The sequence below is a fragment of the Podarcis pityusensis genome, assembly GCF_964106645.2.
Source record: "Podarcis pityusensis genome assembly, chromosome: 8".
NCBI lineage: Eukaryota > Metazoa > Chordata > Lepidosauria > Squamata > Lacertidae > Podarcis > Podarcis pityusensis.
This window is the reverse complement of record NC_138033.1, coordinates 10,605,481-10,676,179: the sequence shown is the minus strand read 5'-3', so window position 1 is coordinate 10,676,179 and position 70,699 is coordinate 10,605,481. Positions and strand designations below refer to the sequence as shown.

Here is a 70,699-nt window from a genome sequence, read left to right as displayed (position 1 = left end):
AGTGTGCATGCACACGAAAGCTTATACCAAGAACAAACTTAGTTGATCTCTAAGGTGCTACTGGACAATTTTTTTATATATTTTGCAGCATTATTGGCTGTGCCACACAGGGGAATAGTGTTGCTCTGGAAATCTGGGTCTCACTTTACAGTGGTACCTCGGGTTACAGACACTTCAGGTTACAGACTCCTCTAACCCAGAAATAGTACCTCGGGATAAGAACTTTGCTTTAGGATGAGAACAGAAATCACGCGGTGGCAGCGGGAGGCCCCATTAGTTAAACTTGTACCTCAGGTTAAGAACAGTTTCAGGTTAAGAACGGACCTCCAGAACGAATTAAGTTCTTAACCAGAGGTACCACTGTACTTGAAAAGGTTCACTGGATCTTTGTGCATTATCAAAACACATTACGCAACGTACTAGAGTAGTAGGGGCATAATGAAAAAAAGATTATTTTGAGAAAGTGAGGTTTCCCTTTCTCAGCTATGTCAATAGAAACTTACAACTTGTCAGCCCGCCCGCCCCCCCCCCACAACACCATCCCATGTTACACTGTGGAGGGAGCTGGTTCGCTTGAACCTCATTTCTGGTATTTTGTGGGGGATTAGGCTACAGTCACTGAAAATCCTTGGAACGTACTTGGTTTACTTACTACGTTGTATTTTGTCAAGAAATCAATTTTAAGAACCGTGGGGCGAATCCTAGCATTGCTCCATCCTTTATCCCTTTTTGCTTTTACTTCCTGATATATCCTTGCCTGAGACCATCGTTTCACCACTACCCTAAGCCACTCCAAAGTTCATTTGTCCCCTGGATTTCTACCTCTTCTCCCTCACTGTCAAAATATAGACAGTAAGCTTCTTGCTGCAGGGACTTGTCTTGTTTTACTTTCCACCTCTCCCTACCCTGCTGTGTTGCTTTGCACAGCATAATGGACTTGTATGTCACCCTCCCGAAGGACAAATTAACTTTGCCCTTACTCACATTTGTAAGCTTTTGATTCCACATGGGATTTTGTGTGTTCATTTGTTCTGTCCTCTTTCAGATTTCAAGAGCCCACCTGACAGGGACCAGAAGGAGTTGCTATTGGGACAGATGTCTAGCAATGACAGCAGAAACTCTGACCAGGAGATTTCTCTGAAAAAGCGGAGAGGACAAGCACAATTCTTCCCCAGTAGCTTTTCTCCCTGTCCTGTACATACAGTTATAAGAATGGTGAGCATCAGAATGTGTTAGGATAGTTTGAAAGGTCAGGTTGGTTTGAAAAGAATGTGTTTAAACACTGGGAAGGTATTATTATTATTATTATTATCATCATCATCATTATTACTATTAAATTTATTGTCAGTTTTTCTCTGCCACGGCAATTCAAGGTGACTCCCAGAAAGACACAAAACCAAACCCGCATAAATACATTGAAAGCAAGTGGGGGAAATACATTAAAACATCCCACATTATAGATGTATTTGAGCTGTAAAAAAATATTTTTATTTATTTTCTTACATATACAGGGTGAGTCTTTTAAAAGAGGCACCGTGGAACATGTGTACTCTGTATCCACGGGGCCTCTTTTAAAGGACTCACCCTGTATATCCTGCCTTCCTTCTGTGGAAGGAAGGAAACAAAGGTAGTATACATGTAGTAATTATAGAATTGTAGAGTTGGAAGGTACCTCAAGGGTCATCTAGTCCTGCAATGTAGGAATCTAGAGTAGATCATTCATGACAGATGGCCATCCAACCTTCGTTTACTAACCTTCAAGGGAGGAGAGTCCACTGCCCTTGGTGGACCTGTCAAACAGCTCTTACTGTCAGAAAGTTCTTCCTGATGTTTAATCAGAATCTCCTTTCTTGGAACTTGAGGCCATTGGTTTGAATCCTACCCTCCAGAGTGGGAGAGAACAAGCTCGCTCCATTCTCCATGTGACAGCCCTTTAGATATTTGAGGATAGCTATCATATCTCAATATTTACCAGGCTAAACATACCCAATTCCCTCCACTGTTCCTCATAAGGCTTGGTTTCCCTTTATCATCTTGGTCACCATGAAGCCCATATTTTACCAGCTTCTCTGCAAGAATATCATGGGGGACTTTGTCAAAAGCCTTACTGAAATCAAGATACGCTACGTCCACACCATTCCCTTGATCCCCAAAGCTTGTAACTCTATCAGAATAAAAGAAATTAAATTCATCTGGCATGATTTGTTTTTGAGAAACCCATACTAGGTCTTAGTAATCACGGCATCCTTTTCTAAGTGCTCACAGACTGACTTTAATTTTTCTGTTCTTGGACCATTCCTGGTATCAATATCAAGTCACTCAAACCTGCTTGTCCCCAGGAGGATGGTGGCCTCTTGTGCCTTCAGACCACACTCTGAGTTCCAGGTTTAAGTGTCCATTTAAGAATGGCTTCAAGACCACATCCCGGTTTTTATGCCCATGTGAACATGCAGTGTGTGAAGCAGCCCTCAGGTTGCCGCAAGCGGACAGCTGGAAACATCACATTCCCTTAAGCACTTTGGGCTGATTGTCCTAGGAGTGCGATTACAAATAAATCCATTGACAGTAGACAAACCCAAGGAGGATGCTCAGTTGCCCTCTCACCAAATCCTTTGCCAAAGAACATTGCATGTCAGACTACCAGGCTGTTATGAGCACTATTTGTTCTAGGATGGGAGGTTAATGGTACCGAGATTAACTTCAAAACTTGCCAAATACCTAAGCCGATTTCATCCAGTTGTTCCCAGGCATTTACAAAAGGTCACATCGCATCAGTAGTTTTTATTTGAGGGCCCACAGCAGGTCATTTTCATCTTCTGATCCAGAGATCCTACTCTGTTTGGCTCCTTTTATGCAGCAATATTCTTGCTAGCTACCAACCTCAAAGTACAAGAGCCCCAAAGCTCTACTGGGTTCCAACCCACCATCAGGAAGATGTCGATCTAGCCTTGATCTGTTGTTGCTGTTTTTTTACTTATCCCAGAAGCCTTTAGAATTGGCTTAGCGTGGGATGAATCAAAATTAGCCTTAGAAGTTGAAATGGAACATTTGTAAGAGCATGTCAGAAGTATATACATTCCACTGAGAAGCAGAGATAATCTGTCCCTATCTAATCATGCTCTTTCCTTTATCTTGCCTACTTCTTGTTGTTTCCCTATGCAGGCAGAAGAGAAGACCACCCAAAGAGAAGACTTCAGATCCTTTGTTGAGCCACAGGCATTTAGCCAGCACAGCTTTCCCTTGACAGCAGTTCAGCCACACTCCCATCTTTCATCTGCACCTTCCCAGCATGTGAATTTAGCCAGGAGCTCCTTTGCTGCAGAGGAACAACATCTTTTGCATGATGCTTTATTCAGAACTGCTCGGCGTTGGGAGCAAGGACTAGGGGAAGCCTTCTGTGAGTCCAGAAGCAGGCAAGAGAGGTCTGAAGTAGGCAGTAGACTACACACAAAGAAGAGTGCTTCCAAAAGGCATTGCCTGCCTTTTGCTACCTATGATTCCTTGGGTTCAGTCAATCTGAGCGTGGATGGCAAAGGCACCAGCCATTACTTCTTGACTGATTCCCAGCAACATTCCTGTGTCTATGAATTAAGCCCAGATCAATGGAATTTACTAGAGATGGAGTCCGCTCCATTCCACAGCCCGCATCCTTCGCAGGAGCCGTGCAGTTGCCAGCCTCTGGATTTGGGGCTCAGGCCCACGGAGAGAGCTGCCTCTGAGTCTCAGACGTCCTTTGATGTCTTAAGAAGCATCTGGAGCCCTAAAGTGCCCAGTAAGGGAGCCAAACTCCCCGTGTCCCAAGCTCTGGGCTACCCTTGTCTGGCTCACCAGCCAGCCACTTCCAGAGAGCTGAACGCGGAACAAGGGCAGCCAAATGAGTTTCTTCAGCTGTACAGTATCGTCCCTCAGCAGCACTGCTCTTCCTACAGGCAAAACCCTCAGCAAGACAGATATATGCTCAGCAAACACCCATCACACGGGACTGGGTTGTTCTCTGTACTGGCAAAACCCAGAGCCTTCTGCCAGAAAGTCTCTGTAGAGCAAGGGAGAACATCAAATAGTTACCACTTCTGCGGACTGGCAGAGGCCTCCGAAAGAATGCAAAGAAACAGAGACAAAGGGTGCTCCAGATCCGGGAGCCAGACTCGTGATCTGAAGCGGCTGCTTCAAATGGAAGAAGCCCAGCAGCAGCTGCAGTTTTTCCAGCAGCTGCCTATGTCGTATTTCCCCCCCTCCGAGGCTCTAGAGAACAGGAACTCCCCTGACTGTGCCTTGCAAGGCCATCTGTTGGGACAGTCCACCCCGGAGCCCTGGGCTTTCCCCCGAATGAAGTTGTACTGAAAGGGTGTGGGGAGCCAAATTTCTGAATGAGAGAGGCTTGGAAAACGAGTGGATGCTTGATTGGTATGAAAAGGAAAGCCAAGGTGATCGCTTGGAAAGGCCATTTGCTACTTTTTACCTAAAATCACAACACACCTCCCCAAGAAACCAGAGAACTGTAGTTCACTCCTCACAGAGCTTCCATTTCCAACACTTTTAACAAGCTACAGTTCTCGGCATTCTGTGTGGTGTGTGTGCAACCACACACTCGCATAGTTCTGTGATTTCTTTTTATTTAAAGCACATTTGTTTTGGGCCACTTAGAAGGCACAAAACTTTTCTCTTTCTATTCCGGGTATGACAGCCCATCCTTTACAAACAAAAAGCGTAGGTTTGTTGTCTCAGTGTACCCAACAAGACACACGGGATAAAGTCACCTGTTTCCATTAGATTGCCATATTTCAAGAGAGTAAAACTGTTCCTTTGCTTTTTCTTTTTTTAAGAGAGAGAAGGGAATTAACTGAGGTCTCGAATGTTTTGCTAGTGTAGGAATAAAAATAAATGTGAATCATAAAAGTTGAATGTGAAGTTCTTTACTACCCCTCTGTGCTAACTTTACATTTTTGCTTTGGATTATGCCTGTGATGCTATTCACACAGTTCCTTCTCTACATGAGCTGCATCCTCTTGGGATCACGAACTGTTCTTTGGCATACATTGTTTTGCTTTTGTTTGGTTTCACTGATAACATTGCTGAAAACATTATTGGGAGGGAGAAGGGCCTATCAGAAAGTTCATATTATAAAGAAACGAAAGACATTGCAATAGTTGGTACCTGCTTAGTTACTAACCTCCATACGAAGAATCCTGGAGGCAAATGGCCATTCAGGAAGTACCGTATTTTTTGCTCTATAAGACATACCAGACCATAAGACGCACCTAGTTTTTGGAGGAGAAAAACAAGAAAAAAAATATTCTGAATGCCAGAAGCCAGAACAGCAAGAGGGATCACTGCTTTCGCTGCGCAGTGATCCCTCTTGCTGTTCTGGCTTTTTCGAAAGCAACGCAAAGCCTCTTCAGGGCAGGGGGAACGTTCCTCCCGCTGCCCTGAGGAGGCTTCGCGCAGCTATCCCAGAAGCCAGAACAGCAAGAGGGATCGCTGCGCAGTGAAAGCAGCAATCCCTCTTGCTGTTCTGGCTTCTGGGATAGCTGCGCAGCCTGTATTCGCTCCATAAGACGCACACACATTTCCCCTTACTTTTTAGGAGGGAAAAAGTGTGTCTTATAGAGCGAAAAATACGGTACCGTCTTGTTTCACTGACCCTTTAGAGTTCTCTGAGAATGCCAGCAAACGTTAGAGGTGATCTGGTCAACAACGTGTATGTAGACTTCTAAAAGGCTTTTGACAAACTACCTCACCAAACACTCATCCTGAGTAAGCTTAGCAATCAAATAATGGGATAAAAGGAGAGGTCTCTTACAGATCCTGGTTAAGAAACAAGAAGCAGAAAGTAGGAATGGGCAGTTCTTCCCATAGAGGGATGTAGAAAGTGTTGTCTCGTCCCCGCCAAGGATTGGTATTGCGACCTGCGCTTTTTAACTTGTTCATAAATGGTCTAGAGCTGGAGGGCAACAGTGAGATAGACAAGTTTGCTGATGATCCCAAATTGTCCAGGGTGGTTAAAACAAAAAGAGACCGTGAAGAGCTCCCAATGGATCTCTCCAAACTGAGTGAATTAGCAGTAAAATGGTAAATGAAAATTCAGCGCAAGCAAGCGTAAAGCGATGCACATTGGGGCAAAAAATCCTAATTTCATGTGTACACTAATGAGGTCTGTACGGGCAGTGACTGCGCAGGAATGAGACCTCGGGGTTTTAGTGGATAGCTCAGTGAAGATGTCAACCCCAGCGTGCAACAGCTGGGGAAAAGGCAAATTCCATGTTAGGGATCACTAGGAAAGGGATCAAAATGAAAACTCAATATAGCACCGTTCTGAAAACCAATGTTGTGAAGCTGGATTTTGGAAAAATTGGGACAGGCAAAAGAAAGTACTTCACAGAGCTCATAGTGAAAACTACGAAATTTGTCCCCCTCAGGTTGGCGGATATACCTATGCTCTGCCTCCATGGTTGAAAACAATATGTCACTGCATACCCATTGCTGGAAATCTCAGGTGGGAAGTATATTGTTGCACTCGGGTCCTGTTTGCATGCATCAGGTTGATCCTGGTGAGAACAAGTTTCTGGAATAAATGGGCCTTTGGTTTGACCCAGCAGAACTCTTCTTATGTTTTAACTGATACGGGGTGCATATTCCCAATATTTCAAAAAAAAAAACAATGACCCGAAACGAATTGGAGCAGATACACCTAGATAATAGAGATTATTGTCAAGCCCCTGTCAATATTAGCAAAAGGAATGTGACATTCTTGTCCCCGACTGCTTTGCTTTCATGGATGATTGGATGTTGTTCTTCCAAATGCACACTCCGAGTCTCTGTGCTATCATATTAGCAGATTCTGCCTGTAGGTGGTTGCTGTTCCTTTAGCTTGGCTTTCTTTGCATAGTAAGCAAACATTTTCTAATTCATCTTTGGTATCCCCACCCCCATTCCTCTACACCGGTATGCAATTTGGAACAGATTATTTCCTAAATTATGCTGAAAGCACAGACCTTCACAGCAATAATTTTGGAGGGGAGGAGAAATTGCTAAAAGGACAATTGATGCAAAATACTAGGCCAAACAAAGGAAATTGCAGGAGTTACTCCTTACTCATTTCCATGCCAAGAAAATTGAGTATCTAGTCTCATTGCTTTTGGAACATTAGTCGTTTTAGTACAGCGTGCTTTTCAGCTGCAAAAGATCACACACCACTGCTTTAATCCAGTGAAACTAATGCTACTCAATTCTTAGGTTCCAGGTTCAAATCTCACTTCAGTCACAAATTCACTAGCTGGCATAAGTTACAGTTCACCTCATTCTCAGCATCCCCATGCCAATCTGTAAAGTGGATCTAAGATTAATAGCCCTCCTTCCAGGATGTCATAAGGATTACCAAAACATTAATCAGTGATGGCTTGGGAGGGGGAGAGATACAGAACATTGTATCATCGGTGATTGGATAAGTTGTCAGAGATGTCTCAGAGGAGGGAATTAAATGTTAGTTTCAGATTTACTATGGTGTATGGTATTCACTCATAGAGTTAGTGATTATTATCCCTTTTTGCTAGGTTGTTATGAAGTTAAAATGGGAGGAATACATGTGTATAGTAGCCCTGAGCTCTTTGAAGTAAAGGCTGAGATGCTAATTTGTTCAAGTCAATTAAACACTGCTTGGTGAGTGTCCATGCTTCTTTACAGAAGCCTTCCCTACAAATGTAGACATCATTGGTCTGGATTAGTTTGTCTTTTCTCAGACACTTAGATTTTGCTGTATTATCGTTACATATATAGATTTCTCAATTGTCTTAGCTCAGTCTTATGCATGAGCTCAGCAACGAACAAAAGAGTCATCATCTGCCTGGGGTATACAGTGTCCAGAACTGGTGACTGCATTTTATCCTCATGGTTTTGCTGATCCTTCTCTATGCCCAGGAAATTTCAGACAGAGGTAAGTAAGCTAGAACCACTCTGCTTTTCCTCAATGGAAAAATAAGCTTGGAAAGGCATGTGTTAATAAAATTCAGTTGGGAATGCCCAGTTCACTCCTTGAAAATCCCAATTCAACTCTTTCTCCAGCCTCGCCATCTATTTTCACTTTAACAAACCAGATCAGATTCGTTGTATAATATCAGCCGTTCCCTGCAGAGGTTACATTTCCAGCTAGGCTATCCAAACCCAGAAATAGCCGGCATTAGCATGGCTAGAATAATCTAGTTTCCTTAGGCTTGATCATGTGTGAGGCTTCCTGTACCAGTGAGACAACAATGTCACAGATTGCAGCATTTCACTGTTACAACAGCTCGGAACAATACAATTGCACGCAGCTCAGTAAGAATAAGAGTGCCCCAGAGCATGTGTAGAATATATTTATATATATGGACTTCCTAACCTATCCTTCCCTAACATCGTATTTCACATTCTTTGTTTTGCTACCTTTCCTTTCCTTTCCCATCATTTGTCTTGTCTTTTGCTGATCATAGGCTCATCCTATTGCCAGTTTACCTTAATGCCATCTTTCTTTAAGAAGAAGAAGAGCAGGAGTTTGGATTTGATATCCTGCAATATCACTACCTGAAGGAGTCTCAAAGTGGCTAACATTCTCCTTTCCCCTCCTCCCCCACAACAAACACTCTGTGAGGTGAGTGGGGCTGAGAGACTTCAGAGAAGTGTGACTGGCCCAAGGTCACCCAGCAGCTGCATGTGGAGGAGCGGGGAAGCGAACCCAGTTCACCAGATTACGAGTCCACCACTCTTAACCACCACACCACTCTGGCTCTCTTAATATTCTTCAAGGCATATCCACTCGCTTCTTGTCCTCTCCCCCCTGCCCCCATATTTCATCTTTTGGCTGTCAGACTCACTTATGACAAAATGATGAATGTACGTAAAATATAATCCGAAAAATGCATAATACAGTGGTACCTCGGGTTTCAGACGCCACTAACCCAGAAATAGTACCCCGGGTTAAGAACTTTGCTTCAGGATGAGAACAGAAATCGCACAGCGGCAACAACGGGAGGCCCCATTAGCTAAAGTGGTACCTCAGGTTAAGAACAGTTTCAGGTTAAGAACGGACCTCCAGAATGAATTAAGTTCTTAACCCGAGGTACCACTGTATTATTATTCTTTTTTTAAAAAAAGAATATATTTATATGTAAAGCTGCCTTGTGTCAAGATTGGACTCAGTGATGGTCAGTGCTCAAGGGTACTTGTGGGGTAGAAGGCAGGAAGCCCAACAATAGACAGAGCCACAGACAAAAACTGGTAGAGCCAAACAATTTTAGTTTCATCATTCTCCTGCCTGTTGAGTTCTGCAAGGGCAACGTTGTTGTTGTTGTTTAGTTGTTTAGTCGTGTCCGACTCTTCGTGACCCCATGGACCAGAGCACGCCAGGCACTTCTGTCCTCCACTGCCTCCCGCAGTTTGATCAAACTCATGCTGGTAGCTTCAAGAACACTATCCAACCATCTCATTCTCTGCCGTCCCCTTCTCCTTGTGCCCTCCATCTGTCCCAACATCAGGGTCTTTTCCAGGGAGTCTTCTCTTCTCATGAGGTGGCCAAAGTATTGGAGCCTCAGCTTCACGATCTGTCCTTCCAGTGAGCACTCAGGGCTGATTTCCTGAAGAATGGAGAGGTTTGATCTTCTTGCAGTCCATGGGACTCTCAAGAGTCTCCTCCAGCACCATAATTCAAAAGCATCAATTCTTCGGCGATCAGCCTTCTTTATGGTCCAGCTCTCACTTCCATACATCACTACTGGGAAAACCATGGCTTTTACTATACGGACCTTTGTTGGCAATGGGATGTCTCTGCTTTTTAAGATGTTGTCTAGGTTTGCCATCGCCTTTCTCCCAAGGAGCAGGCGTCTTTTAATTTCGTGACTACTGTCACCATCAAGGGCAACATAGACTACTACTACTACTACTACTACTAATAATAATAATAATAATACCTTGCCCATCTGGCTGGGTTTCCCCAGGCACCCTGGGCAGCCCTAACCCTAACCCAAAAGAAGACTATAGACAGAATAAAACTTCAAACATTAAAAACTTCCCCAAACTGACGAGGAAGAAGCTGGCAGGCAGCTCTTTTCCCATGATTGGCTGTAAGAAAGAAGGGTGAGGGCTAGCTGAAGGCAGAATGAGGTTGGTAGTGCAGTACCCCATTAGCCTTACTGGACTAGCTTCTCTACTCTCAACTGGTAGATACTCTCCAAGATGTCAGGCACATCAAGGTCTCTCTAAGCATTGCTCGCCACCTGATTCCTTTTCGCAGGTGATGCTGGGGACCTTCTGCATGCAAGCCATGATACTCTCGCTATTGTTGTTGTTGGCATTTGTCTCAAGAGAGACAGCAGCACCAAAATGACCTCCCCGGGGCGCACGTGGGCAGTGTGTATTGAGGTCCAGGACCGCTTAGACAACAAGACCCTGCTTCTTGCCCTCACTGATGTGGTCCAAAGGAAGGCAGAGCATTTGGCACCAGTTTGGCTGCAGGAGGTGTCAGAAGGAGGCGCACAAGGCACCATCCAACCATCTTAGGGACTCCACTCCAGTTTTGTGTAGGGTTTACTCCTTAACCTTTTCTTCTTCTGAAGATATTCCGCAAGGCAGTGGAGGTTTAGAGTCACAAGTTTTCCTTTTCTTAGATGGGCTATCTTCCCAGGTTGAAGAGTCCCACCGGCCCCTCACTTCCCTCTACAGCATGTGTAGAAACCGCCTTCCTGTCCATTGGACCCAATATTGGTCTCATCCACTCAATCCACCAGAGCCTGCCTTTGCATGCAGGTGAAGTACCTAACCAAGGTTTGAGACCCATCAGCTACTCTCTTCTGGCTTAGCCGGCCAGTCAAAGCCACTCAGAGGGTGTGGCTGCTATCGCATGTAGACAGCTTCAATGAGCAATAGATGAGAGTTGATTCTTTCACTATAAGATCACATCTACACCATGCATTTAAAATGCAGGTCTACCCCCCCCCCAACAAACCTAGACAGTATCTTAAAAAGCAGAGACATCACCTTGCCAATAAAGGTCCGTATAGTTAAAGCTATGGTTTTGCCAGTAGTGATGTATGGAAGTGAGAGCTGGACCATAAAGAAGGCTGATCACCGAAGAATTGATGCTTTTGAATTATGGTGCTGGAGGAGACTCTTGAGAGACCCATGGACTTCAAGAAGATCAAACGTATCCATTCTTAAGGAAATCAGCCCTGAGTGCTCACTGGAAGGACAGATCCTGAAGCTGAGGCTCCAATACTTTGGCTACCTCATGAGAAGAGAAGACTCCCTGGAAAAGACCCTGATGTTGGGAAAGATGGAGGGCACAAGGAGAAGGGGACGACAGAGGACGAGATGGTTGGATAGTGTTCTCAAAGCTACCAGCATGAGTTTGACCAAACTGCGGGAGGCAGTGGAAGACAGGAGTGCCTGGCGTGCTCCGGTCCATGAGTTCAAGAAGAGTCGGACACGACAAAATGACTAAACAACAACACCCCCCCCAAAAAAATCCTGAGGATTCTAGTTTGTTAAGGATGCTAAGATTTGTAACTTTATGAGGGGTGAACTAGGATTCGTTGGGAAAAAGAGCTGTGCTTTAGATGTCTGGTGTATGTGAGAGCTAAGCTACAGCCTCTCTCTTTCCCTACACCATTGAATAAACACAGAAGGCTTTAAAACATCTGGAACTAAGGTCATGGTTTCATGCATGCTTGAGATCTGCCGACAGAAGGGCTGCCTACTGCTAAAGAGGCCCCAAAGGCAATACTATTAACAGTGGTTTGATCTACACAGCACTTCTTTTGTTACCATCCTGTGAAAAGCTTCATCTGATCTCTGCAGATCAAGCTATTGTTAAAAGCACAAAGAATACAACCCATTTCTCCCTGATCAGCTGGCAACCCTAAACAAGAGATTAGGAGGTAGCTTAGGGTTCCAGTCAGAATTGCTGCGTGCATCCGGTTTTCCCGTTTGCTCACCAAATGTCCCCTAGAGCAGGGATTATTGCCAAGTCTTGGGGGCTGGTGGGCACACTTGGAATTTTAAGAAAGTGCCACGGGAACCAGTCATACAAAATGGCTGCTTTGGGGATGTAACATAACAAAATGGCTGCCACAGCCAGAAGAGCAGAAAAATAGACAGTGCCTGGCTCCGCCATCTATGAGGGAAAAGGCACCTACACCAGCCACCATCATGCTCAGTCACAGACAGAAGCTCTTTGCATAACTCTTGTTCATAACAAAGCTGGGTGTCCAATCCTGGTATCCAGTTAAATGTAGACATTAAACGAGAGGCCATATTCAATGCAGGAGGGGCTGAGCCACTGTCTAAAGAGGAAATGAGGAGAAAGAGCAAGCATTCTCTTATGCAGTATGGATTTTTGAGGGGATATTTACAGAGACCTTTCACCAGTAGCATAGCACTCACGGGCACCATGTTGGCAATCCATGCCTTATGGTGACTGTTGTATGGAAGAGACAGACGTATATGATGACATGTAGTGCTTGTGACAGTAGAAGGGCAAATGAGGATATTATTATAGGTCTTTTTGGGGTGAGGGTCAGTTTGAATGATACCTGTGGATCCCTTCCAAACCTGTGATCCTGTATCTGTGAGGTTAGAATCTCTAAAAGGAAACCAGGCAAGCTGTTCCTTTTGTGAAGGTGATGGCCTTAGCTAGCCAGTTAAGTACCCTCATTTACATGTCCAAATAAAATGCTCTGGTGCCTTTGCAAAAAATGGACTGACTTTTTCTCACCTGACTTGGCTAGCTGCCACATTGTCTTAGGATAGAGAACAAGAGGCCAATCCCTAAATAAAGATGATACAGTCTCCACTGGCCAAGGAAACCACACTCTGGGTAAGCGCAGGAGCCCCTAGAATTTCTCACCGCTGGGAGATTAGAGTTGTGTGCAACAATATATTTGAGAGGGTTCTGGAAAGTAGGGTGTTCGAGGGAGCAGGGAATCAGTATTTTGGGCAGCCCTGTTGGCAGATGAACAAAAGAAAAAGGCAATCAGGAGTTCTGCCCCTCTAGAGACTGGCCTTGCGACCTTGTGCGAAGATCCTTATAGGATCATTACCCTCTCTTTCCTACAGAGCACTGAAGGTTAATTAGTTAATGGCTTTGGGCCTTCTTAGAAATCCTGAGTGCCATTCTCATAACCGCCGTCGGCAGACCCTGTAACTAATACTCCTGCAAGGGTTAAGTATTCATCGGGGCGAATTCTGTTCCATGCTCTCACATTCTGAAATCCTCCGAGCCGCATTGTCTATGTGGCTGATGACATCTCTAAAGCCAGCCTGAGCTTGCAGAGAACGCCAGAAGTCCCCTTCAGAGCAGAGAATGACCTTCTGCTTGGCAGAATGAGGAGTGTCGGTAAAAAATGATGTGTGCTTTGCTAGGCAGCTTCAGTGAGCTATGCATAAATGTATCCGTTCATAAATATTTATTCATTAATGTAAAATATTCACAGCAAAAGCTTCAGTGTTTGAATTATTTCATGCATTGGCCACATTATGCTGTGTTTATGCTTTGAGGTTTTTTTTCATGGACTTGAAATCAATAGAAATACCTCGGGTTGAAGTAGCTTCGGGATAAGTATTTTCGGGTTGCACACTGCGGCGACCCGGAAGTAATGGAGCGCATTATATCCGGGTTTTGTCGCTCGCGCATGCGCAGACGGTCAAAATGACATCATGCGCATGTGCAGAAGCGGCGAATTGCGACCCACGCACATGCGGGTTGCGTTCGCGGATTGCGTTCGCTTCTAGATGCGAACGGGGCTCTGGAACGGATCCCGTTCGCATCCAGAGGTACCATCCAGAGGTAAAAGTGGGGCCTTCAAGAAAATGTTGCAAGGTTGCGAACGCCTGTTCACTATGCCAGCTGCACCATTTTTTTAGGGTATAGCTGGGAAGTGTTTTATGTATGGAATTGCTTTTAACTGTTTTAACATGGGGCTGTTTTTAGTGTTGATGTTTTCATTGTGAAAGCACTTCAATGTATTTTGTAGGAAGTAATTAATAAATGAATTAATTATAATAAATAATGCGGAGGAGCATTCTGAACCAGAGTATACCCCCCCCCCGCAACAACTTCAAGTGGTGCAGTCCTTTCTGCCACAACCACATTCTACTGCTCAAACCTCTCACACATGCAGAGAAGGCCGCTATTTCAGTGATGGCAAAATGTCCCTTCTACCAGCTTTCACGGATAGAGAACTTTCTGGGTGTTGGTGTGCGGTGCATACATACCCTGAACATATAACACCCTCCAACATTTATCTGATGAAAATAAAGGTAAAAGGACCCCTGACCATTAGGTCCAGTTGTGGTGACCGACTCTGGGGTTGCGGCACTCATCTCGCTTTATTGGCCGAGGCAGCAGGCGTACAGCTTCCGCGTCATGTGGCCAGCATGACTAAGCCACTTCTGGCGAACCAGAGCAGCACACGGAAACGCCGTTTACCTTCCCGCCGGAGCGGTACCTATTTATCTACTTGCACTTTGACATGCTTTCGAACTGCTAGGTTGAAAATAGGGACATCCTATATAATACTAATACTAATACTAATACTAATAATTTTATTAATTATACCCCACCCATCTGACTGGGTTGCCGCAGCCATTGTGGGAGGCTTCCACCACATATAAAAACATAATAAAACATTAAAAAATGAAAAAAACTTCCCTAGACAGGGCTGCTTTCAGATGTCTTCTAAAGGTTGTATAGTGACCTAACCCCTTGGCTCGGGGGGTGTGTGTCTGCATAACTCCATACCCTCCAAAATTTCTCCCATGAAAACAAATAGGGATGTCCTAAGGGAAAAGAAAGACGTTCCGGGATCAAATCAGAAACTGGGGCGGCTTCTGTAAATCCGGGACTGTCCCTGTAAAATAGGGGCATTTGGAGGCTCTGCCCATTTTGTATCTTCTTCTTACAAATATATGCATTTTTAAATGCACATTTTATTGTACCTTGTGAGCGCATCTTTGTACCCATTCCTTGTCGGGGGGACTGCACTGTGAAATTTGGAGAAGTGCAAATGGAGTGTTTTGCTAGTAAAGAGGGAAAAAGAGGAAGTGATGATAATGAAAAACAGAAGCTGACTCACACCATGCTCTCTCTCCTTCAAGCAAGCCTCAAAGGAATTCCTGGTAAAACGAAGGCACATTTTTCATATGTTGTGGACATGTAAAGTAGTAAAAGAATTTTGGGAAATGATTTATAATGAGTTGAAAAAAATGTTTAAAGTAACCCTTTCCCCTAAAAAACCTGAAGCTTTTCTTTTAGGAATTCTAGATACTGAAATCCTAAGGGAGCAGAAAAGACTATTTATGTATGTGACCAAGGCTGCACGGATGTTATTGGCCCAGAGATGGAAAGAATATAAAGTCCCTACCAGAGAAGAACGGCAGATTAACTTGATGGATTATGCCAAATTGGCAAAAATGACCGGAAGAAATCAGGAAGACCATAATTTTAATAAGCAATGGGAGAAATTTATAATTTATTTTAAAAACCATTGTAAACAGTTAAAACAGTTAGTAGGACTGGAATAACACTTGTAGTTTAATGGTGAATTTGGGATATAATGGAGATGTAAAAGATTTGGATTATCGTAAAAGATGCAGGAGGAAATGATTAACAACAGGACCCACAAAGGGGAGGAGGGAAGTCCGAGAGATCCTTTGGAATCTTGTTTTTATGTTGTATATTGGATATGTGATTGTAAAACTTTGATCTGAAAACCAAAAAACATTTTCTGAAACAACAACAACAACAGAGTTCCAGGTGAACTAGCGTTTCAGACTAGTCACCTTCCTACGCCACCTTGAAGGCTGATTCCACCACGGGTTTGCCTTCGTTATCAAACCAATAAATGCTTTCCTCCTTTTCCTCTGAGTGCCCTCCCTTTAAAGCCACTCGCATTTTAGCCCAGAACAGCTTCTGAGCCTCGGGTTCTGCGGGCCAAGAAATATAGGTCTTCTTTAGCATCACTTTCCGCATCCGGTGATAGGCAGAGAGCTCCCGCTCTGGAATGTCCTCCAGGAAAACAGGGATAAGGACATCCTTGAGTTCATCAAAGAGCCGGTAGCTGGCCAGCTGTATCTCCATGGAGCACCACTCGCTTCGCAGGTACCTCCGGCTAATCACGCAGATGGTATGCCGACTGTTGTGGATGCTGTCGACTATATTGTCTATAATGTATTTCCCGGGCTGGAAGTCCCGGTGGTGGAGGCAGAGACGGAAGACGGGACCCCCTCCTTTTTCCAGACTGGGCACCAAGTGCTCCAGCACCCACCTCTCGTCGGTGGAGTTGTAGGAGACGAAGGCATCGAATTTGTAGTGGTCGTCCTTGCCGTGCCTCCAGTGATCACTGACCCACGCCCGAAGGACGTAGAAGTGGTATTTCAGGCGCCAGTAGGTGCGGTGGTAGAGGAACGGCAGCGCCATGTGCAGCAAGAGAGCCGGGAAGGTGAAAAAGAACAGGTACACGCCCACATCTTGGAAGCAGACATGGGTATCAAAGCTATAGACATAGCTATTAGGCTGCCCAGAATTGCAGGAGTAGTTGTACAGGTAAACCACCTGTACCTGGCTATTGTTCAGCCACAACTGGAACCAAATGTTATCGCAGGTGCAAGACAAGGGGCACTTGCGTAGGTCCAGGTTTCTCAGGGAGGTCAGCTTTTCCATCACGCTGCTATTGATCGTCTGAAGCTCGTTCTTCCCCATTTGCAGGACACGCAGCCTGCTGAGGTTGCCGAAGACCTCCAGGGTCAACGTGCGGAGGCCAGCGTTCTCCAGGTCCAGACTAGTCAAGTTTCTAAGGTTCTTGAATATGCCAGGTGGAAGGTTCCCCATGCCGTTACTGCTATCAGCCAGGCTTAGATACCTCAGCTGCCCTAGGTCATCAAAGACATCAGGTGCAATGGAGAGGATTTTGTTTTCTGACAGGTAGAGATAGCGCAAGGACCTCAGGCCCTGGAAGAACTTGGCAGGGATGATTTTCAAGCCATAAGGTTGCTGTCCTTGGAGCTTGAGGTCATAGAGTTTGTGCAGGTTCAAGAAGGGAGGCTGGCTGTGTTGCTTCATGCTGATGTAGTTTATCTTGTTGGCTTTCAGGTCCAGAACCTGGAGAGTGCTCTGCACGGGTTTAAAAAACCAGTGACTAATGTATTCAATATGATTGCCATCCAGATAGAGATTAGAGAGATTCCTCAGTCCCTCAAACGATGTGTTGGTCAATCTACGGATGTTGTTCCCCCCGAGGTCTAAAATATAAAGGCTCCCAAGATTCTTGAAGACACCGGGGAAGAGGACAGAAACATGGTTGTTTCGGAGATTGAGGGTCTTGAGGCTCTTCAAGTCGTCAAAACTAGTTACGTAGAGATCTGTTAGAAGGTTGTTATCCAAGCGCAGCTCCCTGAGGTGTTGCAATCCTTTCAAGGCATTTCTGTCCAGGACGGCAATGCTGTTGATATTGAGGTGGAGCGTCTCCAGATTAGGGGCATAGCAGAATGCCTGAGCAGATACCGAAAGGATACGATTGAAGCGGAAAGAGATGGTTGTCAGCTCTTTTAAGGGAGCGGTCTTAGAGCAGGACTTTAATTTGTCCAGCAAGTTGTGTTCCACAATCAAAGTCTTCAGCTGGTTTTGTACCACCCAACCCATCTTCTCCCTTACACATCCCAGTGACCTGAGACGGTTCCTTGAAAGGTCCAGCAGCAGGATGGGAGGGCATGCCCCAAAGGTGCCGCTATTCACATTCCTGATGTTGTTGCTCTGAAGATGGAGAGACAAGGAATGATTGGATGCATTGAGATGCTCACACAACTTGGGCAGCTGATAGGATTGACTTAAATGCAACCCAGAGTAATTTAGGGTCCAAGGCCGCAAGTCAGAAACTTTTAAGACCCGGAAAATGTCTAGGCCATTCCCCATCAGCTCCAGGCTGCTGAGGTTTCGGAGGTGGACCGTGGCAAAAGAAGATGCATCGGAGATCCTGTTGTAAGAAAGGTCCAGTTTTTTTACATTTCTCAGGAACTCTGGTTCCTTAACGTCCACCCTATGCAGGGAATTGTTACATAGCAGGAGAGTAGACAAGGAAGTGGGCAGTCTTGGTTCAGACTCCAGGGAGGTCAGGTTATTGTTACACAGATTCAGCACCTTCAGGCTTGTCAGTCTCACTAAGCTCAGAACTACTTCTTCAAAGTTCTCCAACTTGTTGAAATGGAGCTGCAACGCCAGGAGGTTCTGAAATGGACTAAATGTATCCTCTTGGATTTTGCTCAATTGGTTATGGTGCAAGATGAGAGAGGTGAGGTTTGGCAAACCCAGGAAGACATCTTTGGATAGATTCACAAGGCTGTTGCAGGAAAGGTTGAGGGTCTTCAAGTCTGTCAGGTTCTCGAAGGCCCCGCCTTCTATCACTTCCATTTTGTTGAAGCTCAGTTGCAGGACCTTCAGCTTTGGGAGGTGTTGGAAGCTCCCGTAAGGCAAGAACCGAATGAAATTATGGGATGCATTGACCACTGTGGCATTGTTGGGAAGGTCCTTCACGGCACTGGAGATATCTTTCAGGAAGCGCTGCATGCACTTGAAATAACCTGGATCCCACTCGGAATGGTAGCAGTTCCTGAAACCGTAAGCAGCTGCCCATTGGGTGTGAAGTAGAATGAAAGCCAGGAAAGGAAGCAGGAGACCCATTTGGCCCATCTCTGATTTGGGATGCTCAGCCTTGGGTCACCAGAAAAACCTGGAACCAAAGAACATTAACTGTGAGACTTCTTTGAACTTCTGTGAAAGACAATGTGAGAGTTTGAAAGTTAGGAGTATTACCGTATTTTTCGCTCCATAAGACGCACCAGACCATAAGAAGCACCTAGTTTTTAGAGGAGGAAAACAAGAAAAAAAATATTTTGAATCCCAGAAGCCAGAACAGCGAGAGGGATTGCAGTGCAGTGAAAGCAGCGATGCCTCTTGCTGTTCTGGCTTCTGAAATAGCTGCATAGCCTGCATTTGCTCCATAAGACGCACACACATTTCCCCTTACTTTTTAGGAAGGAAAAAGTGTGTCTTATAGAGCAAAAAATACGGTATTTGACATCTTTCCGCAGGGCCTGCAAGACAGAGCTGTTCCACCTGGCCTTTGGTTTGGACTCATTCTGACCCTTATGTTTCCCTCCCCTTTTGGTCGTGATTCATCGGCTACTTTTAAAATGAGGCTGCATTTTAAATTGCATTTTAACCTGTATTTTAAATTGGTCTTTTTCTTTTCCCCCTATTATGTTTTTACTGTGATTTTATTGGTGTTAGCTGCCCTGAGCCCGGCTCTGGCCAGGGAGGGAGGGAGGGCGGGGTATAAATAAAATTTATTATTATTATTATTATTATTATTATTATTCCATTTATGGATGTTTTTCGACAAGGCATCCTAAGGTGATTATAATTTAATAGGCAGTGACATATATAAAAATAGAATAAGTGTTTATGACAATATTTTATATACACACACAAACAATTCAAAAGAAGAACAACCCATACATAAAACCAATACAAATCCAAGGCAGGTCCCAACTGGGATAAACATCTCAATTTAGGATGTTTGCTGAAAGAGGGAAGCTTTTAGCAAGTCCTGACAATGGACAAAGACATCTCAGGAGCTCTGCATAAAATGCACCAATCAAGCCCCAGCACCTTTTACTGCATAGGGCTGTCATCTGATTAAAGGAGACTTAGGCGATTCATTGTTGGAATTTGTTGTATGAGTTGTAGTTGATTCATTCCTTAATCTATCAATTAAATCTCCATTTGAGTAAAAACAGTACCATGGTTCAGAAGAAAGACATGCTTTCTTTCTTTTTAGATGATGTACGCATGTGTCCTGTCAAGATTTATCTAAGATGAGAAGGAAAAAATGTCATGCCTCATTTCAAATACCGTAGTCCTTTTTCATTCAATTTACGTTTCTAGCATTACTGAGGATATGGGATGGGCTGAATGAAGATGGTTTAGATGAAAATTGATTTGGTATATTTATTCTATATTTATTGTTAGGTGCCAGGATGCTTATCGCAGGAAAATGAAAATATTTAGAGGAATGAAAGAAAGAGTATGGTATAGTCAAGTTGGTAGATAGTTACTGCTGAAAAAGTAACTAAGAAATTAAGGTATTACTAAACGACAATCAAAAAATTGTCAACAATGTGGCAAGGAGTCTCAAAGCGGCTAACAATCTCCTTTCCCTTCCTCCCCCGCAACAAACACTCTGATTTTATATATTAATGATGGCAATTGTGTTAAATTGCCTCTTGTGAAATATGCTACTATTTGGAATTCTTATTAACCTTTCAGCTTTGAGTGAGGACATAAAACCTTGACGACAGTACCCTGATATATCTAAATAAAACAATTTTTTATTTTAAAATGTTACTAACCCACCCAACAACATTGCTTCCCCAGAAAATGAGAATGAAACAACCCAAATTTCTACATTGTGTGTGTTTAATTCTAGTTTTCATTCAAATGCCTTTGCCTCGGCTAAGGCACGGACCACCCCTGGAGCCACTGGAACACCCCCCAAAATTTTTTTTGGGGTGACTTTTGCTATATAAAGGTAAAGGGACCCCTGACCATTAGGTCCAGTCATGGCCGACTCTGGGGTTGCAGTGCTCATCTCACTTTACTGGCCAAGGGAGCCGGTGTACAGCTTCCAGGTCATGTGGCCAGCATGACTAAGCTGCTTCTGGCAAACCAGAGCAGCGCACGGAAACGCCGTTTACCTTACCGCCGGAGTGGTACCTATTTATCTACTTGCACCTTGATGTGCTTTCGAACTGCTAGGTTGGCAGGAGCAGGGACCGAGCAACGGGAGCTCACCCCATCGCGGGGATTCGAACCGTCGACCTTCTGATCAGCAAGTCCTAGGCTCTGTGGTTTAACCCATATACATTGGCATTTATTTGCATGGGGGGGACGACAGGTTAGTGCTCCTCGCCCCTGACTTTTTAATGGACTTCTATTCTTTTGCTTCTGCCACCAACCACAGCTCATTCTCCAGCCCCAAGAAGGAAAGAAGGAAGGAAGAGGCGGCGTGATCGGAGAATGTCACCAGTGCAAAATTAGAGCTTTGGGGTGCTATGCAGCTGCTAAGCTGGGAAAAGCAGAACCTTTTAAGTGAAAAGAGGCCCCTCCATTCCTCTCCCCCACACCATCCGGACCTATTAGAACTGTGTTTTTTGCCTGAGGAGGAAGTGAGAAGCAGCGAGGTCTGGCGCAGCAACAACAGTGGTGCTATTTTTCATGAAAAAGAGGTGCCAGAACTCACTATGAATGCCTCCCTTGTTCTCTTGTAATGGCAATGGCGCCCACCTGAGAGGTGTCAGAATTGAGTTCCAGTGAGTTCCGGCTGGGGGGGGAAAGCCCTGCATATTTCTCTTCTCAGCTTTATTTTAGAATAGGAAGATCCCTGATCTTTGTGCACTTTTTCAGACACCACCACTACTCTGTTGGGAAGGTAGCACCATACAGTTGGAGGAAGCACAGGTGATGCATTTTTATCTTTTATTTCAACTGTGTATTAAGTTCCCCCCCAAAAAACTTTATAAGCAAGCATTGCAACAATGCTTTATAAAAACGATAGGGTAAGTCAACATGTGTTATACTGGGGGAGGGTCAGTCTGAACGGAACCCCATGCACCTTCCAGACCTGTGATCTGGGGCAGGGGGACCACGTAGAATGTATGAAAGCAAGCTAGCCAAACCAGCTCATTTGTCTGCATAGTGCATTTGTCTGGCAAGTTAAGCACCACAATTAGCATAACCAAGTAAGTTGCTCTGTGCCGTAAAACAAATGCCATCAGGCATGGGTAGGCAAACTAAGGCCCGGGGGCCGGATCCGGCCCAATCGCCTTCTAAATCCGGCCCACGGATGGTCCAGGAATCAGCGTGTTTTTACATGAGTAGAATGTGTCCTTTTATTTAAAGTGCATCTCTGGGTTATTTGTGGGGCCTGCCTGGTGTTTTTACATGAGTAGAATGTGTCCTTTTATTTAAAACGCATCTCTGCGTTATTTGTGGGGCATAGGAATTCGTTCATTTTTCCTTCAAAATATAGTCTGGCCCCCCACAAGGTCTGAGGGACAGTGGACCGGCCCCCCACTGCAAAAGTTTGCTGACCCCTGCCATAAGGGGTTGCGCTTAGGACTCGATCCCTCCCAGTTCCAGTGCTTTTTTTTCTAAAAAAAATATGTTTAGGGGGTACTCATTTTCCTACTCATATTGAAATACTGCCCCTCAAGGAGGCCCAATTTAGATTCACAAAATGTTTAGGGGTATGTGTACCCCTGCAACTCCCCAGGAAAAAAGCACTGCCCAGTTCCATTATATGAAATTGCCTTAAAACTGAATTAGGTTATTTATTGGTCCATCTAGCATGGAATCTACCCTGACCAGCAGCAACTGTACAGTGGGGAGCAGCGAATGCCCCCCCTCACATTTTCTGGGAGCTGTTGTTTGGTAAGGGTGCTGGGAGCTATTATGACAGGGTGGTCCAATGTGCGACCCAACCCTGAGGCCTTTTTCGGCGGCCCTCAGCAACGTTTGACACACCCACCCACCTATCGCAGGCCTCATGCTGCCTTCCCAAAGCTGGGTAAGCAAGCCACTAGGCTTTGGAAAGAAGGTATGAGGCCTCTGACAAAGGGACGCAGGTGGCGCTGTGGGTTAAACCACAGAGCCTAGGACTTGCCGATCAGATGGTTGGCGGTTCGAATCCCCGTGACGGGGTGAGCTCCCGTTGCTCGGTCCCTGCTCCTGCCAACCTAGCAGTTCGAAAGCATGAAGTCCAAGCAGATAAATAGGTACCGCTCTGGCGGGAAGGTAAACAGCGTTTCCGTGCGCTGCTCTGGTTCGCCAGAAGAGGCTTAGTCATGCTGGCCACATGACCTGGAAGTTGTACGCTGGCTCCCTTGGCCTATAGAGCGAGATGAGCGCTGCAGCCCCAGAGTCGGTCACGACTGGACCTAATGGTCAGGGGCCCCTTTACCTTTACTTTACTATGAGGCCTCTGACAGGATTCTAGAACCTTTCCACCTCCTTTCCACGCCTCCTTCCCAAAACACGGCAACTCACTTAGCCAGCTTTGGGAAGGCCCTGAAATCCTGCCACTATTTTGTGGCATTTTGGTTTGGTCCTAATGAAGGCATTGTCTTATTGTGGATTTTGGGTTTGTTTTTTTTAATATTCTTAAGACTTCCTGCATGCAAATCTTGTATCCTACCATCAGGGATAGGCAAATCTGTCAATTATAGTTCCTGTCGGTTTCAATTCTCCATTTTTTTCTTTTTTTAAGTGCTCACAAACATTCATCAGCGAATTTCTCCTGGCACACACGTTTATATGAAATGTTGCCTAATATACACATTCTTTGCTAAGTGACTCCCCCTGATATCATGGGTTTTGACGTTATTTTCACTAATATATGCACAATTTTTAATGCACCATTTAAAATGCACAATTTACCTTCGTGTATGCATTTTGATACGCGTTAGCTGGACAGAGAACTTCATTGCAAAATTCGGAGAAGTGCAAATTTAGAAGTGCGGTTGTGCTTTGGTTCACATATTTTTTTCCAGAAAGTGCACATTAGCTAGGTTTGCCTTTAAATATAAACTGAATTGAATTTCTGTTCTATCCCTACCTGGGAGTAAGTCCCATTTAACTTTGCTGGGCTTTAAATGCATGGTGTACATTTTGAGTAGTAGTCCTCTTCATCTATTTTAAGACAATTTGTTGTGGTTGTTGATACATTTTAGTATCTCAAAATAATTGTGGCAATGCAGTCACCTCCACCTTTTAAAGGGAATAGACTGCATGCACACCTAGTATACAGAGTTGGAATCAACGGGATGCAACTCATCTGCCCCTGCAGATTGACATACAGTGGTACCTTGGTTCTCAAACTTAATCCATTTCAGGGGTCAGTTCAACTCCCGAAACAGTTTGAAAACCACCAAGGCACAGCTTCCGATTGGCTGCAGGAGCTTCCTGCACTCAATCGGAAGCCACAGAAGCCGCGTCGGATGTTCGGCTTCCGAAAAACGTTTGCAAACCGGAACACTCACTTCCAGGTGAGTGGCATAGGGAGCCAAGCTGTTTTAGTACCAAGGTATGGCGCTGTGGGTTAAACCACAGAGCCTAGGACTTGCCGATCAGAAGGTCGGCGGTTCAAATCCCCGCGATGGGGTGAGCTCCCATTGCTCGGTCCCTGCTCCTGCCAATCTAGCAGTTCAAAAGCACGTCAAAGTGCAAGTAGATAAATAGGTACCACTCCGGTGGGAAGGTAAATGGTGTTTCCGTGCGCTGCTGTGGTTCACCAGAAGTCATGCTGGCCATGTATGCCGGCTCCCTCAGCCAATAAAGCGAGATGAGAGCCGCAACCCCAGAGTCGGCCACGACTAGACCTAATGGTCAGGGGTCCCTTTACCTTTACCTTTACCACAGTACCTGCATGGAAAGGGCAGATAGAGAAGAACCTCCAGTCTTCCTAGACTGTCCTTTTTGTGCTGACCCTTTGATCTTCCTTCCACATTAGACCAATGCTCTTAGGGTTGCTAACCTCATTTCCCTCCAAATGAAAACCAAATTAAATTTATCTCCCCTGACCTACTTACTCCAGAGCTATGTGGCCCCCTCCTATATGAAAGCCTATAAAGTTGATGCTGGCTGGGGTTAGATTGCAACAGTGGCTCATTTCTCTCACTCCAGCCACAGTGAGCAAAATGTGACGTAAAAATCCCATTACATACTGCCTACAATTTTTAAATTGCACGGTGGGAAATTATTCCCAGGAATATTTATAGGATCCTATAAATACACACAACACAAGCAAGACTTGGGAAGTTCCTACCTGATTCCGCCAGCGATTTAGATCTTCATGTTCTCCTTGGCAGCTAGTTCTGCTTTCAGACAGTCACTGATCTAATATGAGTTGCTCTCTTTCTTTCTAACTTGTTTGAGAGAGTTGGGTGTTGCATGATTTAAATTTAAGGGGGAAGTGAGCTGGACTGTCGTCTTTCAGTTTTGTTTCTGACAGATGGAAACATTGTGTTCTCCTTTTACGGTGACGGGTGACTGGAGGAAGGTGACAAAAGAGGGCACCTGGGCCTGGGTGGCAAGGGAGCAGGGCACAGCAGTGGATCGGGACAATATTCTACTTGAAAATAGGGATATTCCATTGCCATGCCAGCTGGGGTTCTTGGCAGTTGTCACCTGACTTCTCCTGCAAGCAGAGCAATAAAAAAGTGTTCCCAAGCTGATGGGTTAAAGAGTGCTTTCACCAACCCTATATCCCCACATACTTAGGGATTAGAAGCTTGAAAAAACGAGGAATACAACCAGAAATCAAGTCTATCTCCCTTCCTTCCTGAACTTAAGATTGGAAAAATGAAAAACTGAAACAAACAGATCCACTCGTTCCTAGTGGTAAGGTAAAAAGGTAAAGGGGCCGAGGAAGCCGGGGTACAGCTTCCGGGTCATGTGGCCAGCATGACTAAGGCGCTTCTGGCGAACCAGAGCAGCGTACGGAAACACTGTTTACCTTCCCGCCGGAGCAGTACCTATTTATCTACTTGCACTTCGACGTGCTTTCGAACTGCTAGGTTGGCAGGAGCAGGGACCGAACTGCCGACCTTCTGATTGGCTAGTCCTAGGCTCTGTGGTTTAACCCACAGCGCCACCCGCATCCCTCAGTGGTAAGGTAGCACAACTGAAATCTGGTTTTCGTGAACTATTATCACAACTCTTCTTAAAATCCATTGCTTCTACAAGTGGGATGGGTTTAAGATCTCCCAAGACCAGGTTTTCCTGCAAATTTCTGCTGCTCTCCCATTCTCTTAGCTCTTGCCTCTTCCAGCCCTGAAATAGCACCTTTCTCGTTCCACTCTTCTCAGAACAATACAATTACACGTCATAATTTGTGAGAGAAAGAATATATGCTTTTTCATTTAAAAAATGATAATGAATTGAATATTTTGGCCACATTCAACACTCTTTCTTGTTATAGTGGTTGTGCTTTTACTCAAGAGGAAACAATTCCATGCCCCTGACTATTGCAGCTGGCCAGTGAGCGTGATCATATGACTCATTTTAAAACATGCTTTACATTTTGATTATTCAGCATAGCATAACCATTATAGTTTACAGCACAGATTCAATATTCACAAGTGCACAAGTGCTTTGGGTTCATTTATTTCACTGCAATCCCGCAGCTCCTCCAGATGTCCTGCGTTGATCATTCATCCTGATTTGCTTACACAGAGGTTAGATTAAATCCAGTCTCTACTTGGCCTTTGTCCCGATTTCTTTGCGGGATGTTTATGCAACAAGGGTGCATAAATCCTGATTTGCTTGAAGGTGTTTTTAGGTCTTCCCACAAATCATTGGCTTATTCTGCACTTCCCAACGCATTTCCCCATCTCCTTTCTAACTGCAAAAGTGACACTCTTTTTAAAAAATGGATTTGTTGTGTTGGGGCAGGAGAGGGGAATCTTTTACTGCCTTCCTTTCAGTTGCTGGTAGGTGGGGTCAGAGGCTAAAGTCAAAGGTGTGGAGCAATGCCCATATATCAGTGGCGGAATTGGGGCTTTCAAATTTCAGCAGTGCCCTGTGTGGTATCAATATTGACCTTCCCCCTCCGCCCGCCTCTCACCTTCTGAACTACATCATTGTTGCGGTGACCCCTGCAGTGCCTTCTTGGCTCAGCAACCCAGGGCAGGCAAACCTGTCATGCTCCCCTAAACGTGGCACTTCATCAGGGCTGGGTTTAGGTTTGATGAGGCCCTCAGCTACTGAAGGTAATGGGGCCCTTTATATGTCCAGCTGTCCTTTGTCAACAACAAATTGTTGCTGTTTTTGGCGTTGAATAGATGCTATATAGTAATTTAAGGACCTAATAGGTATCTAAAGCCATTTGCACATGTTGCCATGCAACCAGTCCATGCAGAATGTAAAGGTAATGGTAAAGGGACCCCTGACCATTATGTCCGTTCGCGGACAACTCTGGGGTTGTGGCGCTCATCTCGCTTTATTGGCCGAGTGAGCTGGTGTACAGCTTCCGGGTCATGTGGCCAGCATGACTAAGCTGCTTCTGGTGAACCAGAGCAGCGCATGGAACGCCGTTTACCTCCCCGTCGCAGCGGTACCTATTTATCTACTTGCACTTTGATGTGCTTTCGAACTGCTAGGTTGGCAGGAGCAGGGACAGAGCAACGGGAGCTCACCCCGTCTCGGGGATTCAAACTGCCGACCTTCTGATCGGCAAGTCCTAGGTTCTGTGGTTTAACCCACAGTGCCACCCGCGTCCCATTTGCACATGTTGCCATGCAACTAGTCCATGCAGAATGTAGGCACCCTATATATAGAAATGAGCAAACCAGTGATATTTTAGGGAGAAGGCTAGCAGGCGGGGCCCATTACTTACACCATAGGAGCCTACACAACACAAAACACTGGTACTGTATATAGGTTCTTTGTTTTTTTATCTTAGATTTTGGAATTGTACATCCAGTCGTCCCCCCTTTACATTGGGGGGGCAAGAAAGTGGGGTCCTAAGCTATAGCATGTTTAGCTTATACTAGGTAAATCTGGCACTGTACTGCATACATTCCATGTTTATATTTCTATACTCTCCATCCAGGCGAACAAGAAGCATTATCCGAGTTCAAGGAGATTATCAGAGTTCCAAGGAGCTCAAGGGAACTTTCTTCTGAGTAGATGTGAACATTGAACAGGGTTCTGAGGCATCGCAGATACGCCTGCAAAGCTTGTTTGTCTCGGCATGGTAGCAAGCATTAACAAATTAAGCATGCCCGCTGCGAGCATCAGTGGCACAGTCTGCCACCTTCATCTCTCTCCGACAAGGTTTTTATTTTAGTGTGCTGTTGGACACAAAATGCAGAACAGCTGGAAAGGTGCTAATGTGCAGTTTGGGAAACAGGAGGCAATCAGACGTGTGTGTGTGTGTGTGTGTGTGTGTGTGTGTGTTTATTACAGGCAATGCCAGGGACAGCAGGGACGCAGGTTATATAAGGCTAGGGTGAGCTCATTTTCCATACTTAAAACAAACTGCCCAAACCATATTAAAACATCTTTTTGGCTTGTACTTCCTCTTCTTCACCTTCATCCGTGGGCAGGTGATGTTTTGTTGCATCCTTGTGAATAGCTTTAAGGCGCTCCTGTTTTTGTACCTGTTACACATTTATTTTTATTTATTTCACAAAATTTATACATGTTTTTTAGTCGTGTCCAACTCTTCGTGACCCCATGGACCAGAGCACGCCAGCCACTCCTGTCTTCTACTGCTTCCCGCAGTTTGGTCAAACTCATGCTGGTAGCTTCGAGAACACTATCCAACCATCTCGTCCTCTGTCGTCCCTTTCTCCTTGTAAAACAAACAAACAAACAAACCTCAAGCAGTTTTCAGAAAGATAAAGACAATACAGTGGTACCTCGGGTTACATACGCTTCAGGTTACATACATTTCAGGTTACAGACTCCGTTAACCCAGAAATCGTGCTTCAGGTTAAGAACTTTGCTTCAGGATGAGAACAGAAATCGTGCTGCGGCGGCGCGGCAGCAGGAGGCCCCATTAGCTAAAGTGGTGCTTCAGGTTAAGAACAGTTTCAGGTTAAGTACGGACCTCCGGAACGAATTAAGTACTTAACCCGAGGTACCACTGTAAATAGAATCAAGAAAAGAAAAATCACAACCCTACTTTAAAACACACAAAAGTTCAAATACTAAAACAGGTTAAGATTTCTTATGTATGCAGTGACTGATTTCATAAATCAATATATTGGTTGATTGTGACAAAACGACCCTCCAAGTGGTGGCAAAAAGATTAAAATGATTAAGTTATCAGTTAAAAACAACAACTATTTAAAACATTTAAAAATTGCTAAAATTGACAATAAGCTAAAGAGGAGATTGAAGCACACGGCAACATTTTATATATCTGGTTGCGATAGCCTAAACAAAAATGGCTTTAGGAGGAATACAGCGAAGGTGTCTGTTTGACGTCAATAGGCAAGCATTGTGCACTCATTTCCCTCCTGGTCCCTCTTCCATGATCAATGAACAGCAGCACAAATGCTCTTAATGCTACTGAAAAGCTCTGGCTTCATCTTGAGAAACGCCCCTGCGAGGAGGGAGCCTTGCAATAACCCCGTTGCCCTTACGCCAACCCTGCAAGCTCCTGCCACTGCCATTTATTAATCGCTTTCGGTCCTGCAAATGCACAGTAATAGAAAAGAAAAATCGTTTGCTTAGGATGCACATTGATTTCCCAATAACTTTGCCGTTTTTTTAAAAAAGATGGCGGTACAACGCACAGTGTGCTCCGCATATCAAGCTGTCGCCACCTGCCTCTGAATCCTCCGTAAAAACAATTCATGGGACCCTTTCTCGTAGGTCACGGTGTGCTGCTTTCTCCCATGCGTCAACAGCTAAGTGGGTGCAAGAGGTTCAGCTAGCTATGGCTGAAGTTTCCTCTACAATCAAGCGGCCTATAAATTTTATGAAATAAGAAAAATAAATTACATCATCAGATTGGGGGCGGGGAATCCACTCTTCTTAGTGAGCTGGGGAAGTGGATAACTCTGGGTTTCCTGAGACTCCATCAGCTGATATGAGAATGTGACGATTCGAGGATGTGGCGAGTTTTGGAAAGTGATGTGGTATGTGCGCATGGGTGAGTGGGCTTTCATGTGAGCTAAGGTTGCCAGCAGACCAGAGAAAGTGCTGTCCAGGTGCTATTTTTGATTCCTGAACAGTTGTCAGAAGGCAGATTCTTCCAGGACTAGTTTTCATAACGCCCATGTGAATAGCAACAACCATTTTAATGCAATAATAATAATAATAATAATAATAATAATAATAATAATTGGTATTTGCTTTTGTGTGCACGCACACAAAAGCTCATACCAATAACTAACTTTGTTGGTCTCTAAGGTGCTACTGGAAGGAATTTTTTAATTTTATTTATTTTATTTTGTTTTGTTTTGACTACGGCAGATCAACACGGCTACCTACCTGTAAGTAATAATAATAATAATAATAATAATAATAATAATAATAATAATAAAGGTAGAATGGTTACATTGTTGCATGCATTGCAATCTCTGAGTGGCAAGAGATTCCAGGAGTGCTAGCACTTATCCAGGTTTTGTTTTTCTTGGAATGAAGAACTGTCTTGTTGTTGTTGTTGTTGTTAATTGCCCACCTAAGCTGGGCTGCAACATCAAAACACAATATTCTTCTTCTTCTTCTTTGGCGATCCCTCGTAACTGAGTAAGATCGTCTTCCATAAACATGGTTTTAACAATGAGTCTGTCAGTGACTGTGGAGGCCAGTTCTGGATCCACACGTCCTTCCACAGTGGGGACATTGGTTTCTGGGAGGGATCACGGTGTGGATTTGCCAAGTGGCTTGAGCAAAGTGTCTGGGCCGTTCTAGCTTCTCCTGATTGCTTCGGCCACAGAACTTTCAAACACTTCTCTGCACATCCGCAAGCAGAGGCAATGCTGCTTCGGAATGCCAGTTGGTGGGAGCCACAGGAGAGGAAAGTGCTGTTGCGATCAGGTCCTGTTCGTGGGCTTCCTGCCTGTACATTTCTGAGCACAATTCAAAGTGTTGGTGTTGACCTTTCAAACCCTAAACAGCCTTGGCCCAGTATACCTGAAGGAGCGTCTCCATACCCATCGTTCTGCCCAGACGCTGAGGTCCAGCGCCGAAGGCCTTCTGGCGGTTCCCTCACTGCGAGAAGCAAAGCTACAGGGAACCAGGCAGAGGGCCTTCTTGGTAGTGGCACCCACCCTGTGGAACGCCCTCCCATCAGATGTCACAGAGATAAACAACTACCTGACATTTAGAAGACATCTGAAAGCAGCTCTGTTCAGGGAAGTTTTTAATGTGTGACATTTTAATGTATTTTTAATCTTCGTTGGAAGCCGCCTAGAGTGGCTGGGGAAACCCAGCCAGATGGGCGGGGTACCAATAAATTATTATTATTATTATTATTATTATTATTCCTGCAGGCATCTGGGTGGCCACTGGGAGAACAAGATGCTGGATCTGATGAACCGCTAGCCTGATCCAGCGTCTCTCCTTATGTTCTTACTTCTATATTTGTTGTGCCAAGCACAGCTGTTATTTTGTGCATTAGTTAAATCATTCAGGTGGGACCATCAGGTTGTTTCAAACCATTTGCTTGGCCCCAGAACTGTTTTATATTAAGAATTGTCAAGCCCAGCATATCCAGGGATATGCACTGACGCTAGTTACCAGAGTCAAAGAGAACAGCTGGGAACCGCTGTATTCTTGACAATAGAAAAAAAAAAGGATTGACAGATAAACTTGTTTTCGTTTTTTAAAAATCTGCATAGCAAAATGCTCACGCAGGTGAGATCTGAGGACTGTCAACCGACGAAGGAATTAACCACTGGCATTTTAACCAACGGGTGAGCTGGTTACATTTCAAAGCATTTACCGTATTTTTTGCACCATAACACTCACTTTTTTCCTCCTAGAAAGTAAGGGGAAATGTCTGTGCGTGTTATGGAGGGAATGCCTATGGGTGGCATGCCTACGGATTTTCCTCCTCTAAAAACTACATGCGTGTTATGGTCGGGTGCGTGTTATAGAGCGAAAAATACGGTAGTCAACATAGATATAGATACCGTTTTGAGGTATTGAAGAAAATGTACCTACAGTTTAATAAATGCTTACTCTTAAAAAGCAAATTCCTCTTTCATATTTCCTCTGTTACGGTTAGCACATGGGTAGGCAAACTAAGGCCCGGGGGCCAGATCCAGCCCAATTGCCTTCTAAGACCGCCTGAGGACGGTCTGGGAATCAGTGTGTTTTTACATGAGTAGAATGTGTCCTTTTATTTAAAATGCACCTCTGGGTTATTTGTGGGGCCTGCCTGGTGTTTTTACATGAGTAGAATGTGTGCTTTTATTTAAAATGCTTCTCTGGGTTATTTGTGTGGCATAGGAATTAGTTCATTTCCCCCCCCCCCAAAAAAAATATAGTCCAGCCCCCCCCCCAAGGTCTGAGGGACAGTGGACCGGCCTCCTGCTGAAAAAGTTTGCTGACCCCTGGGTTAGCATATTAGAACCATCGGGTGGGGGGAGGGAAGTGAACCCACACTCTTCGTTTCACCCACTAAAGAGGTAATTTATGGTATGGAAGAACTTATGCTTCATCCTGAGGGTTTTTTTGGTCCCGCTGGAATGTGTCGAACTCTGATCATGCCTTTTGCTTGTTTGGATAAAGGGTATAAAGAGAGGTGTTTGCATGTGTGTGGAAATGAGCCTACTGTACATAGGAAGAAACTTATTCGTGTTGCTCTGCCCAGTTCTGCCTCTGGCTCCGCCCACCAGCAGCTTATGGCCCTTGGAAGGTTCATAGAATCATAGAATCGTAGAGTTGGAAGAGACCCCGAGGGTCATCTAGTCCAACCCCCTGCGATGCAAGAATCTCAGCTAGAGCATAATAAATAATAATAATAATAATAATAATAATAATAATTTATTATTTATACCCCGCCCATCTAGCTGGGTTTCCCCAGCCACTCTGGGCGGCTTCCAAAAAAACACTAAAATGCAATAACCTATTAAACATTAAAAGCTTCCCTAAACAGGTCTGCCTTCAGATGTCTTCTAAAAGTTTGGTAGTTATTTTTCTCTTTGACATCTGGTGGGAGGGCGTTCCACATGGCGGGTGCCACTACCGAGAAGGCCCTCTGCCTGGTTCCCTGTAACTTGGCTTCTCGCAGCGAGGGAACCACCAGAAGGCCCTCGGCACTGGCCCTCAGTGTCCGGGCAGAACGATGGAGGTGGAGACGCTGCTTCAGGTATACTGGACCGAGGTCGTTTAGGGCTTTAAAGGTCAACATTTTGAATTGTGCTCGGAAACGTGGATGGCAGTGGATGTTCCCCAGAAGGAAATGCAGCCCACAGTCTGGGGGAAAAATCTGCACCCTTTCTCTAATCTAGGGTGTGACAGAATAGTAAGAGCTGCAGGTAAAGTGGAAGGAGAGAGAGAGATCTATGTTATCAATGAAACTTATTTGCTGGTTCCTGTGTTTATTTCTACCTTGGCCTGTGGCCATCAATGATGGAAATCATTCTGCTACAATGCCTCCTGTGAAATCAAAGGCTACTCCATGTACAACACTTAAGGGCCTTTTGCAGGAATGTGTGTGGGGGGGGGGGGAGTCATTTAAAAATATTTTCTGAGCCCCTCCAGCATCTCTCTCTCTCTCTCTCTCTCTCTCTCTTTTCAGTGAAAGGGTGCAGGTAGCAAACTTGACACATATAAACAAACAAATAAAACATCTCCTAGGGGCCCAACTCCTAGGGGCCCGAGGTCCCTTTGACACCCTCCTAAAATACATAACGGGCCGGTCTCCATGCGAATTGAGGGGACATTGCCATTCAAATGTTGTGTGCGTGACACAGATTGTGATTGATTATGCGAGGCAGGGCTTACCTGGGTCCCCCGTCCCCCCAATATTTTATATTGGCATCTCCGGTGCTTGGAACGTTACAAAACAATGCAGTCTGGGAACTGACAGGTCCCTGCCCCGAGTAGCATACATACGCAGTCTTAAAAACTGAGAACCTACTGGGGAAACGTGAGGACGCGAAGGACGCCTCCAAGCCGGTTTCTGCGAGCTTTTCACCCCAACAGATCCGTGACGGCACCGCCCAGTCTGCTTGAGCCCTGTGATATTTCTCTCCGTGCAGACGAAATTGGTCGCAGGAAGTCGTGCGTCTTCATAACACCAACACACACACACACACACACACACACACACACAATCCGCGGCCAAAAATAAATAGCGGTGTGGTTTTTGTGAATTTTTTTTTTAATCCATTCTCTGCACAGCGCCTCCATCTCTTGCAAGGAGCCCCGATGCACAGGATTTGGGAGTGCAGGAAGAAGAAGAAGGTTGCTGCTGCGTTGTGGGGTGTGCATTTTTTGGAGGGGTTAGGGGGAGGCGTTGAGCTCGTGTCTCTTTAAACGGGAGCGCGCAGGGTGCCGAGCCCGGCTGCTGGAGCCGGCCATGGGGTTGAGGATGGAGCTGCCCGGGGCTGCGAGGCTCCTCGCCGTCTCCTTCCACCTCCTCCTGCTGCTCCTGCTCCAGGCGCCCCAGACCTGCTGGGGCAAGTACGTGAAAGGGAACATCAGCACCAAGGAGGTGAGTGCGCATCTGGGGAGATTTGGGGGGCTGGGGGCGGGAAGAAGGAGGTGCTCTGCCTTCTATCGGCGCTTGCAGAACCGAGCCGGGCCGCCCCACTCGGGGGCCCACGCGGCGCAGGCCTCCCGGGGCTCCCTTGCGCCCATCCCCGCTTCCTTCCTCCCCAAAGCCCCTGCGCGCTCGCTTCTGATGCGCTTGCTGCGGTGGCGCTGGCGGGGCATTGCTGCGCGCTCTCAAATGTGACCTCTCTCCCCCACCCCCCCTTCTGCCAGCACTGGAGCCTTCTACCTTCAAAAAAAAGACCCCTCCATTCATTTAGGAAATTTGCAATGGCCTTTTCCCCCCTGGGGGAGCCCAAGAGGGATCAGATAATGCCCCCCTCCAACCCCCCACCCCCAGAAGATTTATTTGGATTCTCCCCCATGATGGGCTTTGGACGGGGCGAGATGGTTGCTAAGGCAGCTCCCTCTTCTGCCTTGACGCCTTGGAGAAGCCGCTGGATAGGGAGGTTATTCCAGGATGTAGCTGGAATTTGGGATGGTGGGTTATTTGGGGGGGGGGACGTTCCAGATGCCTTCCTTCACACACACACACCCATGACAAACCGGGGCTTTGTTCTCTACCAAGAAAGGCCAGCCTGCTTGCTTTTTTTTTTAAGTGTTTGGATCCATTTCACGGTGCTGTAACTTTTGCACCCTGGAGCTTCCTCCTCCAGGCCTGCCTCATAGGGTGCAGGCTCAAGGCCATGCAATAGGTCACTTGTTGTTTAGCACACGGTCAGCAGCCTTGGCTGTTTGGAGTGGAGCAGATAGAAGCGAGGTGGGTGGCTGTTTCTATCACCCATTTAATGCATACATAGATGTGGAATAAAAAAACCAGGAGCAGGCCTGGTGTGTCAATAACTAGGGGAGCTAGTTATTCTGGAAGAACTAATCCGATATCAGTGGGGAGGGTCTTGGCTCAGTGGCAGATCAATTGCTTTGCATGTAGGAGGTTCAGTCCTCGACATTTCCATCTAGGGATGGGAACAGCCACTGTCTGAAGCCCTACAGAGCTGCTGCCAGATCAGTAGCCTTCAACCTTTTCACACCCAAAACCCACTTTTAACCGAAATGTGCTTTTGGGGTCCCACTGCTTACTCTTTTACCAGACATTTGGTGGGGGTGGGGTTAGGGGAGGGGTAGTACCCCTGGTAGGGACACGGGTGGCGCTGTGGGTTAAACCACAGAGCCTAGGACTTGCTGATCAGAAGGTCAGCAGTTCGAATCCCCGCCAGGGGTGAGCTCCCGTTGCTCGGTCCCTGCTCCTGCTAACCTAGCAGTTCGAAAGCACGTCAAAGTGCAAGTAGATAAATAGGTACTGCTCCAGTGGGAAGGTAAACGGTGTTTCCGTGCGCTGCTCTGGTTCGCCAGAAGCAGCTTAGTCATGCTGGCCACATGGCCTAGAAGCTGTACGCCGGCTCCCTTGGCCAATAAAGCGAGATGAGCACCGCAACTCCAGAGTCGGTCACAACTGGACCTAATGGTCAGGGGTCCCTTTACCTTTACCTTTAGTACCCCTGGTAGGGGACACGTCATGCTCCTTCTGGGGTACTTTGTCCACCTTTGGTCCTCACCCTGCAATGGACTCTCACCTGTGGCTCCTGGAAGCTGTCAGCATGTGACAGCGGCTACACCCCAGGAACGGCTTCGACTGGCTGGCTAAACCAGGTGAGGGTAGCTGATGGGTCTCAAACCCTCAGTGAGTTAGGGACTTGCCCTGCAGGAGAAGACAGGTTCTGTTGGATTGAGTGGAGGAAGCCAAAACAGGTCCAGCGGTCAAGAAAGCAGTTTCTTCATATGCTATAGAGGGAAGTGAGGGGCAAATGGAGAAGGAAAACTCAGATCTTAAACCTCTGTTGGCTTGTGGGATATCTTCGGGAGAAGAAAAAGCTAAGGAGTAAACCCTACTCATACATTTGTATGGTGGAAGTGCTCCTGTTGCAATTCTCCTTGGATCAGGCCGTGACCCATGAATGTGTCCCAAACCACCAGTTGAAGACCAGTGAGCTAGATGGACCAGTGCCCTGGCTCACTATATAGTGGCTTCCTAAGCTTTTTCTGTTTTGCCTCTTTGCTGTGTGGGAGAGCATGACTATGGGTCCTTCCAGGCTGTCACTGTTTTGGGGTGGGATTCACATCTCATACCAACAAATTCACACTGCAAAATTGTAGTTGATAGGGAGGTCTTGCGCAACAAAAACCTCATTTCCCAACAGATCTGTTGTTGTGGTTTTTTTGGTTTTGCAGTAAGGAAAGTGAAAGGAGAATGCCCTGGAAAGTGTGGGATAACACTTGCTTTGATGCAACATCGTCTAACCTCCCAGCAAACACATCACAATGAATACTCATGGAATAGCCAAAATCTTCTAATCTCCTTGCAAACAAATCAGGCTAAATGTGAAATAAGCAGGTTGTCTGTAAGCGCCTTATGCCACTGAAACAACTTTTAGAGGGGGAGCTGTGGAGTCATCTAGACTTCCCTTCGCATTGCTCTTTCTAGGCACAGGTCTGGACTTTAAAGCTCTCTGCCCGAGTGTCCCTCTATTTGATTTTTTGTCGCTGAAGTATGCTACAGGATCCTGCCCTTGCTGGAAACCCTCAGAGATGAGGCAGATTGCTCGCCTCTTCTGCCCTTTGGCGGGTGACTGTGCCCTTGGGGTGGCGACGAGATCGCACTGGCCTATCCATTTTAAATGTATTCTGAATGTTCTTATGTGATGCCAATAAAGGTTACTTGACTTTCTGCAGGAAACCCCGTGGTTTACCACTGAATCGGAGCAAACGGAAACCCACAGAAAACCCAGTTGCCATTTGCTCTGATTTGGCGGTAAAACACCCTGAGGAAAGCGCTGCGACAAAAAATTAAAATAGACTTTCAGACATGGAGCTTTAAAGCTCGGACCTGTGACACCAAAGGAAGTCTGGAGGATGAGCCCTTGGTCTCTTGCACACACAAGAAACCCAACAAAGAGTCTCATGTCACCTTAAAAGACTAGCATACTAACATGATCCAGAGTCTGCAATATCGGACGCAGAAAGCGTTATCTTAAGTTGGCGGGTTTGTGTGTATAATATACTTTCCATGTAGATGAACACACACAGGAAGAAGGGAAATGGGACTGAATCATCTTCTGTGACAGTATTGTATAAAACCAAGATCTCACCCTAACACATCACTGTGGCTCAGTGGTAGAGCATGCAGGAGGTCTCTGTTTCATCCCCGGCATCTCCAGGTATGGCTGGTAGGGTCCCATTCCAAATCCTGGAGAGCAGCTGCCAGTCAGTGTAGACAGTACTAAGCCAGATGGACTATTTGGTCTGATTCAGTATAAGGCAGTTCCCTAGGGCTGCCGTCCGTCCTGATTTCCCAGGACATGTCCTGCAATCCGCCTCTGAAAATGGTGTCCTGGATTACTTTTTGGGAATCGGGCAAATGTTCTGGAAAACCAGCAACAGGTTAAATCGTGCCGAAAATGCCTTAAAAAGCTCCAAAACGTAAAAAAAATAATAATAGTTTTTACTGCAACTTTTGGGTTTTTCTGTAAAAAGCTCAACAATTTGGGGAGTTTCCTTAAAAAACAACAACAGCTTTCAGGGTGTCCTGGTTTTTACTTTTTGAAATATGGCAACCCTACAGTTCCCTATGTTATAAACCACAATAAATATTCTTTCTATGTATTTACAGTCAGCAATGCAGCGTAACTGCTGTTGTAAACGATCGCTTTACTTGCTCTATAGCTATATACAACATTGCCACAGACTATATATACTTTTTGCGCTTCGTTGTCGTTTGGCCTCATTTTACTCCCTCTGCCCTTCCAATCTCTCTATATACTGCATGCTAGCTCAATAAACCTTACTACGCAATAAATTTGCCTGCATTGGAGGTACCACCACATATTTTTTCTTAGGCCATAGAAAGGGTAGGTGGGTGGACTAGGGGCGGTTAGCATCGGGATTGCGGTATCTCCTTTGCGACTGGAGGGTCTGGGAGCAGGGAATGAGCCAGTGATTTAGGGTGCAATCGCCAAATACCCTGGGTTATTTGATCCAAAGCACATATTTGAGTTTTTAATGTCAACTAATTGACCCACTTTAGCCCATCTGCTAATAAATTGGGTAAAGGACAGTTAAATCCTGTAATTGGATATTTTGCAGTAGAATGAAGATTCTAATCCACTTTACATGTGATGGTCACACTGTACATTTAAAGCATATTTAAAGTGCATGGTGCCGTCCCCACAAAGAATTCCAGGAACTGTCGTTTGCCCCTCACAGAGCCACACTTTGTTGCTGTTGTTTAGTCATGTCCGACTATTTGTGACCCCCTGGACCGGAGCACGCCAGGCACTCCTGTCTTCCACTGCCTCCTGCAGTTTGGTCAAGCTCATGTTGGTAGCTTCGAGAACACTGTCCCACCATCTCGTCCTCTGTCGTACCCTTCTCCTTGTGCCCTCAATCTTTCCCAACATCAGGGTCTTTTCCAGGGAGTCTTCTCTTCTCATGAGGTGGCCAAAGTATTGGAGCCTCAGCTTCAGGATCTGTCCTTCCAGTGAGCACTCAGGGCTGATTTCCTTCAGAATGGATAGCAAACTGCAATTCTTTGGATGAAGGCCTTGTGCTTTAAATGTATGCGAAAGCGCAGAATGAGGGACAGTATTTATTCCAGGTTAATTCATCTGATGTTAAAGCACAGAAATATAAGGGCATAAGAGTTGTGTTGCATCAGACTAAGGGCCTAACACATCTTTCCACAGGTGTGACATGAACACAATAACCCTGCCCAGTTGTTGTTTTCTGATACTAGAGATAACATATGGCCATTGTGACTCGTCGTAGCCAGTGATGGCAGGAATTTTCTATTTTTGTGTGTTTGGCCACCAGAATAACCAGCACCTCTTTTTTTATATATACAACCACTATTAACACATTACAACAATCGCTTTGTGCGGAGCCACCCCCAAAGAATCCTGGGTACTGTAGTTTGAAAATGTGCTGGGAGTTGTAGCTCTGTGAGGAGAGAAACTATGCCTCCCAAGGTTCTTTGGGGGGACAACTTGGGTTTTAAATGTGTGCTGAATATGCTTTAAATCAGGTATAGGCAAACTCAGCCCTCCTGATGTTTTGGGACTACAACTCCCATCAAATCTAGCTAACAGGACCAGTGGTCAGGGATGATGGGAATTGTAGTCTCAAAACATCTGGAGGGCCGAGTTTGCCTATGCCTGATTTAAATCTATGGGGTGGATGTGTCTTCCATAAATGAAATATGCTTTAAAAACGAGGATTAGCTCAGTCGGCAGAGAGTAAGACTCTTACAGTGTGATTCTATGAATCTGTCCTCTTCCCTAGCCCACACCTAACAGACCACTCTGAAGTTGCATGTACAAGAGGTTGGTTAGGTAAAGGCAAAGGGACCCCTGACCATTAGGTCCAGTTGTGACCGACTCTGGAGTTGCGGTGCTCATCTCGCTTTATTGGCCAAGGGAGCCGGTGTACAGCTTCTAGGCCATGTGGCCAGCATGACTAAGCCGCTTCTGGCGAATCAGAGCAGCACACGGAAACGCCGTTTACCTTCCCACTGGAGCGGTACCTATTTATCTACTTGCACTTTGACGTGCTTTCGAACTGCTAGGTTGGCAGGAGCAGGGACCGAGCAACGGGAGCTCACCCTGTTGTAGGGATTTGAACCACCGACCTTCTGATCGGCAAGCCCTAGGCTCTGTGGTTTGACCCACGGCGCCACCCGTGTCCCATGAGGTTGGTTAACCTAGGTTAAAAAATACCAGTCCCAAGGGGCACTGGTCACCACTGTTAACCACTACACCCTTGCGGGGGGGGGGCTGCTGTCACCCCCCCAGAGTCTCCTTAACTGCCTGATGCGACTACTCAGAGTCGGCCAGCCAGTTCTCTGCTTGCGTTTGGCATCCCTCTGGGTGTTTGGGAAGATTGGGTCCTGAGGCAGAGGGGCCACGGGGACATCAGTTAAGATGGAGATGCAGTCACTAATGCCCTCCAAATCCTGGAGCTGGCATTGCAGAAGGGATCTGCCAGAGGCTGGGGCAGGGAGAAGGAAAACTGACCACTTGACCACACACAGAGGACAAAAGGGCTCTAGGTTTGGGGCGCAGAAATGGGAGCCCTGGAGAAGAGAGAGCTTCAGAAAAGCATTTGAAACATGGGAATTGTCCTGGATATGGTGTTGGACCACATTTGCACCATAGAGTGGTACCTCGGGTTAAGTACTTAATTCGTTCTGGAGGTCCATTCTTAACCTGAAACTGTTCTTAACCTGAGGCACCACTTTAGCTAATGGGGCCTCCTGCTGCCGCCGCGCCACCAGAGCACGATTTCTGTTCTCACCCTGAAGCAAAGTTCTTAACCCGTGGTAATATTTCTGGGTTAGCGGAGTATGTAACCTGAAGCGTATGTAACCCGAGGTACCACTGTATATTTAAAGTGCTACAATGCCACGTCAAACAGTGATGGCTTCCCCCCCCAAAGACTTCTGGGAGCTGCAGTTGTTAGGAGACACCCCTCTGGGAGCTACAATTCCCACTGTGGTTTAACAATCAATCCTCCATCGGGAACTCTGGGAATTGTAGCTCTCTGAGGGGAGTAGTGGTCTCCGGATGACTCTCAGCACCTTTAACAAACTACAGCTCCCAGAATTCTTTGGGGGGGAAGCCATGGCTGTTTAAAGTGGTACTGTAGTGCAGACCGTTGACCCATTTAGCTCGGTACCGCCTGCTGATAAACAGCAGCAGGTTTTCAGAAAGGGGGGCATTCCCTACCTGGAGAAGCCAGGATTCGAACCTGGAACCTTCTGCCTGAAAAGCAGGTGCTTCACCTGAGCTTTGCCCCTTCTCACAACTTTAACACAGCGCCTGTTCATTGCTCCTTGTTTGCAGGATGCAGCCGCTGAGGCAGCAGGCCTCACCAAAAAACAGTATTTTTTGAGGCAATGCACCCCCAGGGGTTTATTTGGGGGGTGTTTCGAAGAGACCCGCGGCAGGCAGATAAAGCTCAGGAGGCTGCTTGAAATCCAGGGATGGGTGTGTGCAATCTGACCCCCCCTCTTTTTTGGGATCCTTCCCCCTGCCTTTGCCCCAGTTCTCGGATTTTGCTTGTTTCCTCTGCCTTCTTCAGCCTCGGGTACGGTTTCCGTGGAAACCTTGAGCATGGGTTGTTGCCATGGGAACGCGAAGGGGATTTTAAGGGGAAGGAGGTAGGCCCGAGAGTCGGACAGAGGAGAAAGAGGGAGGAGGAAAGAGGCTTGTTTCCTTAGATATCCATTTCCCCAGGGAGATTTTATATACCTCCACCTGATATTATATACATACATTTCTAGACCTGGCAGATACGGTCTAGCTTACAATATCCTTCCCTGCCTGTTCTCCAAATCCTTTGATCTGCCTCTCTTGCCTTCTCCCCTGACCCAAATTATTTCAGCCCCTCCTCTTGAGACTTTTGTCTGTCTCAGCTGTGTCTATCAGTGGCTGTCGTCTAGTGGCAGCGGGGATGGCATTGACCCAGGAAACTGCGGTGGTACGGTGACTTGACACCGTCTGTGGTGTCAGGTGCCTGAGAAACAACCGCACGGTATTTCGCTGCGCTGTTTCGGCCGTGTAGAGGGAAGGGGAAAGGAGGTGGATGCAATTCCTGGAAGAACGGGGGTTCCCAATGGTCAGATCGCGGACACAAACCCCTTCCGTATCGGCATTGAACTGGAATAAACAGGGTTATTCCTGCCGCACTCAACGTCGTGCATTTAAAGTGCTATGATGACACTTTAAACAGCCGTGGCTACCCCTGCAAAGAATTACAGGACTTGTCATCTGTTAAAAGTGCCGAGTGTCCCCCTTGTTCCTGTCACAGAGCTACAATTTCCAGAGTGGTTTAACAATCAAATCCCTCTGGGAACTGTAGCTCTGTGAGGGGAATAGAGGCCTCCAAGCAACTCTCTGCACCCTTAGCAAACTACAGCTCCCAGAATTCTTTGGGGGAAGAAGCCACGACTGTTCAAAGCAGTTTCATAGGGTGGCCTGAATGTGGCTTCTGTGGCATTTGCAATCAGCAAGGCAGATTAGCGTTTGTGCCAGAAGGGAACTGAGAGAATGCTGTCAAGGGGGATAGGATCTGACCTTTTTTTAGTACCCTTTGCTCCATTTGATTAGTGTGAACTGTCACGTAGCTGCCTTTTAGAGGATGCTCTGGGCAATGGGAGCTTACGGTTTATGACCCAGGTATCTAATTTGCTGTGGCTCTTTGTTACTCCCTAAGGAAGGTCACTTCTGACTTTGAAGTTTTTGCCCTGAAGTCAATAAAGAGCTGGGCTCAAAAAGTATCCATGGAAGCTGACCAACAGGACATCAGATCACCAACCTCAGTCTGCCTTCAGGCATCTCCTACCTGTCTAACTTCCTACTTGCAAGTAGTCAGGCGCCCCCTAATGTTGACCTCCCTGCCCTCCACCCTATGAACACCAACAGGCACCAGCCACCACTAAATAATAATAATAATAATAATAATAATAATAATAATAAATTTTATTTATACCTCGCCCTCCCCAGCCAGGGCTGGGCTCAGGGCGGCTAGCAACCAATAATAAAAACAAGTTGATTGGAATACAACTTAAAAAACAAGGTTAAATACAACATTAAAACATTAAAATGCAGCCTCATCACAGGAGGAGAAAGGAAAAAAGAAAGAGGGGAAGGGAATGAAATTGTCTCCAAGCCAAAGGCCAGGCGGAACAACTCTGTCTTACAGGCCCTGCGGAAAGAAATCAGATCCTGCAGGGCCCTGGTCTCATGAGACAGAGCGTTCCACCAGGCCGGAGCCAGTGTTGAAAAGGCCCTGGCTCTGGTTGAGGCTAATCTAACTTCCTTACGGCCCGGGAACTCTAGGGTGTTGCTATTTATGGACCTTAAGGTCCTCCGTGGGGCATACCGGGAGAGGCGGTCCTGTAGGTATGAGGGTCCTAGGCCACAGGTCATGTGCGAATAGGAGGCATGGGAATGGGGGCGAAAATAAATAATAAAATAATAGAACTGTATAGCTGGAAGGGATCCTGAGGGTCATCTCGTCCAGCCCCCTGTAATGCAGAAATCTTGTCCACAGCCATCCCTGGGTGGGCTCGAACCGCCAACCTTCTGGTTAGCAGCCAGACGCACTGACCCATTACACCACTAAGCAGGGGCATGAAAGTGTTTGCAGAATAGGAAGAGATGGTGGCTCCAAGGTATTTACGGAAGGTGAAAAAGGTGATTCGTAGTTGCCCTGTATGGGAGGGGTGAGGTGTAGGAGGTTATCATGGGGGGGGCGTTGTGTACAAGGGGAGGGGGTAATCATCATCATAATCATTTATTTGTTTGTTTGTTTGTTTGTTTATTCATACATACCCCGCCCATCCGGCTGGGTTTCCCCAGCCACTCTGGATGATTGCCAACAGATTAATAACAGAATAAAACATCACCCATTAAAAACTTCCCTAAACATGGTCTCGGTGGTCACTCCCAGTCACCAGTCTAGCTGCCGCATTCTGGATTAGTTGTACAGAAAGGAGGGGAAGGCATGGACGTGGTGGTGAAAGTGAGAACAAGGGTGCAAAGTGGGGCCGCAGAATAGAAAAGTGGCTTCAGGACTGGGATTGGGAAGGTGAAAAGAGCTTAGGAGTTGCACAAGGTGGAAGCTCTAGGGGGTTAATGGTGCAATGGTGAGGTTTGGGTGACTGGAGCACTTAGGGTTATAGCCCTGTTTGTGTTTGCGTGTGTATTCCCATCACTCTTCTCATTCTCTCTGGTGGTTAGGATTTTAAGCAGAGGTTGGACGGCCATCTGCCATGGATGCTTTAGCTGAGATTCCTGCATTGCAGCGGCTTGGACATAGATGGCCCTCGGGTTCCCTTCTAACTCTACCATTCTAGGAATCTATAAGCAGAGTCTGTGTTTCATAACCTGTAAGAAAGGGCTGCAGGGAGGTCGACCATAGCTTCAGTATTTAAATCGGGGTGGGGAACCTGCAGTCCTGAGTCTGATTTTGTGTGATCCAAAACATCAACTGGCTCTCTGGACATTGTAGGGCCATTCTCCACCTCCAGACCACCGTCTCTGAGAATCTCTTCCTCTTTGGCACTGTGTTTGTGCGTGAGAGAGAGAGAAATAGACAGAATAGACCCAAAGAACTATGCAATCCTGCAAACTCCACCCTCTTTTGGCTCTGGTCCCATCTACCACCAGATCCAGCCCCCTGTCTCCTCCCACTTGTGGTTACACCCCCTAATAGACTTTTTCTGTGTGTCAATGGCCCTCCATCGGAAAATGTTCTCAAGTTTTGCGTAAAAACCTTTGAGTCGAGTGACTCACTTCCCGGGAAACCATGACAACGCTGTTAACAAATGTGGAGTGGCACATAATCTGCATTGAGAGTGCATCTTGAGACTCAAGTAGCCAACACTTTTGGATCCTGTTCCCAGATCTGGAAGAGGTCCAATGGTTGGAGAGGTCGGGCCTTTGAATATGCACTGTAAGGGAGCATATCTGCTTCGTAGATGAAAAGGAAAGTTGGTTCTAGGAGTCTGTACACATCTCTGCCAAGACCATATCTATACTAAAAACCTACAAAAATTCTGTGCTAAAACTGGTAAACAGGAGATCAACACCTGTAGGTTCCCCCAAAGAATCAAAGTATTATATTAGCTGAGGAAACCAAGCCTTATGAGGAATGGTTGAAGGAGTTGGGTAAAGAGGAGACTGAGAGGAGATATGATAGCCATGGAAGATGGAGCAAGCTTGTTTTCTCCTGCTCTGGAGGGTAGGACCCAAACCAATGGCTTCAAGTTAAAAGAAAGGAGATTCTGACTAAACATCAGGAAGAACTTTCTGACGGTAAGAGCTGTTTGACAGTGGAACAGTCCCCCACAGGAGGTTGTGGACTCTCCTTCCTTGGAGGTTTTCAAGCAAAGGTTGGATGGCCATCTGTCATGGATGCTTTAGCTGAGATTTCTGCACATTGCAGGGGGTTGAACTAGATGATTCTTGGGGTGCCTTCAAACTCTACAATTCTATGATATTGAGAATTCTTTACAAGAATCCCATGTCAACCCCACTTCTGCCACCCAGAACCTGCGGTCTGAGGTCACAGGACCCATTAATGTTTGTGCAGCAAGATCCTGGTCTCCTAAAATGGAGCCCAAATGGTGGAATAGCCCCCTGTTCTTGATTAAAAAAAGATTCTGCTGCTTTCAGAACCAATTCCTGAAGCAGGCCACTTCACCAGGCCGCAGGACCCTGTCCTGCGGCCCCCTTCATTTAGGGGTCTACACACCTAGCAACAAGCCGTTGGTACAGAGTGGCCTGCCCTCTCTAGCTGGTGCACTGCGCTCTATTAAATTAATGACTATGACGTTAACCGCCTAATAGATTTCATTTTATGGGGATTGTTTGGGATGTTATTTATCCTTCCTACAGCCAAGCCGTAAAAATTTTTATGGTAACTGGTTGGAGCCGTGTTTGGGCTGCTGACACTTGAATAATTTCCGGGCTGGGTTGGGCTTACGCTAATCTCTCCTGAAATATAATGTTCTAAACGTATTTGGATGCTTTCCACAGCGCGCTTCCATTGGGTTGGGTTTGCAAAGGGCAGGGAGAAGACCCTCATGCAAGAAGACCCTAAAGATTTCAAGAGGAACATGGAAGCTGCTGTATACAATTTCAGACCATCATACTCACCAACTGTCCCAGAAAACCCAGACATCCCATTTCACCCTGTGAGAGTACAGTGGCCATTTTGGGCGCCTTGCTCTTGCGTGATTTCTGGTCGAGATCTCACTCCGAAAAAAAAGTGTCCCCCCCCCCCGAATATGCAATCTTGTGCGGGTCATGTGACTTGTGCAGGATTTCAGACCCAGAAGGTAGTGTCCTGGGCTTGGATTTAGGAGTCTTCTAAAAACTGTTTTATTCTGGCAGGACTTCCAAATGTGAGATTCTTTGCCAAGCAGCTCTTACTGATGGGTTTAATAATAATAATAATAATAATAATAATAATAAGAAGTTTTATTTATACCCCGCCCTCCCCAACCAAGACTGGACTCAGGGCGGCTAACACCAGGTAAAAACAATTGATTAAAATACAACTTAAAAACAAGATTAAGTACATCATTAAAATGCAGCCTCATTTCAGTAGAAACTCAAATCAAAAACTTTTTTTGGATGTGTTCATGGTGATATTGTATGTTTAGTCTGTATACCACCTTGGGATATATTATATATGAAAGTGAGGTTCATAAATATATTAAACAAAAAAACAAAATGGCGGAGCTGGTATGATAAGAAATAACACATACACATACTCCTTCTTCCCAGGACTGGGTCTTCTTGACTCGATTCTGCTTCCTTTCTGACTATGGGCGCCTGGACTTCAGGTTCCGCTACCCAGAGGTAATATTTTTATCTTTCAATCACATTCCTTTTTTTTTGTTTTTTAGCCACCTCTTACCACCTCAAAAAATTTGGTGCCTGCATAAAACTTTTTAAGGCAAGCCTCCCCAACTTCATATATATTGACATGCTCTAATCTTTTTTGTTTGCTACTTGATTTTTCAAATTATTTTTAATGACATTGAACTGCTTTTATTGACATATTTTGTCAAATAAGCAAGATAAATAAAAAGCCTAACCTTATTCATATATGGCGGGAAACAGCCCTCCCGGTGTGGATGGACTCCAACTCCCATCATCCCACAGCCAGCATGGCCTATGCGCAGGGTGATGGGATGTGGAGTCTGGCCACATCTGAAGGACCACAGGTCCACCATCCCTGTCGTTGTACACAATGTGTTTGTTGTGTTGGGCCTATGTTGCTATTGCTATCTTTACAGCCGTCCTTCTGCTTTCCTTTAAAGGCCAAATGCTGCGAGAATATCCTTCTTTATTTTGATGATCCTTCCCAGTGGCCCGCCGTCTACAAGAAGGGAAACAAGGTCAGTTTGGATGGGTCATTCAGCTGCAGTTAGACTTCCCTTCAAGAGGTGAATATGTCCCAGTGGGTTAGCTTCTTCTCTGCAGGTTATGCACAGTCGCCACCGAGGCAGAAGGAGAGAAATTCGATTTAGGCCTGTTTGGAAGCCAAATCTTATCAAAGCCACGCTTTTCAAAGCTATATGTGAACCAAAAACACATCTGTCCTTGGAAATTTGCAAATTTCCAAATTTTGCCTAGCAACGTTTACAAAGAATGCATCTATGAGGAGAAAGTTTGCATAAGGATGGATGTATTCGTGGAAAAAAACAAAACAAGAAGACATTGTATACGGGGAAATTGCTTGCAGAAACGTGTCCATTAGCTAAAACTGCATTTAAAAAAATGTGTTTATTAGGAGAAATCAGTAGTAAAATGCTGGTGAACCAATGTCCTTAGTGATGTTGAACTCCTACTTCCATCATCCCAACCAGCATAGTCAGTTTTTGGGGGTGATGGGAGTTGTAGTACCGCAATAGACTAGGACTTGTTTTACACCTGTTACGCTGTCATAGCTTCTCCCAGAGGATCGGGGGAACTGTCCTTTGGTGACTGGACTGAGAATTGTCGGCTAGAGTTCCCCTGTTGCTTCCCCTCACAGATCAGCAGTTCCAGGTGTCACGAGTCTTGTGGAGATGTTGTGGGGAGGGTTTTTGGAGGATGAGGAGGAATGGAAGGAGCTTTTGAGAACTGGAAGGTCCTAGCGGGGTTAGGAGATGAGAACTTGAGACCCCGAGTAGAGTCTGACCTGGGTGAGGGTCCCAGTGAATTCCACTCATTCTTCTCTGACCGATAATGAACTTAGGGGGTGGAAGGGCACTGTGATGGCTATTAAACCCAGTTTAAGTTCATTGTGCATAAATCTTCCTATTTGGATCTCAGCTCACGTGCGATATTGCTTCAAACCTATCCACATTAGTTGAGAGGAAGTCCCGTTTACGTCAGTAAGGCCTGCTTGCTTCTGAATAAGAATTGGATTGTGTGTTGGCTTAGGGAAGCTGCTATTACTCAACATGGCACCTCCCTGCCCCCCCCAATCCGCCTCTGCAGTATTGTGGCCTAAAGTGCCCCTGACATTAGGAAAAAATTGCAAAAGCATATAATGGTCATATAGGGACGCGGGTGGCGCTGTGGGTAAAACCTCAGTGCCTAGGACTTGCTGATCGTATGGTCGGTGGCTCGAATCCCCACGACAGGGTGAGCTCCCGTCTTTCAGTCCCAGCGCCTGCCAACCTAGCAGTTTGAAAGCACGTCAAAGTGCAAGTAGATAAATAGGTACTGCTTTATAGCGGGAAGGTAAACGGCGTTTCCGTGTGCTGCGCTGGCTCGCCAGAGCAGCTTCGTCACGCTGGCCACGTGACCCGGAAGTGTCTTCGGACAGTGCTGGCTCCCGGCCTCTTAAGTGAGATGAGCGCACAACCCTAGAGTTGGACACGACTGGCCCGTACGGGCAGGGGTACCTTTACCTTTATAATGGCCATATATCGAGCCTTACCCCCTGTCCCAGAAGAAGAACATGATTATGCCAGATTAGTTCATGAGACTCCCCCTGAGGAGATTCCCCTGGAAGAGACCGTTGTCTATACTGGAGTTCAACATGAGGGTCAAGCCGAAGAAACAAATGTTTGAATTGTTTCTAAGCTTGAAAGGGGGGAATGTGGCAAGGCCACCTGAGAAAGGTATACGGGTACACCATTATGCCTTATGAGTTCTTTTCATAGTGCCTAATTACTAAGGCTAGGTAAAGGTAAAGGGACCCCTGACCATTAGGTCCAGTCATGGTCGACTCTGGGGTTGCGGCACTCATCTTGCTTTATTGGCCGAGGGAGCCGGCGTATAGCTTCCAGGTCATGTGGCCAGCATGACTAAGCCGCTCCTGGTGAACCAGAGCAGCACACGGAAATACCGTTTACCTTCTCGCTGGAGTGGTACCTATTTATCTACTTGCACTTTGACGTGCTTTCGAACTGCTAGGTTGGCAGGAGCAGGGACCAAGCAATGGGAGCTCACCCTGACGTGGGGATTCGAACTGCTGACCTTCTGATCGGCAAGTCCTAGGCTCTGTAGTTTAACCCACAGCGCCACCCGCGTCCCGAATTACTAAGGCTAAAAGTGCCTAAATTCTAAAAATCAAATACTGTCTCTCTTTCTCTCTTCCTTGCTGCTATGTTTGCAGACAACAGAAATAGCTGCGCTCACAATCTGTAAGGAACATATTCCTCCTGCTCATAGTCACCCTAACCTGATGAAGCAGGTTGTCTGAGGTTAGGTATTTTCCACACTGTGCAGATGGCCAATAGTATAGGGATAAGAATGATGACCTACTTTGCAGGGTTGTTGTACAGATTACCCAGGTAATTTATTTAAAGCGATTTGAGCTCTCGGAAAGCTCTGCATGAAAAAAGCGCAAAGTATTCTGGTACGCAGGTTGGTGGAATGACAGAATAATCCTCTATTTTCTACAGCCAGCAGTTTCTTCTGCTCAGCAGTCCCTTAGTAACAGAAGCTGCTTTTCAATCGGAACAGGTCAAGAATTTTGAGGTTTCTCTTCCAAGGCGGTTTAAGTCAGAACGGGACGGGGGTGAGCACTTGCAATTTCTTCAGCGCAGAGGGAAGCTGGAGAGGGGGAACCATTATTAGGTGCTACGAAGCTGCAGCACATTTGCATATTTCAGCTGTACATAATTGACATAATTTCCATGATGACAGTGGGTGTCAGGGAGCAGCTGGGTGCCTTTCTTGTGCGATGTAATTTGCGCGCTTTCTGGTGTGAGATTAGATGTGGCAGTTCCCGGAGATATGAGCATCGGCTATCAGCAGAGGCTCGTTAAGGCTTGGCGATGAGAAGTGTTTGCTCACAAAACCTTCCTGCTGCCAGAGGAGCCACGCTAAGGCCTGGTTCTGCACGTGTGCAAGGAAAGACACTGGGAGGAGGTGGGGTTGGGTGGTTGCTAGGGGAGACAACAGATTGCTCCCCAATCCTCTTCTGTCATCCTCTTCTTCTTCTTCTTCTTTGGCAATCCCTTGTAGCCGAGTATGATGGTCTTCCATAAACACGGTTTTAACAATGAGTCCGTAAGTGACTGTGGAGGCCAATTCTGGAACGTGCCCTTCCATAGTAGGGACATTGGTTTCCAGGCGGGAGTTGATCACGGTGTGGAATTGCCAAGTGTGCCTTCCTCTTAGCACGTTTCTCCCTCGCGTCCTGCGTTCAAGTGTCTTCAAAGCCCATGACACCTTTGGTCAAGGCTGTTCTCCAACTGGAGCGCTCGCAGGCCAGTGTTTCCCAGTTGTCGGTGTTTATACTACTTTTTTTTAGATTTGCCTTGAGACACTCTTTAAACCTCTTTTGTTGACCACCAGCATTACGCTTTCCATTTTTAAGTTCGGAATAGAGTAGTGGCTTTATTGTGTGTTCCTATCCCATTCTCTGAGAGATGACGGCTGACAGGGATTCCTGTGCTGACCCAGCTTTCCTTTCCTTGGAAGGTTAGTGGAGATGCTGCTGTCTTTAGGACATGAGGTTTTATTTACACATATGGGCACAGGATGGAGGGGCCCAGAGAAGCCCCAAAGTCCAGCTGAGGCTCAGCACAGATTCCAGCCTCCAACTTTCAGCTCACAAAAACAACATATGGCCCTGTCTTGGCCTACTGTTTCTGACATATACTCGGAGTCGAGTGTGGATTTCATGCTCTTTATTCAGCTCATAGTAGTGAGGAAGAATGGAATTCCCCCCGAAATGTCTGCTTTTATACATTATTTACACAATGGGCCCATGCGATTGGCTAATTCTGGGATTCACCTGTAGGCCAATCAGGTTGCAGATTCACTTCCACCTGGAGTTGGATTGGGTGGCTCCTGCAGACCAATCAGTCTGCTGCATTCTGGACCCTATTGTTCTAGGACCAATCAGAATGCTGCAATTAGGATCCTATTCAACTCAATACATAACAGTTTCTCTTCTTACCTATCAGGTGAGGGAGGTGGGAGAAGTCCCGTCCATTTGTTCCTATGGCAACAGAGCTCACCCATTGAAAATGCAGCTTGCTCTTTTGAGATGCAGGTGCTGAGCAGCTAAGGTCGTTTACCTTGAGGAAGGGAATAGTTTCTCTGTTCATCCAGGTTCCGTCTTAGGCTTCCCAGCCTCACAGACTTGGGAGGGCCCCCGGGTTTCATCCAGACTGACCTTCCCCAGCTCCTATCTCGAAGCCAGGAGCATAGTGTGGTGATTTGGCTGGAGAAGGGGAAGTATAGGATAGAAGAAGGATTATTTGTATTTCTACCCACCTTTTTCTCTAAGGAGCTTAACGTAGTGTACATGGTTCTCCCCCCTCCTCACTGAATCGTCATCATCATCATTTTATTTGTATGTTGCCTTTCCACGGTTAAAACAATGCTCAAGGCAGCTTACAATATGAAAAAATTTGCATAATTACAAATATAGCAAAGTAGTCATAAAAATAAATAAAACACATTAAAAACTACATAACCAAACGGAACAATTTCCACATAAAAATAAAGATACAAAAAGTTAGTACCAGTAATATCAGTAACAACAGCAAAAACTTCCAACGAAACTTCTCCCAAAATACCCCCATCCTTGCTGAATCCCCACACAGCAACCCTGTGAGGTAGGTTAGGCTGAGAGAAGACGGTGACTGGCCCAAGGTCACCCAACCAGCTTCATGGCTGAGTGGAGATTTGAACCCTGCTCTCCCAGGTCCCTAGTCCCACACTCTAACCATTACACCACACTGGCTGGCTTATCTAGTTATTCCCAGACTTCCTGCTGAGACAGACTAGACTGGCATAGGAGAACCAGCAGTGCGGGGACGTAGAACCTGTGCTGGACTCCCCAGCTCCCATCAATCCGTGACCACTGGCTATGCTGGCTGAGACTGAAGGGAGCTGGAGTCCAGCAGCATCTGAAAGCCCACACGCTGGTTTAGAGTGCGAAAGATGCCCCACCTTGAAGGAGCCTACCATGTGTGTTTCTGCATGCATCACTGTTCTGGGACAACTCCCAACCTGGACGGGGTCCAGACCCAGAACAGCATCTCACAAGAGACGCGACAGGCAGTCTCCTCTGAGAACAGGGAATTGTGCTGAATCGGGAGTTTGGGAATGCTCCATGAAACCTCATGTGAAAGCGAGCGAAAGCAGCTGGCAGATCCTGCTGAGGGTTGGCGCTTTGGTCTCCTGGCAGTGTTTGGCTGTTTTATTTACTTGTGACAGAGGACAAGAGGAAGCCTTGGTTTTGTACACAGATGCCAAGAGGGGTGACCTACAGGTTGGAGCATCTTCAGAGGGTGAATGATTCATAGGTAGCAAGAGTGGCGCTGGACATCGTCTCCAGGTCTGAGAAGAGCCAAATGTGCCTCCACGTTTATTTCAGGGAGAAGGAAATACCAGCCAGAATCGTAGTGGCAAAAAATGGGAAAACTGATAAAATACCAGAATTATTAGAATGGAGAACCAAATTTCTTGAATTCGTGGAGATGGCAAAATTAACAGCATCAATTAGAGGCTACTGTAATAAAAAAATTAATAAAGAGTGGGAATGCGTTAAGGAATACATGAAAAAAGTCGGTGCTGGAGCTTAAAAATTAATATGCAAAAGTTTAAAAGGTGCAAGGAGATAGGATAATAATATATTAAGGGTGGAATAACAAATAAAGTGAATAACGCAACAATAGCAAAAATAATAGTAGGTAAAGAAGATTGCACACAGGTGGAGGGATGTACTGGGCTGTGGGGGAGGGAGGTGAAGGGATTAATTGAAACTGTTAAAGATTGGAATAGGATTTAAGAGATTTAAATTTTCATAAAGATTCTATAAGGAAAGCAGAAAGCAGCAAGAATTATCAAGTATTGGAGAGGAGATCAGTGTAAACGAAAACATGAGACTTGCGGTTTTGTTACATATGATTTTATTTTGGAGTTGTTTGTTGTAAAGAATGTATATTATGTGAATAAAATAGTAAAGGATGAATAACAAAAAGAAAGGAAGGAAAGGAAATACCGCTTCTGAATGAACAGTACCACGGTCCCCTTTTGCATGTGGTCATCCTGCTCCGGGTGATGTTAGGTTGAGGCTCCTGCTATTTCCCTTTTACCTCCTCTTTCCTCTTCCTAGGATTGTTTGATGAAGGAGTCCGTGATCCGTCCAGAGAACAATCAGGTGATCAACCTCACCACCCAGTATGCCTGGTCTGGATGCCAGGTAAGCGTCTCTGGGACTTGAAAGGGGCTGTGGGGTTCTGCTCACCATTTCCCCCATACCCAAAGACTCGGGATGTTGGTCATAGTAAGATCAGACAAACAGACAGACAAACAGATTTGGCAGGTGCACAAAATATGGTCTGCAGCTCAACATCAAAAAAACGAAGATCATGGCCACTGGTCCCATCACCTCCTGGCAAATAGAAGGGGAAGAAATGGAGGCAGTGAGAGATTTTACTTTCTTGGGCTCCATGATCACTGCAGATGGTGACAGCAGCCACGAAATTAAAAGACGCCTGCTTCTTGGGAGAAAAGCAATGGCAAACCCTAGACAGCATCTTAAAAGGCAGAGACATCACCTTGCCAACAAAGGTCCGTATAGTTAAAGCTATGGTTTTCCCGGTAGTGATGTATGGGAGTGAGAGCTGGACCATAAAGAAGGCTGACCGCCAAAGAATTGATGCTTTTGAATTATGGTGCTGGAGGAGACTCTTGAGAGTCCCATGGACTGCAAGAAGATCAAACCTCTCCATTCTGAAGGAAATCAGCCCTGAGTGCTCACTGGAAGGACAGATCCTGAAGCTGAGGCTCCAATACTTTGGCCACCTCATGAGAAGAGAAGACTCCCTGGAAAAGACCCTGATGTTGGGAAAGATTGAGGGCGCAAGGAGAAGGGGACGACAGAGGACGAGATGGTTGGACAGTGTTCTCGAAGCTACCAGCATGAGTTTGACCAAACTGCAGGAGGCAGTGAAAGACAGGAGTGCCTGGCGTGCTCTGGTCCATGGGGTCACGAAGAGTCGGACACGACTAAATGACTAAACAACAACAGCAACAAATTAGATACAGGATGTTCTGAAGCAAAAAGGTGTGTGAATGCTATTTGCACTTTCCAGAAACAACTGAAGACGTTTTTTGTTCCGACAAGCTCTCCCAGCTGGATGCATAGATCTCTGCCATGGGAGAAAACACGGGTGTTTTAAATGTTACCTGCTGTTCCTTTCTGTGATGTGTGCAACTGCTTTTTAGCTGATTTTCTTGAATTTTGTATATTGCGTGGAAGGTGTAAATGAGAATCATAGAACTGTAGAGTTGGAAGGGACTACGAGAACAATGCAGGAATCTTTCCCCCAACATGGGAACCCCCAACCCTGAGATTAAGAGTCTTATGCTGTACTGACTGAGCCTATCATGAAACAAGCAGGCCAGCTCTCTTTTTCAGCATTCCTTTTGACACAAAAGAAGACACTTGCAGTGAGAGGAACAGGTTCTGACTGGGCGTCCAGCAAAAATGGGGCCTTTGTCCTCTATTTTATCTTGTCTCTCAGCGTGGAGAAGGACAGAGAAAGCATAAATCTAGGGCTGCGTGCAGACCATTCTAAAACAAAACAAACCGAGTGCCCAGGGAATCCTGATTTATGCAGCAAGGAAAGTTTGATTCAGCAACCTAAATGACTTATGCAATTGGAGCAAATTTGCATGTATCATCTTACTCAGCACATATTTTTCTGCAGTGTGATTTGAATTTTTGAATTTCTCTGTTTTGACCAGTTGTGGGACAGACAAAGGCACTGATACCTCTTCTCCAGTTATAGAATATCTTATTTAGACGTCTCTCTGGCCTTTGAAATTTCTTTCTTTCTTTTTTAAATACATTTTTATTGCTTTTTGCGTATATTTTCCAAACAGAACGTATCATCTCATCTCATCTTATACATCATTTGGGTATTTTAGCCTAAGACGTCCATCAGCCACATCTAATGATTTTCAAACCTCTTTTAATCTTACATTTATTGCCCTATTACTTTTAATAGTCAATAACTTATAATCCCTTCTCATAAGTCTTTTCTGTAATATTTCATATAGTTCTCCTTACAAAACTTCTTGTAGTCCTACAAGCCTAGTAAGTTGGGACTTTGAAATTTCAGCCAGTGTTGCCCATACGCAGTTAAACCTGTCTGTGCAGCTGCAGGCTCTTTTTACTCTAACAAGGGCTATGATTCTGGTTTCTTTCTCCACTAAGATGCTTTTCCTCCCCTTCCACAAAATTCACAGCAAACTCACGTACACGGGCAGGGCTTGGGGACCCACAAACCATGGCTGATATTGTTCCATGTAGAATGTAAAGCTCACATTTGCTTAATGGGCAGGTCTTTGGTTCAGCTACATCAGGGCTGGGGAATTTTCAGGGCTGCATGCCAGAGGCAGGCGGAGCTGGAGGCAAAAGTAGGCTGAGCATCAAATGCAAATGTAACCTTTGTACAGCAGGATAGTTTTTACATGCACTCGAACACCCCTCTTTATCCTCCATCCCAACAAGCAACAGGCATGATCAGAATTCAGTGACACATTCCAGTCAGGCAAAGACCCTTGGGGAAAACAGGGACAGTGAGAGGTTTGTGTGTCCTGGGGAGAAATTTAAGGGCCTGTCTGGGCCTGAGCTACAGACTCCTATGATATTCCTATAGCGAAAACATCTCCTAATGGTCCGGGGTTAATTGAAAAGGAGAAGCTCCTCCTTCAGTTTTACCTGATTGCCATATCACAAGTCTTCTTGTCTGCCCTGTATACCCGAAGGAACATCTCCACCTCTGTCATTTAGCCTGGACATTGAGACCCAGCTCTCTCACTGTGAGAAGTGGGGTGACAGGGAACCAGGGAGAGGGCCTTCTCAGTAGTGGCGCCCTCCCTGTGGAACGCCCTCCCATCAGATGTCAAACAGATGTCACCTTCAAAGGGGCTACCTTTGAAGGTGACCCAGAAACTGCAATTAATCCAGAATGCGGCAGCTAGACTGGTGACTGGGAGTGGCCGCTGGGAACACATAACACCTATCCTGAGAGATCTGCATTGGCTCCTAGTACATTTCTGAGCACAATTCAAAGTGTTGGTGCTGACCTTTAAAGCCCTAAACGGCCTCGGTCCTGTATACCTGAAGGAGCGTCTCCACCCCCATCGTTCAGCCCGGACAATGAGATCCAGCGCTGAGCTCCTTCTGGTGGTTCTTTCATTGCGAGAAGTGAAGTTACAGGGAACCAGGCAGAGGGCCTTCTCAGTAGTGGTGCCTGCCCTGTGGAACGCCCTCCCATCATTTGTCAAGGAAATAAGCAGCTATCCTATTTTTAAAAGACACCTGAAGGCAGCCCTGTTCAGGGAAGTTTTTAATATTTAAAGCTGTACTGTTTTTAACACTTGATTGGGAGCCGCCCAGAGTGGCTGGGGAAACTCAGCCAGATGGGTGGGGTATAAATAATAAATTATTATTATAAACAGATAAACAACTATTTGACTTTTAGGGGTGCAAACATCTGAAGGCAGCCCTGGGAAGTTTTTAATGTTTAATATTTTATTATGTTTTTATATATGCTGGAATCTGCCCAGAGTGGCTGGGGCAACTCAGCCAGATAGGCAGGGAACAAATAATAAAATTATTCGTATTATTATTCTTTCCAGTTGGTGACAGAAAATTCGGTGCGGTACTTGAGCTGTGCTAGCGGCAGGAGTTTCCGCTCGGTTCGTGAGCGCTGGTGGTATGTGGCCCTCAGCAAGTGTGGGGTGAGTCTCGTGACGCCCGCCCACTCGGGTTTGTGGCTCTGCCTTGGTTCCCTAAGATCAGAATGACTTTTGACTGCTCTCTCACAGGGCGATGGGCTGGAACTGGAGTATGAGATGATCCTCACCAACGGCAAATCGCTTTGGACGCGGCACTTCTCCGCTGATGAGTTCGGTGAGTTCCCTGCTAGTTCCCGTCAGGTTTGCGAAGTTCAGATTCTGGAAATCTGAATTCCTACAGCACGTTCGCCGAGGCTTGACAGAGAGACAGTGTGTCAGAGTGGTTAGAGTACTGAGCTAGGAACTTAGAGACCAGAGTTCGATTTTGCACGCAGGTATGATCGCCGAAGAATTGATGCTTTTGAATTATGGTGCTGGAGGAGACTCTTGAGAGACCCATGGACTGCAAGAAGATCAAACCTATCCATTCTTAAGGAAATCAGCCCTGAGTGCTCACTGGAAGGACAGATCCTGAAGCTGAGGCTCCAATACTTTGGCCACCTCATGAGAAGAGAAGACTCCCTGGAAAAGACCCTGATGTTGGGAAAGATGGAGGTTACAAGGAGAAGGGGATGGCAGAGGACGAGATGGTTGGATAGTGTTCTTGAAGCTACCAGCATGAGTTTGACCAAACTGCGGGAGGCAGTGGAAGACAGGAGTGCCTGGCGTGCTCTGGTCCAGGGGGTCACGAAGAGTCGGACACGACCAAACGACTAAACAACAACAACAACATGAAACAGCATTAGCTTGCGCCTGTCGGGCATCTCTCAGCCTGAACTCCCTGATGTTGAGCAGGTGACAACAGCCATCAGGTACTCAGGCAGGCAATTTTAGTTCCTCAGCAGCAGCAGCAGCCCTCACACAACAGCGATAACCTTGAAGCTCCAGACTGGAGTGGTACAAGGCAATTCCTTTCATCTTGCAGATTCCTTTCATCCGCAAACTTGCCAAGGAACTCATAAGGTTCATTACTGAGTCATCTGCAGTTGGACAGGCCACTCTTCTTCCCAGGCTGAGAGGGAAAAGGGTGAAAACAGGTTATTTATTGGGACAGAGTGATTTTCGCAGCTGTTAAGTTGCAAAACAACAAAGCCAGGGACGGAGTGGTGGAGAAATTTATGAAACAACGATAGGATATTATCTCCGCCCAAGGCATGATAGAGAACGGCAACAACCGGGAAAAGATAGATAAGAAGAAGAAGAAGAGTTTGGATTTGATATCCCGCTTTATCACTACCCGAAGGAATCTCAAAGTGGCTAACAATCTCCTTTCCCTTCCTCCCCCACAACAAACACTCTGTGAGGTGAGTGGGGCTGAGAGACTTCAGAGAAGTGTGACTAGCCCAAGGTCACCCAGCAGCTGCATCTGGAGGAGCGGAGACATGAACCCGGTTCCCCAGATTACGAGACTACCGCTCTTAACCACTACACCACACTGGCTCTCATATAACGTTTTACATGGACAGAATAATTGCCACACACAGGAAGAACAAGGGTATAGTCTGAGTGCCTCACTTGTAGTTCTGTAAATCATTTAATGCGTCAACACGAATGGAAGTTATTAATATTGCAGTTGTTGTATAAGGGATTATTGTTTTGACCGGAATGCAATTGAAATGAATAAGATTTTGGAACGCAGAAATAAAGAAAATCATCAAACAATCAAATCTAGCACACGGGAGGCTGTGCACCTAAATTATATAATTTGGTATTTGAATGATTGGTATTACCGTAGTAATTGTATTATAATTTGGTACTGTCATAATGAAGCTATTATTGGAGTGCAATTGAAAATGAATAAAAATCTTTATAAAAAAATAAGGCAATTCCCAGGTCCGCTGCTGAATCTGCTGTCTCCGTTCTTCTCAGGCATCCTGGAGACAGACATAACTTTCCTGCTTATCTTCATCCTAATCCTCATCATCTCCTGCTACTTTGGCTGTGAGTACCAAAGAGTCCCAGTCCGGATGCAGTTGGGTCAACACTTCCTGTTTCTCATGCAGTGTGACTTATTTTGGGGGTCCCCAGTGCCAAGGCAGGGACACGGGTGGCGCTGTGGGTTAAACCACAGAGCCTAGGACTTGCTGATCAGAAGGTCGGCGGTTCGAATCCCCGCGACGGAGTGAGCTCCCGTTGCTCGGTCCCTGCTCCTGCCAACCTAGCAGTTCGAAAGCACGTCAAAGTGCAAGTAGATAAATAGGTATCGCTCCAGCGGGAAGGTAAACAGCGTTTCCGTGCGCTGCTCCGGTTCGCCAGAAGCGGCTTAGTCATGCTGGCCACAGGACCTGGAAGCTGTACGCCAGCTCCCTTGGCCAATAAAGTGAGATGAGCGCCGCAACCCCAGAGTCGGTCATGACTAGACCTAACGGTCAGGGGTCCCTTTACCTTTACAGTGCCCAGGCAAATGGGCATCTCTCTGTAGAGAGGCAGGGGGGATTAGCTCCTCCAATCGGTGTTGTGATGGAAAGGCTTCACAGTGAGGAGGAGGAGCTGCGGGGTCAGGTGTCTCCAGAGAATAATGGGAGGGAGGGCCTTCGCAGGAATATGGGCCATGGCAGGTTCCCAATAGTACCTACCCCTGGCTCCGGAAGAAGAATTTCTAAGAGAAACCCAATCTCCAATGAGTCTCAGGCAGTGAAGTGAGGGAGAGAGGCCTCATTGGTGTGTTCCAGTGGGCAGAGAAAAGCAGCGATACTTTTGCCAACGACCCCCTGCTCTCTGTGACTCTCTGTCTCTGTGACCCTCTCTGTCGCTTTGTTCCCTCTCAGATCTTTTGAAGGGACGGCAACTTCTCCACACCACTTACAAGATGTTCATGACGGCGGCTGGGGTGGAGGGTGAGTCGTGGGCAGCGAGAGCAGATTCTGGGGAGGAAAGCAACCCTGCCAAGTTGCTGACACCAGTGGCTGGGCTTTGTTTCTGTTTTCACTTGCTTATTGATTTGGCATTTATTATAGCCCACCCTTTATCGTCTAGTCCCTAAGCTGGTTTTATATACGTAGGGTGTGTTACAATTAAACTGTGTACTGTCTCCTGCCCCCAAACGCTTAGGGTTGTGCATTCAGGTTCGGAGTTCACTGAAATGCTTTCGGCAGGGAAAAGGGGTGTCAGAAGGGATGGAAGGAGGGGCCAAAAGATTGGGATTGGGATTGGGATTAGATGGCTGATACGGTTGGAGGGGACGCGGGTGGCGCTGTGGGTTAAACCACAGAGCCTAGGACTTGCAGATCAGAAGGTCGGCGGTTCGAATCCCCGCTACAGGGTGAGCTCCTGTTGCTTGTTCCCTGCTCCTGCCAACCTAGCAGTTCAAAGCGTGTCAAAGTACAAGTAGATAAATAGGTACCACTCTGGCGGGAAGGTAAACTGCCTTTCCGTGTGCTGCTCTGGTTTGCCATAAGTGGCTTAGTTATGCTGGCCACATGACACAGAAACTGTACGTGGCTCCTTCGGCCAATAAAGCGAGATGAGCGCCGCAACCTTAGAGTTGTCCGCGACTGGACCTAATGGTCAGGAGTCCCTTTACCCTTTACCTTTACAGTTGGAGGACAAAGAACAGTTGCCAGGGATCAGGAAAGAGACCCTGCATGGGCAACTGACCCCTCCATCCTCCTTCTGCCTTTGCAATTGCACAACACTTGCCACCTGCTTCATTCCCCTCCCTCCCTTTTTCTTCTCCTCAGTGCTCAGCCTGATGTTCTTCTGCATATACTGGGGCCAGTATGCGAGCGACGGCATTGGAAACGGCAGCCTCAAGATCTTGGGTAGGTACGAAGGGGGAATCCGGAGTGAGCAGGGCCACATAAAAGTTGCCATCTTGGACGTTGCTTATCAATTACAGTCCTGCAGCCGTTCAGAAGGGAAGCAATGAATGTTGTTGGCCATTCCGTATCGTTCTTCCTAGTATATATCCTAGTGTGTATCCCTTGCCCCTTCCTCGCTGATCCATTATTTAAAGGCCATATAAAAATCCTGGGCCATTTGGACCGTTTTGATTCTCATATTCCAGAAGAACCCTGTTAATGGCCTGGGCTTAACTCCATTTCACCTTTTCTCTCTTTCTCCTTCCTCCCTTCCTCTAGCCAAGCTCCTTTTCTCCGTCAGTTTCCTGATCTTCCTCCTGATGCTTATCCTGCTGGGGAAAGGATTCACTGTCACCAGGTACCAGCATGACTAAAGGGGGACAGACCTTCCAATGAGTCAGGGTGGGATGGGGCTGTATTGCCTAGTGGTGAATAATTGGTGGGAGGGTGTGGGGATCCATAAAGGCTGTGATTGACGGGTGAGTTGCTTCACTTGCAAACACGAATAACTGAGTCTCGGTGCCATGTCTTCCAAAAAATGAAAAGCAACTTTGTGAGAGGGTCGTTTGGTGTGGAGAAGCATCCTGCAGGCAAGATGCTTCTAGTCATAGAATTGTAGAATTAGAAGACCATGAAGGTCCAATGCAGGTATCTTTCGCCACACATGGGACTCGAACCCATGACTCCAAGAGCAAGAGTCTTGTGCTCTGCCAACTGAGCTATCCCAGTTCCTATTGGTTCTTGGATCCCAAATTCAGATGCAGTTCAATCACACATTGGCAAACTCCGGGTTTGAAACCTCCGGGTATAGGGTGGTATATAAATTCAACCAACCAACCAACCGACAGACAGACAGACAGACAGACAGACAGGAAGGAAGACAAACTCTGATTGCAAAGTTATAGTGGATTAGGAGGTCTTGCGTTACAAACCCACTTCCCCAAACTACTGATGGCAGCTGATGGAAAAGTGCACTGGGACAACACTTCTTTGACATAACGTTGCCTAACCCCCCAGCAAGCAAACCAGAGGTCCCATTCATTTCATACATTTAAGGTGTCATAATACCACTTTAAGCAAATATTTCTGGGAGCTGTAGTTGGTTAAGGGTGCTGGGTGTTGTTAGGAGACTCCTGTTCTCTTCCCAGAGCTACAGTTCCCCGAGTTCCCCGAGAAGAGGGATTGATGTCTCTCTGAGATTGATCTCTCTGAGAATTGTAGCCTTGCAAGGGGGACGGAGGGTGTCCCAGAAATCCTCAGCACCCTTAACAAACTACAGCTCCCAGAATTCTTTGGAGGGAGCATGGCTGTTAAAAGTGGTATCAGGGTGCTTTAAATGTACGTTAAATAGCTGGTGTCATCTAATCTCTCTGCAAACAAATCAGGATGAAAGCTCAGTTAAACAGCTTGTCTGCAAGTGCCCCAGAACATTAAAAACAAAATCAAATATAGACTGCACCATAGAGACAGCGCTAGATTTCTGCAGGCTACACATGCCCCCTACTGGTAAAGCCCTTGAAATGACAAGCTAAGTTCTGTGTACACACCTCCTGTACGCTCTGCGTTCAAAGTGCTCCTGCTGCTGGTCAGGGAAGCGATGTACACACCATGTTAGCAGCAATGCACAAAGCACATGTATCTTGTCTTATGCCTTATTGAGTCTCTCTAGTCCAAGGGACCTTGTCCCCGCTAAGGTCAGAAACGGGGAATGCTTCTGTTTGTGCCCACGTCGTGACGTGATGTTCAAAGGGAAGGCATTCTCGATAGGCAATAGAGGTTGCAATGGGACACAGAGAAAGAGAAGTAAACTATTTTGATGTGCCTTGCCCATTTTGAGCCCAAGGGGTATTTTGAGGCACAGAGAGGGCAGGACAGGCAGGTCTAAAACAGTCCAGGCCTGTGACACAAATTTGCATCTGGACAAATTGCAATGCTGGTTGGAGAATCATTGGCATTGCACTTGGCTTATAAGTGACATGGGTTTGTTGACTGGGGGAAGAAAGAGGAATGTTGGGAAACTGAGCAGTCAAAAGATTTGCAGTTGAAACTTTAGGAATGAGAAGAGTACATTTAGTGCGGATAACATTTACAGGGGAGATTGATGATGATGATGATGATAATAATTTATTATTTATACCCCACCCATCTGGCTGGGTTTCCCCAGCCATGCTGGGCCGCTTCCAACAAAAGTTTAAAAGTACATTAAAACATCAGTCATTAAAAACTTCCCTAAGCAGGGTTGCCTTCAGATGTCTTCTAAAGTCAGATAGTTGTTTATTTCTTTGACATCTGATGGGAGGGCGTTCCACAGGGAGGGTGGGTGCCACTACCGAGAAGGCCCTTTGCCTGGTTCCCTATAACATCGCTTCTTGCAGTGAGGGAACCGCCAGAACGCCCTTGGAGCTGGACCTCAGTGTCCGGGCCAAACGACAGGGGTGGAGATGCTCCTTCAGGTATACTGGGCCGAGGTCATTTAGGGCTTTAAAGGTCAGCACCAACACTTTGAATTGTGCTCAGAAACGTCCTGGGAGCCAATGTAGGTCTTTCAGGACTGGTGTTATGTGGTCTTGGTGGTCGCTCCCAGTCACCAGTCTAGCTGCCGCATTCTGGATTAGTTGTAGTTTCTGCGTCACCTTCAACACAGAGCACGTTGCAGTAGTCCAAACGGGAGATAACTAGAGCATGCACCACTCTGGCGAGACAGTTCATGGGCAGGTAGGGTCTCAGCCTGCGTACCAGATGGATAAAGGGTATTGGGAGATTTGGGGTGTGGGGCAGTCACTCCTTCTCCCCCCAAAGCCTGGCTCATGGCTCCCTGTTTTGCAGGGGTCGGATCAGCCACACCGGCTCTATCAAGCTTTCTGTGTACATGACACTCTACACTATCACTCATGTCGTCCTCTTCATCTACGAGGCTGAGGTGAGTGTCTGTTTACTCTTGTACCGGCTTATCTATTTGAACCTCACTTATCTAGGCCACATCCACACCATGTATTTAGAGCGCTATGATGCCACTTTAAACAGTCATGGCTTCTTCCCCCAAAGGATCCTGGGTGCTGTAGTTTGTTAAACGTGCTGCCCCAATTCCCCTCACAGAGCTATAGTTCCCAGAGTGGTTTAACAGTCAATCCCTCTCCATTGGGACCTCTGGGAATTAGTTGAATACAACCCTCCTGTTACGATACCTTCAGAGGTGTCCACATCCAAACACCTTCCCAAAATAGGTTGCAGGTGTAATGACGAAAAGAGTTGGGCTGGGCGATATCTGGTTTTCAACATCAAGATCTATCCCCAGCTAATCATGATATACCGATATATCACAATGTCTGAAATAAGGGTGGAGCTACGTAGAGGCATTGGCTGGCTTCATGGTTTTTCCTGCATCATGATTTTTGCATTGTGAACACAAACACAGAGAGAGAGAGAGAGAGAGAGAGAGAGAGATTAGCAATACAGTGGTACCTCTGGTTGCGAACCGGATCCATTCCGGAGACCCGTTCGCAACATGAAAAGCCCGCAACCTGAAGCGCCGTATCTGCGCAGGTGCGCAATGTGTTTTGGCGCTTGTGCGCATGCGCAAAGTGCGATTTAGCGCTACTGCGCATGCGCGAGCAGCGAAACCTGGAAGTAACCCTTTCTGGTACTTCCGGGTCACCGTGGGACGCAACCTGAAAAAACATAACATGAAGCAAACGTACCATGAGGTATGACTGCATCAATATATTGGCAGGTCAAAATTACAAAACCGGTATCACAATATGGACTTCAAACCAGTTTTGGATGATGTATCGATATCTCGCCCAGGCCTAGAGAAGAGGGCGTTGCAGGCCTCCGTGTGCTTAGAGGCGTGTGGTTCACGTCCCCAGCTGTGAATTTTGTTGCGGCTTGTGCAGCTCTAGCAATCACATCTCTCAACCGCTTCCTTCCTTTTCGGCCCCAGTTCTTTGATCAAGCGCAGGTGCTGTACACTTACGAGTCGCCGGCTGGATACGGTCTGATCGCCTTGCAGTTTGTGGCTTACATCTGGTTCTGCTATGCTATCCTGATCACCCTCAAGCAGTTCCCAGAGAAACAGCCCTTCTATGTGCCATTTTTCGCCGCTTACACCCTCTGGTGAGTAGATGTAGAGGACGTTAAGGAGGAAGGAATCTAACTTGGGTGGGGGGCCTGGACCTCCTTTTCAACCCGAGGGCCACTTCCCCTTTTGGACAGCGTTCCAAGGGCCACCTGCTATTGGTGGGTGGGGTCAGAGGCTAAAGAGGGAGGAGCAATGGATGGAAATTTTACATTTCTACATTTGGGTGGTTCCTAAATACACTCACAACACCCATCTCTTATCTTGTGCCCAGACAAACAAGAGGCATTCTTGGAGTTCATGGGAACATTCTAGCCAGGCAAAGACACTCAGGGCAGGGACAGTGAGGGGTGTGGCCAGGGAAGAGTTCAGAGGGCCACATAAAGAGGTCTTGAGGGCCAGATTCAACCCCTGGGTTTGAAGTTCCCCACCCCGGTCTAAGGGAATGTAACTGATCACCCCGAATGTTCCCTCACTCTCAGCTGGCCAAAGTCAGGACAGATGTTTGCCCCTCGTCCAGTGAGTGGGCCGCCATGCTAGATAGGTGAGATTTGACAAAGGAAGACAAGGGGGTATGCTGGGCACAATGCAAATGTCTGGCACAACAGAGGCTGCTTTTCCAAGGGGTAAGAAAAGCTCTGCAGAAGCTACTGTTAAACAGAGTATTGTTGGAGGCAGTGGGGAGAAAATGTGTGGGGAGCACGTCCTGAGCAGCCCTCTTTGTCTCTCGCAGGTTCTTTGCTGTCCCAGTCACTGCGCTTATTGCCAACTTTGGCATCCCCAAGTGGGCACGGGAGAAGATAGTCAACGGGATCCAGTTGGGCATCCACCTTTATGCCCATGCCGTATTTCTGGTAAGAAACTGCCAGCAGCCTAGAGGATTCCCCCATTATGCTGGCAGCCACTAAACTCTTGGGGCCAAACAACGCATTAAGACACCATTGACCGGGTCTCCTGACTTCTTACTTTGATATACTGAAACGCAATCTGGGGGTGAATCTGATCCTGTTTGTGAGCCCTTTTTCCCCATTGAAGCCACCCCCTGCAAGCTGATTTGCTGCCTGCAGATGGAAAAATACAGGGACCCACCCCTCATACATTTTTCTCCGTGGTTGGGTGCAAGGAAAGATCACACTTGCAGCCCTCTTGGCATGCATTGATGCGTTCTGTTTTGTGTGTGTTTGTTTTAGGTTCAGAAACCAGTTGTAACTCCCTTGCATAACATGTACTCACAATATCTATTAGTACAGCCTTCGTCAGGTTGGTGCCCTCCATACCTTTTGGACTACAACTCCCATCAGTCCCAGCCAATATGGCCAACCGCCAGGGATGATGGGAGCTGGAGTCTAACAACCTCTGGAGCGTGCCCACGGGTTCCCCATCCCTGCTCTGATAGCATCAGCAGTCAATTCTGCCTTCTGTTATAGAATGCTTCCATTTGGGTGCCAATTCTTGATGGAGCCTCTTTCATGGACCAGTTTTTTGGAGGTATCCTCCTACATTAAGTGTGGGTGGAGATGGAGATGAGTATCCCTGCTGAACTCTACCTCTCAGCTACTCATAATGTATCTACAAGTGTGAGGACTAGAAGCTTGCTTCTCTCTCTCTCTCTCTTTTTTTAAAAAAGTGAGCAATGTTAGAGAAATTAAAAAAGGAAGCAGACATGTTTTGCCTAGAGGAAATGCATGCAGTTGAGCTTGTGGGTCCATTCAGGCCTTGGTCCTCCACTCTCATTGCTTCCTCAGATCATGACCCGGCCCTCGGCAGCCAATAAGAACTTCCCGTACCACGTGCGGACATCGCAGATCGGGATTGTGGAGGAGGTGGCGTCCGGGGCCAAGTTCCCGCACCACGTCTACGGCAACGTGACGTTCATCAGCGACTCGGTGCCCAACTTCACGGAACTCTTTTCCATCCCACAGAGTACCGGGAGCAGCTCAAGCAACGTGAGTGCTAAGGAGGGTCCCCGCTTCCTAACCTTCCCTTGGTCTCCCCGGTTTTTCCTTCCAGCGCTTCTGCTAATGTCCTCCATGGAATCACTGGAAGAGGAAGCATCTCCCCTGTGACATAGCTGTCAACCTTCCCTTTTTTTGTGTGGGAAATTCCCTTATTCCAGCGCCGTTTCCTGCTGCTTCCCGCTGCTATCCCGGATTGTTAGATATCCCATAGACTGGTGAGGCTGCTGATCCCTTATTTTCGAGGCTGCCGATCCCTTATTTTCATATCTGAAAGTTGACAGCTATGCCCCTCTGCATGGCAGCTGGATTTTGGAGGCACAGGTCACTCAGTCTCCCTAGAAACCCACCCACTCCTTTGGGAAGTGCAGGCTCAGCTTCCCTGGGCTCTGCACATTGCTCTTATATCCCACACTGCTTTTTTCCTCCAAGGAGCCCAGGGAAAGTGCATGGATTTCCCCCTCCTCTTTGAATCCACACAACCACCCATCTGGTGAGGGGCTCCAGGAAGGTTCTCCTGCTGTTTTCTCCTCTACAGGCCCCTGCCCAGCTGGGGCACCAGGCCTCGGGCCTGTCTCACTGCACAAGAAATCCCAAGCTTGCCACCTGATGGAGCAGCCTCCCTGTTGCCTCTGCTTCAAAGCATTTTGCCCCCAGTTACAGCCCCCAAATTTCCCATCAGATGATGGTCCTAAAATCCTGCCCACCCTACTTCACAGCCTTAAACTACCTGGCCTCCGTACTTCCTCCATGCACCCGGTTTACAAAGGCTTCCAGCTGACAGATTTGTGGGTTGCTACTAAGCAGGCAGATCAGGTTTACTCCCTTCCTCTTGCACGAGGCTAGGTCTGTGCTACTCATGAACCGCCATGCTAAGTGCAGCTCCCCAGCTGTGCATTGTGGCTGGCCAAGAACTTGCCCATCCTGATTCTCCCCCCCCCCCTTTTATTTGCTGTACCAGAGAAGTGGCGAAAAAACAGGAGGCTTCTAAATCTCACCGTGGGCTGCTTTATGTGGCTTGGGTGCATTTGTGAGTTGCTGTACAGTTAAGGAAGAGAGAGGAATTGGATTGTTTTTGCACGTAAAGGCGAATTTATCGAATTCTCACTCTCAGGCCACAGTACACAAACATAAATGCAGCCATTCTTCAAAATCCACACATCTCCTAATTCTGCAGTGCTGTTCTCCAGCCAAGTAGCATATCTAAAAATGCGTACTACTGTAATGCATACATAAAAATGCACCTACAGTGGTACCTCTGGTTGTGAACGGGATCCATCCCGGAGCCCCGTTCGCAACCTGAAAACGCAACCCACGCGTGCGTGGGTCGCGATTCACCGCTTCTGTGCATGATGTCATTTTGCGCATCTGTGCATGCGCGAGCGGCAAAACCTGGAAGTAACCCTTTCCGGTACTTCTGGGTCGCTGCGGGACGCAACCTGAAAAGATGTAACCTGAACCGAACGTAACAAGAGGTATGACTGTATTTAGGAGGGGAAATACAAGAAGACATTATATTAGGGGGAATTGTTTTGCCAAAAATGAGTATATTGGAAGAAATTCAAACTAATATGCGGATGAATTTTCAGGAGTACTTTTATATATATATATGCGCAAACTGATGTGGAAATGATGAGAGGTGAACTTCAGATGAGAAAACAGAGAAATCAGAATCAACTTGTTTGCCAATCCCTTTGCATGTGCCTGCGCTAAGTCTTGTAAACCCTGAATCCCTCCTTGCCCTCGTGATTCAGTTGCTTCTGGTTTGTTCGGGGTCCTTTATTTCTGTTGTCCGCCCCGTCCGCTCTCACATGGCTCTCCTTCTGCCTTTTCCCATCCAGCCCCGCAAACAGGTGGAGGAGACATCATCTGCCGACCGTAACCTGACCCCCAGCTGCGTGGTCACCACCTCGGAGCTCAGCGGTGCCCCTGTGCTGTTGAAACCGTCCCTGGGGGGCGAGAGCCAACCGCCCCCCTATCAGCTCCATGCACCCCAACTCCACCAGCACAATGGCTACACTGAGTATTTTAGCATGCACACGACGGGTGCCCGGCCCGTCTAGGCTTCTCCTTGACTGTCCTGATCCTTTGTGGCTTCCTCCGCTTCCTTTCTCAACATTTTTCTGGGTGGGGGGGGGCCCTGCCTCAACCCCCAACCCCGGTTTCTTCGCTGGGCCCCCTCCTCCACGCTCCATCTTCTGCCATCTTCTATTCCAATTTGTGTCCTACCATAGCAGAGGGCTATTTTATCCTGTTTCCCTGGAATGCCAGAGTTTAGTGAGAGTACGGGGACACTAGATGCTTGGCATGGGGTAGAATTGGGGTTCCCCCCACTCCCCCCATCTTCCTGCCCCCCCACTCGGTACAACAGAGGGGGCGTGACTCCCTTCCTCGCCTAATTAATTGCCTAAAAGACATCTATCTGTACGATACATCCCTGTCCTTCCCCAAGCTATGGTTGTACGCTGCCTGCCACTGGGGGAAGCCAGGAACTGGATTAACGTGACCAGCGCGTGATTTTCTTCCACCCCTATTTCTCTCAGAGCGACAGGCCAATCTTTGGCTGCCTTCTCCCCTGTAGACAGTTTGACCCCAAAGGGAGGTCACCATAGCCTTCTCACAGCCGCCATTGTGGTTGAACGACTCTCCTGCCTGGATGCAGATGGGAGGGACTGCAGACATCCCGGCTCAGGCTGGCCTTGTAACAATGTTCTCCTGTATTATTGCTCCCTTCCGATGCTACCCTTTTCCTGCTACTGTACAGTGGTAGCAGGCATTCCCTTTTTCCCGTTTCCTTGACACCCCGCCCCCGGGTGGCGGTGTTTTCCCTCCTCCCTTTCCCCGTGACGGTGCTGTGGGTTCTGCTCCCTGATGACGGTGAATTTCTGAAATCCACCAGAGTGGGCTTTTTTTGCCAAAATAAAGAGGATTCTTGTGTTTTTATCTCACTGTGAAGGCATGTGGCTCTTTTGGGGGAAACAGGTGGCCACGAAAGGAGGAAGAGGAAACTGGGCATGGAAGACTTTAATCATTGCCGTGTATACAAAAAGGCTGATGGTCACATTAAACTCTTTGCTCTCTCAGGACACATCTGCAGTACTGCCAGTCCCAAACATGTTTTTTTTAAGTGACACAGCTTCCGAAGAAGGAACCCTAGGAGCTCGAGCTCTTTGAAAGGATTGGGGAATACAGTTCATGTTGGTTTAAAGTAGGTTGGAATTTGTGGCTTAGATATGCTGTTTAGACTGCATCTACAGCGCTTTTTTCATCGTGGGGCAGCTAACTTTGGAACTAGGTTGTGGAAACAAACTATACCTTTAAAGTACACCTGATGCACCTTTTCCCCTTGAAGAATCCTGGGCACTGTAATCTGTTAAGGATTGCTAAAGATTGTAACTCTCTGAGAAGTAAACTAGAGTGCCCAAAATTTGTTGAGGGAAAGAAGGTGCTTCGAAGGTGCTTTAAAGATACAGCGCATTCACAACGTATCCCTTGTAGCTGATCCTTCAACAAGAACAGATTCTGCTTATCCCCGTGCTGTGAAAGGCTTCTGCATATCAAGCTGCTTTTAAAGATGCATGAGCAGCCAAACTATTTTTTTCCTGGTCGGCTGGCAACTGTATATGATCCATAGCTATGCCTAGTGGGGGACAGGGATAGGATGTATTTAACTCTTTTCTTCAGAGTTCCCTCAAAATTCAACACAACAATCTTTCTCTTTCTTTCTTTGGCGATCACTCGTAGCTGAGTAAGATTGTCTTCCATAAACACGGTTTTAA

General features: G+C 46.5%; 3 protein-coding genes and 1 long non-coding RNA gene across 7 annotated transcripts in view; 3 read left to right on the top strand and 1 right to left on the bottom strand.

The window, feature by feature from the left end:
• Positions 1 to 4,902, top strand: part of PRR19 (proline rich 19) — an 11,693-nt gene extending 6,791 nt beyond the window's left edge. For both annotated transcript variants that reach the window (XM_081017690.1, XM_081017689.1), the window contains exons 3-4: positions 1,046 to 1,215; positions 3,163 to 4,902. In XM_081017690.1, coding sequence (XP_080873816.1) covers positions 1,046 to 1,215; positions 3,163 to 4,341 — 1,349 coding nt within the window. In that variant the 3' untranslated portion in view covers positions 4,342 to 4,902. The remainder of the gene's footprint in view (positions 1 to 1,045; positions 1,216 to 3,162) is intronic.
• A 10,847-nt stretch (positions 4,903 to 15,749) lies between these two features.
• On the bottom strand, positions 15,750 to 25,055 carry LOC308484091 (uncharacterized protein). Of its 3 annotated transcripts, none has more exons than XM_081018629.1 (3): positions 24,897 to 24,938; positions 19,816 to 19,885; positions 15,750 to 18,743 (listed from the first exon to the last, which is right to left on the bottom strand). In XM_081018629.1, exon 3 carries the CDS (start codon positions 18,701 to 18,703, stop codon positions 15,806 to 15,808), a length of 2,898 nt encoding a protein of 965 aa, XP_080874755.1. In that variant the 5' UTR covers positions 18,704 to 18,743; positions 19,816 to 19,885; positions 24,897 to 24,938; the 3' UTR covers positions 15,750 to 15,805. The 3 variants fall into 3 exon arrangements, with proteins under 3 accessions (XP_080874755.1, XP_080874756.1, XP_080874754.1); XM_081018630.1 differs by lacking the exon at positions 19,816 to 19,885 and adding an exon at positions 18,827 to 18,869 and having other exon boundaries at positions 24,897 to 24,919; XM_081018628.1 differs by lacking the exon at positions 19,816 to 19,885 and having other exon boundaries at positions 24,897 to 25,055.
• An 8,923-nt stretch (positions 25,056 to 33,978) lies between these two features.
• TMEM145 (transmembrane protein 145) lies at positions 33,979 to 69,863 on the top strand. The gene is made up of 15 exons (XM_081018928.1): positions 33,979 to 34,253; positions 46,660 to 46,734; positions 47,199 to 47,276; positions 53,453 to 53,539; positions 56,992 to 57,093; positions 57,181 to 57,265; positions 58,960 to 59,031; positions 59,859 to 59,927; positions 60,771 to 60,851; positions 61,170 to 61,248; positions 63,717 to 63,810; positions 64,831 to 65,003; positions 65,699 to 65,819; positions 66,711 to 66,911; positions 68,762 to 69,863. Exons 1-15 carry the CDS (start codon positions 34,119 to 34,121, stop codon positions 68,981 to 68,983), a joined length of 1,674 nt encoding a protein of 557 aa, XP_080875054.1. The 5' UTR covers positions 33,979 to 34,118; the 3' UTR covers positions 68,984 to 69,863.
• On the top strand, positions 66,924 to 68,529 carry LOC308484608. The gene is made up of 2 exons (XR_013990037.1): positions 66,924 to 68,172; positions 68,412 to 68,529. It is a non-coding gene; the product is annotated as an uncharacterized lncRNA (long non-coding RNA).
• Positions 69,864 to 70,699: the final 836 nt, after the last annotated feature.

Coding starts and splice junctions, on each gene's coding strand:
- LOC308484091 (XM_081018628.1), bottom strand. CDS start 18,703: ATGGGCCAAATGGGTCTCCTGCTTCCTTTCCTGGCTTTCATTCTACTT.
- TMEM145 (XM_081018928.1), top strand. CDS start 34,119: ATGGGGTTGAGGATGGAGCTGCCCGGGGCTGCGAGGCTCCTCGCCGTC. Junction 63,811..64,830: donor TCTTCATCTACGAGGCTGAG/GTGAGTGTCTGT, acceptor TTTCGGCCCCAG/TTCTTTGATCAAGCGCAGGT. Junction 65,004..65,698: donor TTCGCCGCTTACACCCTCTG/GTGAGTAGATGT, acceptor TGTCTCTCGCAG/GTTCTTTGCTGTCCCAGTCA.